The sequence below is a fragment of the Setaria viridis genome, chromosome 2, assembly GCF_005286985.2.
Source record: "Setaria viridis chromosome 2, Setaria_viridis_v4.0, whole genome shotgun sequence".
Classification (NCBI taxonomy): Eukaryota; Viridiplantae; Streptophyta; class Magnoliopsida; order Poales; family Poaceae; genus Setaria; species Setaria viridis.
Window position 1 is genome coordinate 40,171,749 of NC_048264.2, and position 69,212 is coordinate 40,240,960.

General features: G+C 48.7%; 6 protein-coding genes and 1 pseudogene across 8 annotated transcripts; 4 read left to right on the forward strand and 3 right to left on the reverse strand.

The window, feature by feature from the left end:
- Window positions 1–7,241: 7,241 nt before the first annotated feature.
- LOC117844863 (probable potassium transporter 14) lies at window positions 7,242–14,855 on the reverse strand. Of its 2 annotated transcripts, none has more exons than XM_034725674.2 (10): window positions 14,389–14,855; window positions 12,244–12,472; window positions 11,897–12,145; window positions 11,704–11,754; window positions 11,329–11,589; window positions 10,866–10,918; window positions 10,671–10,785; window positions 10,294–10,548; window positions 8,979–9,501; window positions 7,242–8,116 (listed from the first exon to the last, which is right to left on the reverse strand). In XM_034725674.2, exons 1-10 carry the CDS (start codon window positions 14,683–14,685, stop codon window positions 7,588–7,590), a joined length of 2,562 nt encoding a protein of 853 aa, XP_034581565.1. In that variant the 5' UTR covers window positions 14,686–14,855; the 3' UTR covers window positions 7,242–7,587. The 2 variants fall into 2 exon arrangements, with proteins under 2 accessions (XP_034581565.1, XP_034581566.1); XM_034725675.2 differs by lacking the exon at window positions 14,389–14,855 and adding an exon at window positions 13,099–13,460.
- A 1,518-nt stretch (window positions 14,856–16,373) lies between these two features.
- On the forward strand, window positions 16,374–17,855 carry LOC117844395 (ribosomal RNA small subunit methyltransferase, mitochondrial-like; annotated as a pseudogene).
- Window positions 17,856–23,940: 6,085 nt separating this feature from the next.
- LOC117843701 (ribosomal RNA small subunit methyltransferase, mitochondrial) lies at window positions 23,941–27,700 on the forward strand. Its single transcript, XM_034724375.2, has 2 exons — window positions 23,941–26,508; window positions 26,643–27,700. Exons 1-2 carry the CDS (start codon window positions 26,140–26,142, stop codon window positions 27,354–27,356), a joined length of 1,083 nt encoding a protein of 360 aa, XP_034580266.1. The 5' UTR covers window positions 23,941–26,139; the 3' UTR covers window positions 27,357–27,700.
- Window positions 27,701–28,573: 873 nt separating this feature from the next.
- Window positions 28,574–29,785, reverse strand: LOC117843702 (uncharacterized). Its single transcript, XM_034724377.2, has one exon. It carries the CDS (start codon window positions 29,619–29,621, stop codon window positions 28,755–28,757), a length of 867 nt encoding a protein of 288 aa, XP_034580268.1. The 5' UTR covers window positions 29,622–29,785; the 3' UTR covers window positions 28,574–28,754.
- A 3,030-nt stretch (window positions 29,786–32,815) lies between these two features.
- On the reverse strand, window positions 32,816–36,293 carry LOC117843700 (probable 5'-adenylylsulfate reductase 1, chloroplastic). The gene is made up of 5 exons (XM_034724374.2): window positions 36,128–36,293; window positions 35,586–35,874; window positions 34,065–34,413; window positions 33,818–33,955; window positions 32,816–33,717 (listed from the first exon to the last, which is right to left on the reverse strand). Exons 1-5 carry the CDS (start codon window positions 36,183–36,185, stop codon window positions 33,175–33,177), a joined length of 1,377 nt encoding a protein of 458 aa, XP_034580265.1. The 5' UTR covers window positions 36,186–36,293; the 3' UTR covers window positions 32,816–33,174.
- A 9,735-nt stretch (window positions 36,294–46,028) lies between these two features.
- On the forward strand, window positions 46,029–51,495 carry LOC117846283 (methionine aminopeptidase 1B, chloroplastic). 2 transcript variants are annotated; one of them, XM_034727424.2, is made up of 11 exons: window positions 46,029–46,051; window positions 46,920–47,001; window positions 47,271–47,502; window positions 47,602–47,763; window positions 47,852–47,893; window positions 48,001–48,072; window positions 48,305–48,384; window positions 49,420–49,517; window positions 50,027–50,074; window positions 50,816–51,074; window positions 51,184–51,495. In XM_034727424.2, the coding sequence occupies exons 2-10, from the start codon at window positions 46,988–46,990 to the stop codon at window positions 50,959–50,961; spliced, it is 894 nt and encodes a 297-aa protein (XP_034583315.1). In that variant the 5' UTR covers window positions 46,029–46,051; window positions 46,920–46,987; the 3' UTR covers window positions 50,962–51,074; window positions 51,184–51,495. The 2 variants fall into 2 exon arrangements, with proteins under 2 accessions (XP_034583315.1, XP_034583314.1); XM_034727423.2 differs by lacking the exon at window positions 46,029–46,051 and adding an exon at window positions 46,058–46,220.
- A 1,482-nt stretch (window positions 51,496–52,977) lies between these two features.
- On the forward strand, window positions 52,978–58,489 carry LOC117845322 (glucan endo-1,3-beta-glucosidase 1). Its single transcript, XM_034726325.2, has 4 exons — window positions 52,978–53,415; window positions 53,563–54,888; window positions 57,584–57,611; window positions 58,144–58,489. Exons 1-4 carry the CDS (start codon window positions 53,346–53,348, stop codon window positions 58,325–58,327), a joined length of 1,608 nt encoding a protein of 535 aa, XP_034582216.1. The 5' UTR covers window positions 52,978–53,345; the 3' UTR covers window positions 58,328–58,489.
- The last annotated feature ends 10,723 nt before the right edge of the window (window positions 58,490–69,212 follow it).

Genomic DNA, 69,212 nt, shown 5'->3' on the forward strand with positions numbered 1-69,212 from the left:
TACATTTCAAAGGAACTATGACATGCATCTATGGTTACAAACAACTCCTATACGTAAATGCACAGTCATGAGAAGGAAGGCATGCGCAAGTTTGGAAAGATGGGTTCATGCTCCGGGGCTTGCCTTCAAGCGGAGGGGAGGGAAACTGATCTTCAGTTGGGGCTGCTTCGGCTTCTGGGATTGACAGCTCTGCTACAGCTCCGTCTTCAGGCGCCGGGTGTAGCTCGTAGATGCCGTCGGCTAGATGCAACTCTACACGGATGCAAAAGCAGGAGTTAGCGTATAGACGGTTATTTCAACAGCACTTGCATGTTTAAGCTCAGACACTTGTAGCAAAGTTATAGAAAAAGGTGGGGGGGTTCAACTTTAGTTGGTGGAGAATAGGATAAAAGGGTCGGATGGGGATAAACTGATGATCTAACCCTTTAACTTAAGGAATAACTGTGCTGGGGTCCTCAGACTTAACACAGAGACGTCCCCGATAAATTGCACAGATACCCTTGGGTCAAGGAAAAAGATACAGCCGAGCCCTCGGACGAGGCGGATAAGGGTCGGTGAATAGACAGGGTCGGGCGAGACGGAAAAGGGGTCGGGCGAACCGGAAGGGCTCGACAACTTACCTTCAGGTCTACAGGTGAAGCTTTGGGGTCAGGAAGAGCAGACTTGGGTGGAAAGACTGAAGCACTAAGGCTTGGGCGGCGGCAAGGTTTGATGGTGCTCCGGCAGCGGCGGAGCTTCTTGTGGGCGACAAGAGAGCTCTAGCACAGCGTGGATGAGCAGACGGCTGGGTGGATTGGGAAGAAGCAGGTCTGAGCGGACAAGGGAAGTTTTCGATATTTCAGCGGAAGTGCTCAGATGCTCTCAGGGTATGGCGGCGAAACAGCGATGGCGAAGGAACTCCGGTGGGACTCTGGCATTCCCTTATATAGCGGCACGGAAGAGAGAGATTTCGAGCAGCACGAAGACCGGGAAGAAAAGGATGGAGTGCGCTGCCATGGCGGCGATTGAGCGGCGATGGGCGGCGGAACAGGACCTTGGAGATAGAGTCTTTGGCTATTAGGCACTGGAGACAAGGCGGCGCAGGCGCGGTTTTGCCGGGATTTAGATTTGGCGGAGGCGAGCGTGGTCTGGTCGCGTCGAGCGGCGGATTGTGGGCGGTGACTTGACGGGCGTGTGACTGTAAGGAAGGCGCTGTAAGCGAGGTTGCAACAGGCAAAGTGACAGGGCGAGTGGCGTCGCGGTCAAGCGCGAAACAGCGGCATTGCTGGGGCACATCACTGGCGAGGCGAGAAAAGGAGCTGTCGCTGCCAGAGTCGGGGTTGGCGAGGGAGGTATCGTCGTGTAGTGAGCTCGTGGGCGGCGCCACTGTAGAGAGGCGGGAAAACCGGAAGGCATAGGGGCTTGCGGCCGGGGATCCAGCGAGATGATGGGCGCGGGTCGCGAGGCGGTCTGATGCAGCAACGGCAAAACTCTTCCACGACGGCGACGGGCACCTTGGCGCGACCGGCGAGGGCGCGAGCGAGACGAGGCGAAGCAGAAAGGGTTGCAGGGGGCTTCCGCTGCGATTGGGGAGGAGGGCGCGCTGATCCATCCTGTCGCGGCCGGGAACTGGGCGAAGCGGCGGGTGTCGGAGAGATCAAGCCACGCGGCGGGGAAGCTCTGAAGCGGGCGCATGCTGTTCGGATGCGTCTGCCTCGGGAGATCCGGGGAAAGATTTTGGGCCCACCAGTCAGTCTCGGTTTCCCCTCAGCTTCAAGATGGGAAGGAACACTGCCTTTGAGACTTAGAAGGAACCGGCGGTTTTGAGTTGGGTTTTCAGGGGTCGGGACTGAGAACCGGATTGAGTGCTCCTGCTCAGGAAGAGCTGAGTCAGCGGGATTTGGGACTCGGATTAAGATTAACTCAGCTGAATTAACCAAGTTCGTTACAGCGCCTAGGTGAAACAACGGTAAAATGAACGTTGCACAGGGTTGAGGAGTAACCATTGTTCAATTGTCACCTGCTTGTACTGTAGAACAATATTTCTTTAATGAGTTGGCACTGGCGCAAGTAGATTCTCCGCTCTCCATTTTCTCGGCATCACTGAAAGTTAGCATCACTGCAAATTGCAGTGGTAGGAGTGATGCCCAAATCTTCTCTCTCTTCTTTTGGCATCACTCTGGTAACACGCTGTGGAGGGTCTTATAAGGGCATTTGTTGAATTATCTGAAAGTTACATGAACACTCTTTGTGGGATAAATTTTGGAGGCTAAATGAACAGTCTTTGTGGGACAGAGTGAGTAGGCACTACAGGTTCTTCAAGGCTACAGTAGTGTTGCATCAAGTGCGTCCAGCCCTTAGGTAGCATAACTATCAAGCAATGTGGGACTATATGGATGCTTTTACTTGTACTTCTAGGACATAAGTAAACAGTAAATCCATTTAATATTTCTGCTATGGCAGTCAAGGATCTAATAATAAATTTCTCTAACTCCCAAGCAATAAATTAATTGAGGTACAAAAATGGTTCAGTGTACTGTGTTCTAAATTAAGACGACTAGTCCAAGCATGTATACATCTTGCATCATGGATCATGTGTGTATATTCAACACACCAATTTGGACACATGTTTCCAATTTAGAAAAAGCTTGCATTGACAAGATCTTAACAGCCCTTTTCTTGCATTATTATTTATGTGCTGTAGAAGCGATTCCTAAACATAGCTTGCCAGCTTGACGTTGTGAGAATAAATGAAAACAGAAAAATCAAGGGAAAATGTTTGGTAATAATAAGTAGTGTAGACAAATATTCTTTTAACTTTATTATGCACTCTGCTCTTTTGTTTCCGTCTAAGGGCTAGGCAAATAAATATCAGGTGCCAATATTAATTCAAGTGTAGTATCCATTGCAAATGCATGCCCATCTTTATAGCAATATTGAATTAATGCCATACATAAGCTCCAAGTAAGCAATTTCAGTCATGATCTGACTAACTACCATCTAGCAATGCCATGTTGACTAAACAGGAGTACAAGGTATAGCTCCAAAATAAGTGAGTGTGGGCTGTCGGTTTTGTGAGTAATGTGATATTATGATTATCATTGGTGAACAAATGTCTTAATATGATTTCCATGGACATATTAGTGACCAAAGTTCAAATAAATTGGATAGTTAGCTTTTGTCCCTCCTAAAACGATATTAATTTTCTTGTTGACGTGATTTTATAACTGATCGCAACAGTCATAAAAAGTTGAAAGTTATGAACGGCTTCTGTCTTTTCTAAAAGAACAAATGTCTAGTTTCTATGTTGAAACTTTTACCAACACACCCTACGCAAAAAAGGGAACTGCCGTGCACAAAGAAAAAAAATCCAATGTGTGGCATCCTTTCCCTACACAGCAGTACTGATCTTCTTTCTTGTCACAGTTAGTGGGTGTTTGGATACGAAGTGCTAAACTTTAACAGGGTCACATTGGATATTCGGATGCTAATTAGGAGGACTAAACATGAGCTAATTACAAAGCTAATTGCACAGATGGAGTCTAATTCGCGATGAATCTATTAAGACTAATTAATCCATCATTAGCAAATGGTTACTATAGCACCACATTATCAAACCATGGACTAATTAGACTTAATAGATTCGTCTCGCGAATTAAACTCCATCTGTGCAATTAGTTTTGTAACTAGACTATGTTTAATACTCCTAATTAGTATCAAACATCCGATATGACATGTGCTAAAGTTTAGCAGGGGTATCCAAACACCCCCTTAATTATCCTCTTTTTCCATGCATTTAAAGGGTGGCGTTGTTGTACGCGAACTATCTCGTCAAATTATGATGATCTCTGAATCAACAGAATAAGGATGTGAATAGAAGTTTCTCCTCAATGAAACATTAATCTTTCGTTTCAATATGACCCATACTCCAGCTGAAGGTACTACTCCTGCCAAGCTACTTTGCTGCAAGCACTGCTATATGTACACATTCATGCCAATCTTTTTCTCCTGTTAAAAAAAAAAAACATCCCTGACTCAAACCATGACCAGCAGGTACACTGTTTTGAATGTGAACACCAGCTGATAGTGCAATTAAGGTGTATGACAAACACAGTGTTAGTACCGCGCAGTACGTACGCAGTGGATAAAGATCGATCGAGATACGATTCAGACATAATGCACACGCCGCATGCGACGCAGGGAAAGCTACAAAGGAGGCAGCCGCAGAAAAGAGGGAGAGGCTGCGGCGCCACCACTGGGGAGGGAGGGAGAGGGAGAGGGCCAGAGGGGGTAGATTGCTTTGCTGCTCACTGGTAATTTGGCGCAGCGGCAGCGGCGTGATGTGCAATCCTTGCGGCGTACGGCGGAATAATTGGAGCTCTGAATTTGATGTGTGACTAGACATGATAGCAGCTCCCATCTGGCCGTGTCTGTCAGCCCAGGCCGGCGTGGTACCGCCGGCCGGCCACCACCGCCACTGTTCCAACTCCACCGGGCCTCGCTCGATCGCTTCATCGATCGATGATCTCAGCTCAGAAACCTCCCTGCGTACCTGACCATCTTGTCCATCTCTGCCTGTATACATGAATCTTATACTATACTTACAAGTTACACGCGTATACAATACCACGCGTATACGTACAAGCTTAATTGGAGTAGAAAGATACTCCTAGGTATTGGGATTCCCTGCACGAGCCCGCTCTATAGCCTAGCCAGTAGCTGCACTCATGCTCCCCTGCGCTGTACAAGCTTACACTCATTTTGTTCCGGGATGGCGCCATGCAATGCATCGAGCTGAGCTTGGCTGCAGCTGGGGGTTGCCTAGCTAGCTAGCTGATGAGCAGCAGGCTAACGTTGACAGTGGCCTCTGCCAAGTAGCTCTGTAGCTGGGCGGCCGGTGCAGCTACCGCGCTGCCACGATCGACGCTGCCAAAAAGCGCCGGTAAAAGATCCGCGCCCACGTTTTACTGCTGCGCGTGGGCCTGCCGCGGTCGTTTTTTTCCTGCCGCGAATGATGGGGGTCGGGGACGGGCCGGCCAGCCGGCCACGGGGCTCAGAAGGTGGCCGCCGCAGGCAGCAGCTTCCGCCCGGGGGCCACGCCTCGGCTCGCTCGGCATGCACGCGCCCCCTGTGCCGTGCCGCGGCGGGCGCCCCGCCCTGTGTACGGCGGCGATCCCTGCCCGGGCTCAGGTGGGCACGCCAGCGGCTGTCGCTCGCTCGAGATCACGCGCGCAGGCGCAATATCCATTCCAATCGATCCAAACGGTAAAATTTCAACTCGGCTGGCTAGTCGCTAGTCGCTACTCCCCCGGGTCCGATCCTTCTCCGTTGGTGGTAGTTCGATGAAGAGAAGACATTTTACTAACAAGCACCGATCCTAATGGCAACCCTCCGGACATGTTAAATCGTTAACATGACTTTAATTTTCTTTTAAAAAATATATTATCTCCACTCTGTTGTACTCCCTCCGTCCCAAAAAGAATGCAACTCTCGCTTCTCGAGGAGTCAACAATTTCAAGTTTAATCAAATTTATAAAAAAGTACTAACATTCACGTCTCCAAATAGATTTAGTATGAAAACATAATTAATCTATTGATATTTATTTTGTACCATAAATGTTAGTATTATTTTGTATAAATTTGGTCAAATTTAAAATTGGTTGACTTCTAAGGATATCCGTGCATTATTATTTTACATTCTTTTTGGGACGAAGGAATAGGAATGAGAGAATTCGTGCATATCTTCTTTCCATCTTTGCTTATTAATGTGGAAACTTTTAGAACCAAACGAATGTGTCTTTTACTAAACTCAGGAACTATTCGTGTCCCATGATTGATAAGTTTAACAAGCACGCACAATAATATCTAAGGATATCCAAAGAGGTGTGCTCCGAATGGTGGTGCATAGTTGTCAAACTCGAGGAGTAGAGGGAGCAGTATGGACATCATATCATGGATGACTCGACAGGTGTGGTGGTAGGGCACGGACGCCGGACGGAGCACACGCTAGTGGTAGTGGATGGGTTTTTTGTACTCGTCCCTCTTGCCGTAATTTGCTATCCTATCATATGTTTTTTTCCTAGAGAATACGTAGGACCTTATATATGATTTCGTGAGCAAATTGATCCCAGCCTCATGAAAAGAATGACTGAATTCCAATGTTCCAATTCCAAACAAGAGTGGCTATTATCGTCGTACCTCCGACATACGGAGCACACGTCTTGGAACATGTCTGCTACTATAGACAAAGCAGCAGGGATGGAGTTCCTTCCTTCGTCCAACACGAGAGGGTACCGATTCCTCGGGCGACATGCACCCCCGTCCCCACATGCTCCTCCCTCACTCTTCGGCTCTTCGCTCTCCTCCGGTCCTCCCACTCAACCGAGGGACATATGGCCGCACTACACGTGTCATGCATACCACCAACACACCGGTAAGCAATTTTGGGCCAAAAGGGATGAACGTGTTGCTCCACTCGATGGCTCAATCACCCTCCACACTCAGCAACCAAAAAACCAACCAACAAGAAGATCAATCAGTTAATCACCATAATTTCCGCCTCGTCACCCTTGATTGCCGATCCAAGACGCTCACGGCGACTAAACAACGGCCATCATCATCAACATCATCAATCCATCCACCCATCCAGACGACAGGAATGGAAAACGAGCAAGAGGAAGCAAAGCACCCGTCCCTTTCGCAAAACAGCACCGAGAAGCAGCGGGCGGGGCATGTCGTCCGTCCCCGGCAGCCGACATGTCAATCACCGGGGCGCCCTGACGCGGGTCACTCCCTCGTCACGTACCCGCCCCACTAGAACCGGTCGCGCTCACGCCTCCTCCAGGTCTCGTATTTCCCGGAGATTCTCGGGCCCGAACCTGAACCTGACGCGGCCACCGCCACCCATCCAATCCATCCCCGCCGATCGTGATGTGATCGGGGGGCTTCGGCCTTCGGCTCCGCGGCGGCAGCGCAGCACGCCGCGCGCGTCTCGACACCCACGAGCGACGACGGATTAGGTTACGAGGACACGGCCTTACCCTCCACCCACTACGCCCTTCACTTCACTTACCCTGCTGCCAGAGCGGCGTAGTAGTTTAAGCTTCTCGTCAGCAATGAAGAGCGCGGATCTTGCCCCCAGTCTGCAGCAGGTATGGTTCAGCCAGGACGGGCGATCTCGGATCCTGATTGCGCGCAGCTGGGCAATCAATACCGGTGTCTGATCACGCTTCTCGGCACAAGCGGACAAGCAAAAACCACCAGGCATAACAGAGCGGGATGTATTCATATGCGCAGTTTACAGTAGTACATGGGAGTTGGCTGGCTCAGCAGGATTGTCCAGGCAGAAACAGTGTACATCTTGCTTCACAGAGAAAGGGGGAGGGTTTTGCCTGTTATATGAGAATAATATCACATTTCCGTCCGCGAAACGGGTCCGGTTCTGAACTTCTGATCACCTTTCGGTAAACCAGCAGATCGTTTAGTACTGATTTTCTATCAAAACGGAAAGCAGCTCGAAAACACCTCTCTCGCTCGCACCTCGTTATCTACCGCCGCGAGTTAGTATCCATGTAAGAGGGAAGAAAATGGAGGGCGTATGAGCCCAACCTAGACCATGTACTGCATCGCCACCTGCATCAGCCTGGTGTGGGGTATGCTCAGCGTCGCGATGCCCCGCCTGCAGTTCTTCCTCAGGAACGCGTAGAAGTAGTTGATCACCAGCTTCTTGAGGAAGAAGGACTCCTTCCGGGCCCGGATGTCGCCGTGCCCCAGGAGGTACACCACGCCCGACTCCTTGGCCTTGTGGATGAACGAGAGCTCATTGTCCAGGCTGCGCCGCCCGTTCATCGCGTCGTCCAGGGATCCGTAGTCGATCGACGCGCTTGATCCGAGGGCCGAGTTGTCGGCACCGGCGGACTCAGCGAGGGGGACGCCCAGCGAGTAGATGCTGCCGTTGGGGCCAACAAGGACTCTTGATGACGAAGATGCGATCTCCTCTTCAGAGTCTGTGTCGTCATTATGATCGCTCTCCAGAGAGCGTTCCTGGGCCTCCCGGCGCATGAACTTTTCCAGGCTTTCTATCAGAAGCTGTTCAAACGCTTGGGGGTTCTCCTTGCGTACATCCTTGTACCCATACCTGTAGTCAATGAATGTTAACATTTGAATCGACAATCAATAACTAAACAGTGCTTATAAATGACCATGTAACTGTATAAAATCATGGTTTCTGTAGGAACATGATATATTGTATCTTAACCCGTTATTTAAGGGCAAAGGTAAGACTGAGGAACACAGTGCCCAAGGAAATGAATGCAACATTCAGTGTCACTCTACCCCATATCATCAAGGGCAGCAAACAATGTCCAAGTTAAGAACAGACAAGAACAAATACGAGCAGCTTTTCGCAAAAATAATTTATACTGATTTCTTACAGACATCATGATGGTGCCCAAAGAGGCCAAAAAAAGAGAAAGAAATGGAACACAACAACAAAGCTTGTATTTGATTAATAGAACTCTTAACAACAGGATAGCAGTGCAAACAGCGCAAGAAAGACCAGCAGATGAAACTCGAGTTGAAAGGGTTCCAACCAACAGCCAACGAATCAACAAATGTCAAAACCTAATCAAGTACTCAACACTTGACAACTTTGAGGGAGCAGTGAAGTATAGCACAACTCCCAAAAGACACCTGCCCAGTGGCCCTGCCTACACAGTAATAACGCTGGCAGAATAGTTGCTGAGCTACTGACACACCCAGTGGCTTTCTAGCAGATTCTAAATCCAAGGGCATCAATCATTACATGGAACACAAACAGAGATTAGTTTAAAACACACACACACACAAACAGAGTGGCCACAGGTGTCAAACATGTGCAGATGCAAAGTACTCTCTACATTCCAATGGAGCGTAGCAAGAAACTTGAAGACCAACATTATTTTCGGAGGCAAACATAGTTTATAGTTGTTTTCTAGAAACTCAGAAAATAAAATTCATACCTAGCAATGCAGCGGAACATATGGTAGTTCTTTGGGCAGACCCGACGAAAGAGAAACCTCTCATTCTGTGGCACAACTGGAACTGGAACCCATTTGATGCAGACAAAAATGATCATTGAATGCATGGCTGGCAGTGTGGTGAGGAAGTGACTAAAGATTGAAGGAACCCCCCTGACCAGTTCATTATAAAGCAATCCAATTCCAGGTGCTCTAACTGTACCAAGATTGCAGCCTAGCTGCATCAACAAATCCATTGAAAGCTTCTGCTTGACCTCAGTTTCGTACTTCAATTTGGTACCATAGTTCCATATGTACATTACCAAATACAGTACAGCTGCAAATACCAAAAGAACCCAACTTCCATCTGCTGCACTTCCCAAAACTGAAGAAAAGAAAAATAACTCCAGCCCCAGGAAGAGGGTGAGAAAGCATAGAACTACAACGATGTTGACCTGCCATATCAAAAGCATTATAATGGTCACCAGGACAGTAGTCATCATCATGACGCCAAGTTCTGCCATGCCTGCAATCAAGACCAAGCATTAGAAAAATTTTTGGTGGTAGTGACTGGGCTGGAGAAATAAGGTAATTTAGCAGCAAGCTCATCATGTTAAAAAGCGTGGATCAATAAATACTGAGGTTAGAGTGGAAGAAAACAACCAAATACATAACATTAGAATGCTTGAATATAGTAGTTTTCTTGTTCCTAAGAATCATTGAAATTGTACAATTTCGTTCCAGGCATATATTAATCAAGATAGCAATTAGATATTGGAGTAAAGGAGACAAAAACACAGCCTAATCTATCAAGGGGTGATATGGCAACCAGATGCTCATAATGTTCACTTATTCAGCAGATCACTGTTCTCAGGAAACAGCTATAATTTCTACAAGATAGGCTCATGTTCAGCAGATCAGGTGCAGGAAATCTCAAGATTATAGGCATTTCAGACAACAATAAGAAGATGTGGAGTATAAACATAGTTGAAAGCATATTCAAGAGGGAATTGAACTTCCAGTATACAATTTCATTCCCTATTGGCCATGTCAATTCAAATTCTTCTCTTTAATTCTTGTATACTCAAACTAACTTATCAAATCCACACTTGATCATGATATAATCAAAATGAGTTATGGCTTATAAATCATCGGTATATATTATGGAAAATTAGGAGCCATTTATATGTGTGTGAAAACTATATTGCAGAAAAAGGAAATCAGGGTGGAGAGTACGTTAGGGATGAATCCAGAAAATAGAACTAAAGATTAGATTGCAATGTGAATGTGCTGCCAATCTCATTTAAGTACTACGTACCATATGCATTGCCAATCTCATTTATGCTCCCAAATACTGTAACAAATGCCAGACAAGAAACCAGCAAGAACCAGTTCATCACCGGGATGTATATTTGGCCCATGAACTTTCTAGAGGTGTGAATAATCTTGAGGCGTGGAAAACAGCCAAGAGCTGTTGCCTGCTTTATGGTTGAGAATATAGCAGTTGTCATTGCACGACTAGCAATTAGTGCAGCCAAAGTAGCTACAAATACCACTGGCCAAAATGCCTGACCTGCAACATGGATTGAATCCAGAAACTAGTTAAACAAAGTTTGATTTCATTATGATATGAGAATTTTGTTTCAGCATAGTGCAACATATACATAGCAAATCAGAGAAACCAGTCTGCCTTACCTGGGATGGACAAAAAGAAGACCTGCTGACTTTTAGTTAAGTTCTCCATAAGAAATGCAGCTTGCCCTAGATATCCCAGTAAAAGGCATGGAAGAACAAGAAACACAAAGGTAAGCTGCAACATATGAGCAAGAGTAAGTTACCATAAACTATGTCTAGTTCGAAGGAGCAGCACCATAAACGTAGGGGGTGTACCTGAACCGATCTAACAGAGAAGTAGCATAAATCAGCAAACATAGCCTCTGATCCTGTAAAAATAGTAGTCATGTCACTGTCTCGCAATGTAAAATATTTCACTTTTACTCTGCTCATCCTTACACTATCTTTTATGAATTTCTTAAGAGAAAATTTTCTTAAAAGCCAATGCCAATTTAATCAATATGATTAGTCGTCAATTTGAACTTTGGGGGTTTTGTGTTTATTTGGACGATATGCCAGGAAATGATCAATCATTTACTTTGCTGCTTCCAAATATAGCCGCTGCGGAATCTGCTATTCAACTACCACATTTCATTATTAGGGCTATCTGTCAAATACAAATATAATCCCTTCAAGATTAGCATAATTAAGCAGAGTTATCAAATAAAAAGTTATGTTCTCTCTTTTTATTCAAGAGTATACTAAAAACAGTATCGACCAATATGGTCAAAATGCCTACCTGTTGCACATAAAAGACAGCCTCCAAGGGACATCCAAGCTTGAGTGGGATTTCTTTCAAAATAGTAGTAGATATACACAGGATTGAATGCATGCAATACTTCTGAACCGTATATTCTAATGTTATAAATTCCTATCCCAGCAAGGCAGCAAAACCATATGAACAAGGCAGGCCCAACAGCAAGCCCCACTTTGCTCGTTCCGAACCTTTGTAGACTGAAGAGAACAATAAGAAAGGCAACAGTTATCATGACCACTTCACCTGCCAAAAGTTAATAATAACTGGTGAGCATTGTGCATGACTAACATCAATACAAAATATATCTTTTTTCACCACATATTGTCAATAATCAATAAATTAACAGTTTGGCGCCACCTTCATTAACACTTGATATTCCAACCTTCAAACCATTAACCGCAGACATAACTGCAGATTTGAACACGAGAAGCAAGAAAAGAGTAAGGAGAAAAACTGGTACAGAATCATATTACTAGGGATGCAAATGTGCAGATCACCCAACTAGGTGAAGAGCAAAATACAATGAACAATGCATCAGAAAGACATGAACCTGACATTGCCGGTGTGACAACACCATCTGCTATCACCATCGAAGTACCAAATAGAACAAGCATCAAAAGCAGCTTCTTTAACATAGATGAAGTCTCAAGACGCTCCTTGATCTTCAAAGACCTCTCAAGCTCCACTGAAGGCACCTTCAGATTGAAACTTGATATGCGGGTATCAGATGGTAGTTGGTTAGGAAGCAGGCTTGCCTTTGCATTTCTGCATATTAGCGAATACAAAGCAAATGTTCCTCCTGCCAAATAATAAGACAAATGAATATTAAACATAAAGGTTAAAGAAGAATTTTTGCCAAGTTTACTCTAGTACCCTGGTACATATACAAAAGCATACCTTCTCCATCATCGTTTCCCCACAAAACAATCAGGGTATACTTCAGAAATGGTATCAGAATGAGAGTGTATATCACAAGTGAGAGTGCTCCAAGCACATCCTCCTTTGAAGTAATAGGGTATTTATTAAACATTACATCCAAGGTATACAGTGGGCTGGTACCAACATCGCCAAAGACAACACCTAGCGTCTGTAGAGTCAGCACAATACTCCTGCCGAAGGTAAATTCCTGAAAGGAAGAAAGCACCAAGGTATCAGCAGAGGTTATGCATGTAAAACAGAATTGGAATTTGCAGGCACACTATTTGATGTCAAACAGAATTGGAATTTGCAGGCACGGTATTCGTGCAAGATGTCTTTATAGTAAACATACAGCTGGAGTACCAAATGTCAAATTAAAGTTGCTCCTTAATTAATTTTCCATGGTAGCAAATTTCAGTACAGGGAAAAAAAACACTGAAATTGACATGGTGAACTCTGGGCAATGAAAAAAAAAGAGGAGATGATTGGGCCAAACATAGAGTGTCATTTTGTAAAGAGAAATGAAAAGGGCAGGATTGCTGTTTTCCATTTTTTATTGACATTTCACGAAAGCGGGTTCGGATTTATCCCATTTAAATATTAGTCAAGACTCTTGATCATTATCATCAAATTTATAGGACCAAGGGACAGTCTATAAATGCACTCCACTAAACCCTCTTGCTTAAATGAATGAATATGAAAATGATGATGCAGAATCCTTGCATGACAAGGAAATGCAATGGTGTTAAGGACCTTCAGCAACCAGACTACAAGACCAATAAGTGTTACCAAATCCTTCCAGTGCATCAACCTGGTCAAGGGGTTACCACTCACCAGGTCACTGGTCGAACTAGTGGATCATGCGTTGATCTGCAGTGAAGGGATGCAGGTTCAAAACCCAATGTTCTCATTGTCCCTGGAATTTAGGTATGCGCGGTGCAAGTTCTTTGTCCAACTCACCAGTTAATTCAAAAAAAAAAGCTGGTTCAAACTAGGTCTCGCCAGGTCGATGACAGGAGCATACATGAACATGATGTGGCTCAGCCCAAGCTATTTCAATGTAGCTCACAAAGACGAGAAAGGTCTGACATTGCTATCCATATCAACTACAAGTTTTCTCTTTGCTAGATGTGTGGATATTTATACTTACAGTGGCACTAGTAGTCAGTGGTCGTAACATTTTCTATAAACACTGGTAAAATCAATAGAGTATTTAACTCCACTGTCTAAGGGCAAACCAGCCAACCATAACTGAAGTCCACTTGACCTAACAAGCAGATCAAACCAATTAACTCGGCATCTATTTAAATAAATATGTGCCACAAGTACCAATTGTACATTAAATACGTCATTCATGAAACCCAAGACAAAGAACAGAACAAGGCTAATTTCACATTGTCCTTGCATGCTCATTCAAAGTACTGCATCAAAATGCATATCAAGCGCATCATAAGTACATCGTAAGAAACGACAGATGCACCTCATCGGCATGTAACCTACGCAGAAAACCAGGAGCAGCACCTACCTAAGCAATACCAAAAGCATAAGACATTATGCATCAAGCTATCGACACAACACAGCTAGGAGCCTAAACAACTATAAGGGTGCATCAGCTTACAGGCAGCTAAATGTTACATAAAACCCATGCCAGTCTCGTGATTTACCCAAGTAAATAGCCCAAACTTGAATGATACAATTGCATCAGTTTACACACAGCCTGGCAGCCAACAGCCATATAAAAATCATGCCAGTCTATCTACCCAAGTAAATAGCTGAAACTGGATTGTTGGACTAACGCTGAAAACACCTCGCACACATACACAGAGCAAAAGCAACCACCCTCGTGCACCCACAGTCGTACGGCAAGTTCTGCAAAGAACCTATCAAGTCCCCTTAGGCACCCCTGTGACACACGATTGCGCGACCAAACGGTAACGCAAAACCAACGCCTAACACGAGACATTGTCCGATCGCGTTCCCTCAGACAATACCACGAGCACCTCGCGCCCAGGAGGCGACGGTACGCGTGCGGGCGGGCGCATACTCGCGCAGGCAGTACCGCAGACACCCTGCGGGCACCGAAAAGCATTTCGAGCGAGCTGGCGAGATGGAGGAAGCGCGCACCTGGTGGCGGTACACGCCGGGAACATCGAGCGCCTCGACATCGAAGGAGTCGGCGCGCGGGCCCGTGCGCACGAGGCGCTGGCGCAGCATCTCGTCCTCCTCGTAGCCGTCGTCGTCGTCGTCGTCCGAGCACCCGCCGCCGCGGGAGCCCGAGGCGGCCGCGGGGGTGTCGGCCCCGCCGCCGCCGTCGTCGGAGCTCTCGATCTCGTCCTCCTCGCAGGCGCCGCCCGGGACCACCCACCGCATCTCCGCCGACTCCGTCTTCCGCAGCCTCCGGCCGCCGCTCCCGGACTCCATCCGGATCGAGGCGGGTTCGGGACAGGCGCACGCGCCTGCCGGGGTTCTGGTGCCACGGGTTCCGGTGATGCGCGGGGAGGTGTGGGTGTGGCGGGGTGGGAAAGGGAAAGGGGGAGTGGAGACTGCAGAGGAGAAAACGGAACTGCAGTCTGCAGGCTGCAGCTGTGGGAATTGGGAATTTGGGATACAGCTGCACTCCAACTTTCCTTTTTTCTTGTTTTCCTCTATATATATGTTGGAAATTTATTTTTACTTTTTCTCAAATATCGAGATAGGGAATTCGCTTTTTAAACACTTTTTAGGCCTTGTTTAGTTCTTTTTGCAACTTTTGGCACTATAAAAAAAAGATTCTCCGTCACATCAAACTTGTGGTACATGCATGGAGTACTAAATGTAGACGAAATCAAAAGCTAATTGCACAGTTTTGTTGTACTTTGCGAGACGAATCTTTTGAGCCTATTAGTCAATGTTTGGACAATAATTTACAAATACAAACGAAATACTACAGTTGCGTATTTATAGCAAAATGCAAACTTTGCTACTTCCAATTTGGGAACTAAACAAGGCCTTAATCATCCCAAGTTAACGTATTTTGGACATGCTTGTTTAGTGCCAAATTTTGCCCCACCAAAACCATGCATGCCAAAATTATGCCATACCAAACTCTAAGTATTCCAAAATTAAGGTAATAAATTTAGGTACTCACTCACTTGATTTAGTGCCAATGTATGGCAATACTTTTCACAGTTTCAAGAAATTTTAAGCGACTTGCTTTAGTTTTATTCTAATATTGTTCTAACTATGTTTAAACTATACATATGCTGATAGCAGGAGAGTTTTTAGTTGATTGACGAATAGAGATTTCCACCTTTTTTAAAAAAAAACTAAGCTTACGCGAACATGAGCAGCGAAAAGAAAATCAAAAGGTAACTGTAGACCATGTAAATATGCAATCGACACACTCGAGTGCCAACAATTTGGAAGTCTCTACGGATGACATTACGGATATATGAGGATTAGATCAACCGAACACCAACCAGTTTGCTTCGATGTATCCTACCAGCACTATTCGATGATGTCCTTTGTCCACCTCGTAACGTTTGCTTCATAATAAGAAACCTCTCGCCAGAGATGTCAGCCGTGTCTGCCAAGTTACATCAAATCGACAAAAAAAGGGCGCCATTTTTCAGATTTGGACACACGTGTTTGCGGCTTGGCAGTTTCCTTCCAGTGCTGGACCATTCCCATTCATCCGCCGCTGGCACTGGCACAGATGAAAATCCTAGCAAAAAAAAAAATGCCAATGTGTTGGTGCACGCTCTCCCCTATATGAATTTTCTCTGAAGCAAGAACGGATTCCAGGCTGGTAAAGTGAGTTTACAACGAAGATGACCTGGACACGTTGTGTTGGACTAAAAACAACGTGGGCCAAACAAACTTGCCGAAAAGTCGGGCCTATCTATAGTCCGGCCGTTCCACATATGATGATTTTCTTAAAATTTAGTAGGATATTGAGGAGCATCGCTTTGCTATTCTTTGTCTGAATAATTTCAGCCATAATAAGGTTGGATAAACCGACAACACACAGCATGCGGCCCAAGTGGGCTAGCGGCCCAGAGCTTGCTGAGTGACGGCCGGCCGCCCGAACCCCTCACCAGGCCGAATTTTATCACCGCGCATCGCGCAGCATGGGCCGCATATACAAGTCGATTCTTAATAACCTACGTAACTAACACGCCCCCTCGGAGTCGTCCACTACTCTCTCTCCGCCGCACCGGCACGGTCAAGCTGCCATTCAGCAGGCCGCCGCCGTCCGGCAGAAGCGATCGCGCCAAGGAAGAAGGAGGGGGGGGGGGGGGGCGGCGGGCGGAAGCTTCAGCAGCGGGTTGTTCCTGTTGGCTTCAAAGGAGGCCCGGAGGCATGAGCCGCGCCGCCTCCGCTCTCCGCGCCCGCCACGCCGTCCGCCGCCTCGGAGGCGTGGGACGTGCCGTTCATCCCCGGCACGGGCAACCTCACCGCGCGCCTCCTCGCCTCCCCGGCCGCGCGCGTCGCCGCCGTCGAGATCGACCCGCGCATGGCCGCCGCCGCCGCCGCCCGCGCCACCGGCCTCGGCCTCGCGCACAAGCTCACGGTCTCACCCTCCGACCACCCGATCGATCGAATGCCTCCAAACGGAAACTAACGCTGATCAAGATCAAATGACGAGTCTTTAGTTTGTTTCGTCTTCCGTTGCCAGGTGACCACGGGCGACGCCATGAAGGTCGAGTTCCCGGAGTTCGACGTCTGCGTCTCCAACATCCCCTACGCGATCTCCTCGCCGCTGGCCGCAAGCTGCTGTTCGGCGCCTACCGGTTCCGGACGGCGACGCTGCTGGTGCAGAAGGAGTTCGCGCGGCGGCTCGTGGGAGCGCCGGGCCACGGGGAGCGCAACCACCTGGCGACCAACGCGCGCCTGGTCGCCGACGTGACGCTGCGCATGGACGTGGGCAAGGAGGACTTCGTTCCCGTGCCAGGGGTGGACTCCTCCCTCGTCGAGATCCGGATGAAGGAGGACCGGCCGGCGGAGGTCGAGCCCGGGATCGGCCTCGACGAGTGGCTCGAGTTCACGCGCGTGTGCTTCGGACAGCACCGGCTCCAGCAGCAGCAGCAGCAGCAGCAGCAGCAGAAGAAGAAGAAGAAGAAGAAGAAGAAGAAGAAGAAGAAAAGGAAGGAGGAGAAGACCATCGGCGCTATCTTCAAGCGGGAAGAGATGGCCATGGAGCTGTTCAGACTGTCTCGAAGAGCCGAGGAACGTGACGGCAATGCCCGCCTGTAGCGGCGACCAGAGTGCGCTCCATGACGACGACGACAATGTGGGTGATGGCGAGGACGAGGAAGATTGCTGTGAGGTAGCAGATGGTTTGAGTAAGGAAGAGGTCGTGGCGTTCAAGGAGAGGATTGCTGGAGCGTTGCAGTCCGCCGGGCTCAACAACGAGTGGCCGTCGAGGCTGTCCAACGACGACCTGCTGCGGTTGCTCCGGCTGTTCATCAAGCGGGGGGTGCGCTTCCATTGATCACGTCCACCCTGGTTCCTCGTGCTGGATGGTCTCGTAGGGGTTTGTATCGCCGAGATCATGCCACACCCAACACCTGACGCATACGGCTGAATAACTGATCAATATAAACTTCTGCGCCCGGTTCATGCAGTATTTTATACGCTACACTAGTACTATATATTAGTGTTTCTCCCAACGAACATACAAATTCCTAGTCATCGGAATTATTCTCGAGCGAATGATCTCCAACTTGATCCGAGGTTCCAGTGGGTCTTCTCCGACTCCATACAGTGGTTGGGCTGGTTAACCAAAGACTGCCCAAGCCTATTAGAGGGATACTCCATCGAGTTTCAAAATTCTTGTCGTATTGAGGTCTTCATAACTTAAATATTTCAATCTTTGACTTTAAGTTAATTTTCATGTGTTGAGTTTGGATATATGAAAAACATACGAGTAGATTCATGTTGATATGTGGTTTCATAAGAGTAACTCTAATAGTCTCCCAAATACCTAAAACATCAAGAATTTTGAAACCGGAGGGAGTACTCATGATTATAAGCTAGTCCGGTCAAAGCCATCCAAAAGATGAGGGAGAAGGGGGCCGAGGTAGTGTGAGGTCGCGGCGAAGAAGGTTGCGGGAGTCAATGAACGAAGAAAGGGGAGCCTTGGTCTCACCAAAAAGCAGAAGATATTAGCATTAATGCTACTAGACCAAAAGTACTCCAAATCACTGTTAAATTTACTGACAAATACCATAATATGCAGGGTAGCATTCTCTAAAAATTTTCTTTCCTATTACATATATGATAAAGATCGTAGGTGGTGCAATCGACACTTCAAATGCAATAAGTTCAAAATCCTCCGAGAATTAAGACTAAAGATACAATAATATATGGTCGAAGGAAACAACCCCTCTCAACTATGCTTGGAGTTTGATTTTCCTCCCCAATCTATAAAATCAGAATTTTAAGCTCCTTAGGTCATAAAACCTATCTTTTTTGCACCCAAGATTATCTCAAAAGCAATTTACAGGCTATGCGGCACCACATCATTTGAATACACGTGACTAGTCCCCGACTCACCCGTGAATTAAGAAGGGGCTCGGGCTGGAACCAGCAAGCCCAACTCAACGCCCATCCCCCTCTCTTTGCCCTCAACGTCAGCAGCCGCCTCATCTCTCCTTATCACAAATCACCAACCAACATATTGCTACTGTGCTGTGCTCTTATGCGGCATCCTCTAGGCAAGCCCCAATGCCTCCACCTCGTTTGACCTATGCTGCTTCCACCGCTTCCATGACGCTCTCTCCTTCTCACCCTCTATGATGGCTGGGTAGCAAATCTCCAGTCGTATGATGTGAGGCGAGGCGAGGATGCACATGATGGGTTGTAATAGATCATCAAATGTTAGCACAAACTCATCTAAAGTGGTATTGGGTGGAGATGGGCAACACGGCAATGCCTAAGATTAAGGCATTGGTGGCACATCACATCACACAAATGGACAAAGAAGTGTGCAGCCTCCTGTCCATGTAGAACAAGCATCTACAACATGAAGGTAGGGTGAATTGGCCCATGCTACCTCGATCGAGCTCAGCCATCGGAGGGATGCTAACAACAATGTCCCAACAGCCAAGAAGCGGGGAAAGAGGGTGCACATGCCCTTGCATTGAGGAGTGTGCTAGGGTTAAAGGGGGAGCAAGTTGAACCATAAAATAGTACAGGAGGTTAAGTGGAAACTCACCATGGATCGTAATGATGTGCTATAGAGTAAGTGTAGTAGGCTTGGAAATGGTTTAGTGCAAACTTAGGGTCTGCTTGGTTTGCTGCTAAATTTAGCATGTTTTCTGCCCAACTTTTAACTTGCTATGCTTTAGCATACCAAAATTTTAGCATCAAACCAATCGAGCTCTCGGTTCTTACTCATTTTCAGTCGGTGCTTCGACAACATAGAGCCTAGCTTGTTGTGCGAGAGAAGAGCAAACTCTAGAAATCGAATATGGAGACAAGACGAAGGAGGCACATATCTGGAAGCTCGCTAGGAAGCTATATCTATAGTTAGGGCACGTACAACCCACAGACGGCCCTTGTCTTTTTATTGCCACATCAGCTGAGGAGGTCTACGTGGACAACATTAAATGAAGAAAGAGGGGCTTGCCGTCGCTTCGTTCGTCTACGGCGCCAGCGCGTGCTCCGACGCAAGGAGACGGCTCCGAAGCGCGCTGGAGGACCAGCTTCCGGTCGTCGACGGCGATGGCGGATCGGATGCGCGTGCGCTTTTTCCTTCCCGCTGCCGCGCGCAAGTCGTCCCGCCAAGCGGATTCGCGCGTTCCTCCAGTTAAATCTCCACTCCGCGTCCCGGATCCCGGCCACACCTTCACCTCCGCATCCTGGTTCCCCAGCGGCGCCCTCCCAGGTCCCAGCTCGCCATCCGGCTGCCCCACCACGCGCGCCGCCGTCCGCGCGCCCCGCCTCCGCCCCCACCCCCGGCCCCTCCCGCCACCGCTAACGCCGGCAAGCGCCAGGCCAACCCCGCCGACCGCACCTCCAAGGTAAAGCCCCACACCATGCGCCTGCATTTCGATTTCAATGTGAAATAGATTTTGCCAAATTGACTTCAGATCCACGTGGATGCAGAACTGTTGTTAATCCTTTTGATTTTCAGGCAAGACTCGAGGGATTAGATTAGCCTAAGCCGTCCGTAGAGAAGCAGGCGGCAATGCGGCAGGAAGAGAAGCAGGCGGCGGCTGCGGCGCGAGAGCTCCTCAAGGCGGAGTCGTCTCAGCAAAGGAGAGTGGCGCAGTCGCGGAAGGGACCCATGTCCTCGTCAATGCGCAAAGGAACGGCCGAGTCGTCGATTGGGAAGCCCACCGTTGGAGCTGCAGCGGCGCAGATGCGGAAGCCCGTTGGGGGACCTGCAGCGGCTCCGGAGCTAGGGAGTATGGGCCTCGCCGCACCTCGGCCGGAGCAGAACGGCGCGGGTGTACCTGGAGCTTCACCGACCTCCTTCACCGATGGGAGCTGCTTCTTCAATAGCTCTGGCAGCTTCTTCGCCGGCGCCGGTCAAAGCTCCATGCCTCAACCGTGGAGCTTTCCTCAATCTTCTGATCTAGCGACATGGTAAATTACTTCTGAAATTACACCTTTCATTTGAAGCCATACCATCCTGATGTGATCTCCAGTTACTTTTAGCTCTCCTTGTAGTGTTTGTTTGTTTATTTGTGGCAAAGGTACATATATGCTGCTCGGAACTTAAAGAGTGCTACCTAACAGTTGAATGAAATGAATAATCAGGAATAGCAGGACATATGAACTAGTATCATGTTTACTAGCATTCTTTCTTTGTTACCATCCTTTTGCATTTTTTAGTGCAGTTGAAGCCTGCAACATATCAAACATAGGAGTAAGCCATGCTGTCCTGGGAGGCCCAATGAGTTGTACGGCAACTGTGACTGGGATGGTGTCTGTTGCTGAATGCCTGCAGCTTGAGACTGGGGCTGTGCCCATGGAGCTACATAATTTGCAGTCGCATGTCGTTGATTTGCATTATAAGGCTGTGGATGACTAGCTGTTGAGCCACCTTGATTCAAGGCTGGTTCAGGTGTTATTGGGGTATAGGGTGGTGACAGTGTGACCTGCGAGCGAGCAGAGAGAAATCATCCCTGTGTAATGAGTGCTTGCTACTAGTCAACATTAGTTCAAATTACTTCAAATTGAACTGTTCTGCAGCTTTCACTACATTTTTTAGTGCAGTTGAAGCCTGCAACATCTGCATCTTGTGCAATACTAAAGGCGTCGTGAGTATGGCAACACCTGGAGGCTGGAGCTCCCTGCTCTAACGCTGTCAGATTTTTTTAGTTGTTAGAACTATTACTTCTAATTTTATCTGAGCTGACGGCATCAACTGCATTTTTCTGCTAACACATGGATCATTCAGTGTCAAGAATTCAAGCAATTTAAAGTTTCCCTATGCATGTAAATTTTGCAGGGATAAAAGTCCTATACCTCCTGGTGGCTTCACAAACTTTATCCAACCTCATATGTCTCAAAATTTTCATTTTGTTGGGGGTCATGCTCAGTTTGCCCCATTCAAGCCGCCACGCACTATGGAAGATACACCATCAGAAGAAGAAATAGGCACTCCTCTTTCATCAACCGAAAGAAATAAGTATGTGACTGTTGACAGCGGGGATGACTTAGAGTTACCTAGGACTGAGAAGCGAATCCTTTGGACACAAGAAGAAGATGTCAGGCTGGTGAGCTTTTAGTGCATTTTCATGCTAATTTCTATTTTCTCATTCACTGTCTCAATTTCTTTAAGATAAATCTACTTGATAATATTACAGATGAGCTCATGGCTGCACAATTCAACGGACTCAAGCATAGGTGCTGATAGGAAGAATGAACAATATTGGTATGATGTTGCTGACACCTACAATGAGACAACCCCAAGTCATAGGAGAAGAAATGCTAAGCAAGCGAAGGACCGTTGGCATAAGGTTAATAAGTGGACTGACCTCTTCAATAATGCTTGGTTGAAGGCTCGAAGGGTTTTTACTAGTGGGTATAATGATCAGATGTGGATTGATAAGGCCCATGCTTTCTACGTAGAAGACAACAAAGATCTCAAGCTGGGGCATTTTGTGTTGATGGAGGTATGGTACACTATCCGAAATGAGGCAAAGTGGATATCATACAACAATGGGTTGAAACAAGCACGCAAAAGGAAGAGTTCAGATAAGGATAATGAAGGAGAGAACATGAACCATGTAGATCTGGAGGATATGGAAGAAATTCCAAGACCAATGGGGCAAAAAAAAAAAGCTAAAAAGGCAGCACTTGAAAAGAAAGCCAAAGGGAAGGATATTGACCAAATAGATCTTGAGGAGTTGAATACATTTGGAAAAATTCAGGCTGATGAACATGCAAACCGGCTGAAGGTATTGGAAGTACAAAAGAAGCTATCATTCGAGAAGATTGAACAAGCAAAGCTTGCCCACCTAGCAGCAAAGGAGCAAAAGGAGGCAGCAAAGGCGCAAAGGGAGGCAAGAAAATTAGAAGTTGAAGCTAGGATGTTTGAGACATATAACCGCCTTCTCGCAATTGATGTAGCATTGATGTCCGATGAAGATAAGTTGGAGCATGCAAATACAATGAAGTGTTTGAAGAAGAAATTATTTTCAGATTACAACTGAGGCAATATGATCTCTGAAGCTATAGTTGTGTTATGTCATTATGTTCTGCACTTTGTGATAGCTATGGACGGGTTGCAATTTATAGCTATGGACGGGTTGCAATTTACAGAGTATGGACGGGTTGCAATTTTCTGCACTTTGTGATAGCTATGCTCACGAAAGTTAACTTGCAGTGGACGTATGCGTGCCCGAGCATGTCACTATGCGATACAAAGTTGCTGTCTCTTAATCTAGAGGGGACTTAAATGAAACAAAAAGTTACACCACAAAATAGCTACAAAGATGAAATGTACACTTGATCACTATTTTTATGAATGAATTAAATAGCTTGCAGACAGTTAAATAGACAGCTCACTGTACAACCTGTCTTTTTAGCTGTCTTGTGTCTGGCATGGCAAATTAAATAGACAGTCGTTGTCTAAACTATTGTACGTGCCCTTATATCGCTGTAAGATTTGGAGCTCTACCGGAGCCTCTTCGCTGTCGGCCAGTTCTGTCGTGCCGCGTGTCGGCGAATGCCCATGCCCCGCGTGTCGCGTGCGGCCTACACGGTTGTCTCATGCCGTGCGAGATGTACTTTCAGCAAAAAAAAAAGGCCGCCTCGCCTCCTTCACTCGCCTTCCGTACCGCCGGCGCTCCTGCCCTGTGCCAACCTCCATGGCTCAGTATCGGCAAGGTAGTCGTCCGTGTCTCGCCATGAAATCGGCGGCGGCTCCTTTTCTCCATGCCGTTTGCCTCCCAAGCCGACTCCGCCCTCCTCCGCTCGCCTTCTGCAGAACCGGCAGCGTCGTCCAACATGGCGCTCCGTCTCCATCTCGTGGCCGTCTTCCGCGTGGCCTAGGGCTGACCACCATTTCACTGCAGACGCGAGGCATGAAATCGGCGACCCCTCCTTCTTCAGCACCGTTCGCCTCCCTCGCTGACTCCGACAGGTCCTTGGCGTCCTCCCACACCACCCCTTCCACTTCTCCACCGCGCCTCCCCCGCTTGGCCCTCTCTCACCATGCCTTCCCCCACGAGATCACCAGATGACGCGGCGCCCGGCGGTAGCGACGACCTGGACCTGGACGACACCGCGGGCATCCACGGCAGGTGCCGTCCGCCGTCACCGCGTCTACGCTCAGCTCTGCGGTACCCCTCCCCTGCTTCTCCGCATTTGTTGCCGGCTATAGTCTCAACTTTAGCAACGAGAGTTACTGCTGCTGGCCTCTGGATGGCAGAATCAGCCGTCATTGTGTGCGCCAATCCGGTACGCTTCCCTGGACCTCCTATTTGCAAGTTCTGCCGTGGAAGCAAATGAGATCACACTGCCGATTTCAACGATTGCACGATGTTACATTGCTTGTGCCTTGGTAATATTGCTTAGGATTTAGGAATGCATATCACTGCAATGCGGTTGAACAGTTGATGTTACTTCTTAGTGATGGTAGAAATATAACATTGGCTGGTAGGTGTTTTCTTTGGTATCCCGGTGTTCATAACAACAGGTGACCATCATTTCCATCACTTGGTAACGGGACAATAAAAATTTTACCTTCATACAGGAAAGGCCACTTCAAGATGTCCTTTTTCTGTCAAGTGCATCTTTGCTCTTCTCTAATCCGTATATACAACATACTGATAATTACAGGAGCTGAATTAGTAAGGGGAAAAAACTCTCTCATATGTATCCCTCTCATATATATCCCGTTGACACCATTTTACTGTTCTTTCCACATTTACAATGCCAACTGATTTAATTATTGGCTTCAATGAAAATAGTATTCTTGGGCCACCACAGCGAGAAGCAGCCAAGTGAGGCAGGTTTTGTAGTAGGTGAAACCAAGATGACTAGAGAGATTATTTCCATGCAACAAAAGAGCATTGGAGAGTTGTGTGTTTTCATCTTTTTTTTATCCTCTCCTAATATTTTTCTCATTGTACCATACAAGTCATCTGTGTTAGGTGATATGGACTTGAGGGTTTTCTATCAGAGAATTGAATTTGTTTTCCAATACGGATGCAGATAAGCAGGTAAGTAAAAAAGAATATGAATTTAAATTGAAAGTTATATGCTTTGTTTCTTCTTTCTTCCATGTGGTACATGGGTTTCTATTTTCTTTCGATTTCATTTCCATGGGTATCTCCTTATTTGTGTGTGATGGAGACATAAGAAGGGTGATGATGTCCAGTTAGGAATCTTGCTCTTTGATGTATGTGAAGCTTTCTTTCTTTTCATAACTGCCTCCATGTTTTTGTCTGAATTTTTCTTCATGTAGTTATGTACATATATGTTATGCAAATTTTGAAATGTAGATACGCGCACAACTTAAGATTTAAGCATTAGGTAGTCAAACTGAATTGTAGACCTGTAGCTACAGGGTGAACATTTAGGCCTTAATTATTGTTGCATGTAATGACAGCCATTAGGAGGGAAAAAATATAAATGCATCTTACTGATAAGAGTACATATTCTTGTGATCATGTATATTAGTTTTGAGTAGTTTTTTTTTGAATTGTGTAATATTCGTGTAATTGCATTCCCATATCAAATCATAGCCATACTAATAATTGGAAACCACTTTTCCATTATATGCAAATGGTATAGGTTAGCTTTGCTGATGGGTTGCTTCATAATCCAAATCAGGCCCTCTTATTCGTATACGTGTGTTTTGGTTGCTGCCAAGCTCAAATGAACAGCAACCAATCTTCATGGCATCAACTCTGCCAGAACAATGCTTGCCTCAGCACAGACCTGATCCTGCTGCTTCAAGTTTTACACGTCCAGTTCTTATACACAGATTGGTAGTTACTATGCCTTCCTATGCCAACTTTTGCTATATATGCCAGCAAGTCAGGTTTCTTCTCTGTTTCACTTGATGTTTTTACAGGAACCAATACCTTCTATTCTGTCACTCTGCCACGGTGCCACCAGCACATACGACTGCCAAAGCAGAGTTATTAGTAACCATGACAACAATTTGCTGTGTGTGAATGCGACCAAAAAAACCCGCTCTATATGTATATATATTGTTATGGATGCGACATCGGCAATCCGAAACCATCAGTGTTTGTGCCGAGTACCGGTGCCAGCCAGAGGATAATCGGACGAGCTCCTTCACCTTGTTCGGCTACGAGCCTACGACTACGACCAATCTGCCATCCGCGGCCGCAAAAGCAAACCACAAACTAAACAGCAGAGCAGTTCCCTTCCCGCTGCGGCTGGCTTTTGAGTTTGAGCTGACGCATGAAGCGAGCCGTCTCCGCTCTATGGGCCCGGCGCGCCGTCCGCCAAGCCTCCTTCTACACCACCTCCTCCTCGCCTGAGGCGGGGGCGGCGGCGGCGGCGTCGGAGGCGTGGGACGGGCGGTTCCGTCTCCACAAGCCGCGCGGGCAGCACCTGCTCACCAACCCGCGCGTCCTCGACGCCATCGCCCGCCGCGCCGCGATCAGCCCGGGCGACGCCGTCCTCGAGGTCGGCCCCGGCACGGGGAACCTCACCGCGCGCCTCCTCGCCTCCCCCGCGTCGCGTGTCGCCGCCGTCGAGATCGACCCGCGCATGGTCGAGGCCGTCACCGCCCGCGCCGCCGCCCTCGGCCTCGCGGACAAGCTCACGGTCCGTCCGTCCGCACGCACGCACGCCTACCGCTCGACCAAATGCCTCATAAGAGGAAACACTGTGCTGAGTGCTGACAAGTTGATGACGGCTGTTCCTCCTCCTTTTTCTTTCCTCCCGTTTGCAATTCGCAGGTGATCGCGGGCGACGCCGTGGAAGTGGAGTTCCCGGAGTTCGACGTCTGCGTGGCCAACATCCCCTACAGCATCTCCTCGCCGCTGATCGCCAAGCTGCTGTTCGGCACCTACCGGTTCCGGACGGCGACGTTGCTGCTGCAGAAGGAGTTCGCGCGGCGGCTTGCGGCCACGCCGGGCGACGGGGAGTACAACCGCCTGGCCGCCAACGTGCGCCTCGTCGCCGACGTGAGGCTGCTCATGGACGTAAGCAAGAGGGACTTCGTGCCCATGCCCCGGGTGGACTCCTCCCTCGTCGAGATCCGGCCGAGGGCCGCCACGCCCGGCGTCGACCTCGGCGAGTGGCTGGCGTTCACGCGCGCGTGCTTCGGGCAGAAGAACAAGACCCTCGGCGCCATCTTCAAGCAGAAGAGGATGGTCATGGAGCTGTTCGGCCGGTCGCGGAGAGCGGAGGAACGCGACGGCGGTGCCGGTGGCATCAGCCTCGGCGCGCTTGACGACGACACTGATGAGGATGGTTATGGAAAAGACGACGATGGCGGCAGCAGAGTGGCGGCCGGTTGCAGCGAGGAAGAGGTCGCGGCGTTCAAGGAGAGCATTGCCGGAGCGTTGGAGTCTGCGGAGCTCGCCAGCAAGAGGCCGTCGAAGCTGTCGAACGACGAGCTGCTGCGGTTGCTCCTGCTGTTCAACGAGCGTGGGGTGCGGTTCCGGTAGAGCGCAACCTGCGTCCCTCTGCACGTTGCGACATATGGTCTGGCACGCAGAGATTTGTGTCGCCGGGGCCATGCCACGCCTCTTGCAATGGCTGGTTCTTACAAGCATGTCGACGTCATTGTAGACGTAGTGCTACTTCAGTCATATGTATACCCGTAGTGTTGAGTTATTGGTGCCAGCCTTATCCATACCCTGTTCAATGTATTCCACTTTGCTGAGGTGAACTTTGACAGCTTGATGTTGATGGCATGCATTTTTTGTGATATCTGAAGCTGAAAGTTCTCTTCCAACAAGCTTTTGCTGGAGACTATATTAGCAGATAATATATGTTGGCCATTACTACAGGTATCAGGAATAGAATTAGCAATTCCAGGCTCCACCAGAATAAATTAATTTTTACACCCAATTGTATGCAAAAGAATAGTCTATTGCCCCAAAGAAATCAAAAATTCAAGCGTAATGAAAATACAGAGATTGATAAGTAATGTAACACTTCAAACCGTAGCCTTTGTCACCGGAGTATATAACACCAAAATGAAGAAAAGTGATGCAAAGTTGAAGTGCTTTCAGGCTTCAGCTGCAGAGAACATCTTAAATAAAGATGGGGCCTTTTTCAGCTCCTCTGATGCCATTATCTCATATTCTCAGCAACTCATCATAGTACATGCATACGGTGAACCTAATAGATGGGTGGACAAATCATAGATTGCTGCAAAGTCATAACATAACGAATTTCGTGTGTACAACTTCTCAATCGAAGCTCAACATAACTTCAATGTTTGGCAAAGCTTCGGAAAATCAGACCTAAGAGTTTTTCACACGGTAAAGATGTTCAGAGCTTGCGATGTTTTCATATGCTAAATCTTCCACCCAACCGTGCCTTTCGTATAATGACAGTTGATTATGAATAGCCTCACTGAACTATCCCGAACCATTCTCCTAGTATATAAAGTGAAAACATATAGGGCAATTACTATCATTGTACCAGGACAACTAGTTCAGCTCACGTACTAACTTGCAAATCTGATCTTCCTGGACAATGAAGTTCCATTGAGCACTGCACTAGCAGCTGCAATTCTAGATTCAACAGCTTATCAATGGCAACTAATAGCTTCAATTCAGCTCCAATTTAGCACTGGAAGCATCAGAGTTTATCTCTGAGAGCAAAATTCTTATCCTTATTAAGGACCATCGTCACCGCTCCACATTTTCTTGAGTTGACACAACAAATTATACAATTTTACAGGCTAAAATGCTAACCACTTGCGAGTAAAACCTAGCCACGGAAAATATATAAGAGAAAAGCCAAGAAAAAGGGCGCAAAAAAGAGTGATAAGAAAGTTTAGTCCTATACCCTCCACCACAAACTCCTTATCATCATCTATCCGTGACCTCACCTCACCCCGACGACGGCGAGGATGGGAACGCGTCCTTGACGGCGGAGGCGGCGGTGAGGTAGTTGAGGGTGTTGCGCAGCGTGTCCCGCTCCCTGCGCAGCCTTGCGGCGGTGTCCTCGAGCTCGAGCAGCGCCTGCTGCTCCCGGGGCGCGCCCTCGAAGGTGTTGCCGACGTAGAAGGAGAAGGGCGTGGGGAAGAGGCCCCTGCGCAGGTCGCCCACCTCCTTCTCGGGCTTGCCGTTGAGTCGGTTGGCGATTCGTATGACGTCCCGCATGAGGGCCTCGACGTCGGCGGCGAGCGCCTCGGCATCCTCCGCGGGTGCCGGGGCCTCGGCGGGCGGGCGGTCCTCGAGCCACTGCACGGCGGCGACGAGGTAGGGCTTGGTGCGCACGACGCGGGCGACGCGGAACCGCTGCTGGCCCTTGCAGATGAGGAAGAAGCGGTCGTCGGCGAGGCGCTCGTGCTTGACGACCTCGCCGACGCACCCCACCTCGGCGGCGGATCCGCCGGAGCCCGCGAAGACGACCCCGAAGCGGAGGTCGGTCTGCAGCACCGTGTGCATCATGATGCGGTAGCGGAGCTCGAAGATGTGCAGCGCGTGGGTGGCGTCCGGGAAGAGCACGAGCGGGAGCGGGAACAGCGGGAGCTCCACCAGCCCGTCGTCGGACTCAGGGGGGTACGGCTCCGGCGACGACGGCCCGGGCCCGGACCCGGACGCGCCCGCCGCCGTGGCGAGGCGGCCGCGGTCGGAGCCCCGGCGGGAGGCGGAGGCATGGAGGCGGGGCGCTCGAGGGAATGCGCGGGAGGGGGAGGCGGCGGCGGCGAGGCGGGGGTGAGGGGAGTGGAGGATTTGGGGGAGGAGAGCCATTGGGACGGGATCTTTTCCGTTTTCCCCCTTCCCCCGGCGGCCGAGGTAGGGGAATGCTCGTGTGGATTTGGGGGCGCTTTTCTGGTTGGTGAATTTCTCGGGGTTTTGGGCGATGAGGGCCAGGGGAAACTCTGTGATTTAATTTCTCTCTCTATTTTTTCTCTCCGTTGCTGTGGGGGGATTGGGGAAGAAGAGGGTGTGGGGCCCGCAGGAAGGGGAACGGGATAAATAATGATGGCGTGGAGGAGACCACGTGGGGGCTTATCCACCTCACCACCTCAATACATGCTGCATGCACGTTGGGATGAGTGTGAAGGTGGCTCTTAGGCTGGGCCTTGATTGGAGAGCGGCGGTTGGGCCGAGCGAGGTAAGAGAGAGACTGTTTGGCACAGGTTGTGCTTTTGGGCTGGCCCGATAGTCTTATTGGGCTCTTCCAGTGCATCACACCAAAAAAGATGAGGAGCATCGAGTTACCTAAAAACTAGAAAGAGAGAACATGGGGATAATAGGATGACCTTTGAGGCCTTTGACTAAGAAGAGCATGCTTTTTTCACAAAAGCAAAGCTATCAACTGGCATGACCATAAAGTAACATGAAGAAAATGGTATTCTTACACCGCAATTGGTATCTAGCACATGTTAATAGTGCAAGCTGTACAATCTAGATTCAATAATTCTATATGATATTGTTGGAAACAGATGATACTTGCTGATCTACAATTTGCCAAGGTGGGGGGCTGGGGGCAATGACAGAACTTTATACACGTTATACAATTTTATCCATGAACGCGTGAGAGGGATGCTGAACTGCGTCCATTTTTTTTGTTAAAAATGTTGTCTGCTGTATCACTTGCAATTAACTTCAGCATAAGTTATTCTTCATATTGATAAATGTAAAAGGCACGCTGCTAGTTTCCTCATATATTTTCAGATCTTTTGCAACATAGCAGCAAGCACTGCAGCAAAAGAACAAAGCCGACATAATGACGCGGCACAAGTGATGCACACCAGAGATTATTCAGAGCAGGTACTAAAACTAATATAACGGTAAGGCATGCATCAAGGCAGGAGCAGCCACACAAAAGTTCAGGACGAAGCTTTCAGAAACAAAGTTGTTTTGATCTTCTTGAACAAGAACTCGGACCTTTTTTTGGAGAAAATAAATCGTGCATCATTGAAGATTGCAAGTCGGAAACATGCCAAGCAGAGTCAGCCAGGCCCAGCAGCGGACCACGCATGTCGAAGCCTGGTGAGTCTTCCCCTGCCCTTGCCGGTGATGGTGCCGGATCTTTCAAAAAAAAAGTCTTCCCCTGCCCTCGACGTTGATGACAAACTCAGAGAGACAGGATCCTGGATGGCCGGTCCGTTGCGAAAGAACGTGAGGACGAATCACGGAAGCAGAGGCCTGCTAGGAGGGCAGGGTAGGTACTTGTACGTCTAGTTCTTTCGCTTCATGGCAACGAATCAAGGCGTCGGATCGGCCATGGTCCATGGACGGGGAAACGAGAAGCATCTCAACGCGATATTGTGTGTGCACACGCAGTTCTCGGGAGCTCGCCGGAGGGCGGCGGCGAGGCCGGGGAAGGCGAAGCGGCGCGGCGGGAGTGCGGGACCGCTCGGCTCTTGCGGAAGAGGCATCCAAGTGCTTCGAACGGTTCCCTAGTGCTTAATCTCGACCGCAGGATGTTGATTGGACGGCTCTTAGGTACCTAGAAGGGTAGACGGTAAATGAAATACCGTCCACCCCTAGCCATGGCCAGCGCCACCATCGGAGCGTCGCGCCGCCGCGTGAGAAGCGACAAAGAGAGGAGCGCAGCCTTTAATCGACGACCGACGCGGCAGCACTGCCACCAAGCTCCGCGTTGCCGCTCCCGGCCGGCAACCACAGCGTGTGCACTGTGCGCAGTGCGCCGCCATTGCGTGGCGCTGAAGGAGCCAGCGGATGTTGCGGCCGGGGCCTGCCCTCGACGACGGCGACTCGGCGAGAGAAGTAGCTAGCTAGCTAGCATCCGATTTGCTGTGGGAACAGAGAGTCTTTCCGACGATACCTTGCCGACGCGTGCGCTTGAAAGCTGAAGAGATCACCAGAGGGCGGCAGCGAGGCCGTCGGAGGCGGGGCAACACCGGCGCGGCGGGACGCCGAGATGGAGCGCCGCATTCTTAGGAAGGAGGCATCCAGGTGCTTCTACGGCATCTCCCCGGATCGACCCCGACCACAGGAAACGGATCGAGCGGTTCTGAGCTACACAGGGGGTGGACGGTAAATGAAGCGCCAACGTCACCCGCTGAAGCGCCGCGAGGGAAGCGAGGAAGAGGACCGCGCCTTCGCTCGATGCGCCGGCTCCACTGCACCAGACATCTCAGCTTCCCGATGGCCCCAGGCGGCGGCGCCGCTCCCGGAACGCCGGGTGCGCCGGCGCTTGGCGCAGCAACAACACGGCGTGTGCTCGATCTGACTCTGAGCACAGCAAGACGCACGCCGTGGGACGCCGCGTGCAGGCGTCGCCGCTTCGGGATGCACAGGGATGGACGGAGAGAAGTCGATGGTGGTGGACGTTCTCGAGGAGCCGGCGGTCGGCGGTTGGGTTGCCGGGTGTTTGCGTCGGAGGAGGCGCGCGGCTGCGCGGTGATGTGATAAAATTAATTATCCATAGCGCAGGATACGTGGAGAGAATGATTAATCAATTGGATATACATAATATCTACTACAAAATTAATTATCCATGGATAGGGGTGGAAATGGAGAGGATGAAAATTGGATAATATATATTTAGATTTGGGTACGAACAAGAGTGAACTTGTCTACACCCTCTCAATGGCAGCCTATACATAATATCTACTATAAAATTAATTATCCATGGATATAGGTGAGAATGGAGAGGGTAAAAATTGAATAACATATATTTGAATTTGGATATGGGTGAGAATGGATAGGGTAAAAATTGAATAACATATATTTGAATTTGGATATGGGTGAGAATGGATAGGGTAAAAATTAGATAATATATATTTAAATTTGGGTATGAACAAGAGCCCTCACTCCCAGTGGCAGCCTAGTGCTTTCTGAATCAGGCTCAGTGGTGCTCTGTCAATGCGAACTAAATAAACAAAAACTTTTTATGAACACTTTGTGAAGTTATTATTGAACTACCCTGCTCGTTATTCCAAGTTTCTAACGCATGAACAATAAAGAACTACCAAAACTGATTTTTCTTATTTGATTTTACCCTTACAATCCTCTGTCACCAACTCACCCACTAGCTATAAGTACATAAATAACCTCGACCTTTTGCCCTACACCACCGGACCTTCAGGTTTACCTGCAATCATTTGCAGTGACAAAAGCTAGAGATGCATCAATCATCTGCATCTGAAGTATTTCTGAACCCCTCCCTCTGTTCCTATCGTCCCCAATTCCCTCTCTCTGATACCTCTCCTCCGATACCTCTCCTCCCTAAGTACAATGCTAGACGGACCAACGACACCAATCGCCAACACCACCACCATGGACAGACACAGACAGAGAACGATGACTCTCGCTCCCTGGCGGCCTCTCACCGGAGGCTGTTGACGAAGGCGAGGAGCGAGTCGACGTCCCTCTTCTCGGACGGGTACTTGATGGGCCTGGCGGTGCGGCTCGGGAACAGGAGCACGGTGGGGAAGCTCTGCAGCTGCAGCTCCGCCTGCGCGAACGGCTTCTGCTCGCCGTCGGCGCGGAACCTGGCCACCTTCACACCGGAATCCGCCAGCTTCTCCGCCAGCTCCACGTAGGAGGCCTCCATGGCCTGGCAGAAGGGGCACCACGGCGCGTACAGCACCACGAGCCACGGCTCCGCGCGGTTCTCCAGGCCCAGCAGGTTCTCGATCCCGGTCCGGGTCAGGGACACCACGGCGGGGCTCTCGAAGATGTCCGGGGCGCCCGCCGAGCCGTTGCCGTTGGCGGACTTGGGCGCCGCCTGCCCGTCCTTTTCGATGTTGCCCTTGTGAAGGCCGCACTCCTTGGCCTTGGCGTCCTCCCACCACCACCGGCCTTCACGCTCGTGCTGCCCCGGCAGGACCGGCCTGGTGCACGGCTCGCAACCAATTGACACGTAACCCTGAAGAACACATTGGATAGAGAATTCGAGATTGTCAATCACTTGCACATCTTAAGATGCTCATTGTGTCAATGACAAACATAATGGAAGCTGATCTTACTTGAGCGTGCAGGGTGTTGACAGGGACGTCCATGGTCCTCAGGAATGTCCAGATGTCCTTGCCGTCGACGTTGGCCACGGGGTTCCACTTGATCAAGCTACCAGCTCCGCCATCCTGGCCTTCAAATGAAGGATCAACCTGCATTGGCACCAATTGCACGATCAGGCATCAGAAAACTGACCTCCGTATGAACAAAGATTCAATTGTTCAAATACCGCATTCGGAATGCAAGGAGGCATATATATACCTGAACGACGGGGATGCTTGCCCTGGTGCCGGGGGACTGGTCCTTCCTCTGGCCGGTGATCCAGGCCCTGAGGCCCTTGAGGGCCCTGCGCAGCGGCCGCACCTTGCGCACCCGGCAGCACTCCTGGTGGCCGTCCTCGTAGAAGGAGAAGAGGCCCTTGGTCCGCACCAGCTCCTGCACCTCGCCGGCGTCCGGGAACATGTACTCGATGCGGATGCCGTAGTGCTTCTCCACCTTGTCGAAGAACTGGTAGGTCTCCGGGTTCAGGCGGCCCGTGTCCAGGCTGAACACCCGGAAGGGGCGCCCCGTCAGCTTCGCGTACTCGATCAGCGCCACGTCCTCCGCGCCACTGCACGACACGAGACGACGAGAGAGCCATTGGCGTCAGGGATGAATTGATGTGATCGTGGTGAGGCTATCTATCCGATCGATACGTCCGGGACACACATCCATGTCAGCTCATGGCTGAAAGATCAGCATCCTAACAGGGCGGTTGTTGCCTACACGACGAGCTAAGCAATCAGCATGCGTATTGTACTTTGTCCTCTGCTCTTGGAAGCTGCACTAGAACAGAGAGCGGCATACATTGTGCGTGTTGTCCCTAGCTTTTATCAAAGGAAGCAATTTATCCTTTTATAAAAAAGAAGTGATTTGTTACCAACCCCACAAGGAATCTATTGAGCCAAAGGAAGCAATTTATCCTTTTATAAAAAAGAAGTGATTTGTTAGAACCGACCCCACAAGGAATCTATTGAGCTGCTCCTCCGTCCTAAATTAGTATTCCTTTAACTTTTCTAAATATTCGCTACGTATCGAGACATAATATATATCTGGGTGCAATTATAAAACTATATATCTAGAAAAATTAAAACAAATATCTAGGTGCAATTACAAATCTATATATTTAGAAAAATTTATAAAAAATTAAAATAAATAGTAATTTGAGAAAGGAGTACGTAGAATTTGGACGCCGTTGCCTTTTCTAGTTTCTTCCGAGAGTCAAACAACTTTGGTTCGTCCGGATGCGCGTGGGTGGTGGGCCATGATTCTAGCTCCGGTTGCACAATCTTGGACGCCAGGTTCAGTGAACCTGGACGCCTCGCAAGCTTGGCTCCCTCGTCCAGATACATTGGCATGCGCAGTGCATCAAACGGGCTTCGCTACCATTACCGTTACAAAACCCGATTAGATTTGAGCATTTGAGGACCATAAGAACTTTTGGCCACGAATCTATGATCATCTATATAGTGTGAAAAACAATAATAAGATGCCCTTAAAGCTTTAGAGGCAGACAGGTGGGACCCATAGTCCAATGCCTAGCGAAATGGTGGAGGATACCAGGAATCTCCACGGCCACACGTTCGGAAGATACCACGATGCCGGGAGCAAAGCGGGTGCAGCTCGCAGCGCCTAAACCCAGTCCACCAAGAACCAACGGTAACGGAGGCTAGCGGGCGCGCGGGAGGAGGCATGAGGATCCGAACCCGTGGACGAGCACGACAGAGAGGACGGTCTGCTCACCTGAACGCGATGGCGATCTCGGATCCGAACATGGCCAGCGCCCGATCCATGACCTGCAGCGGCGACGCGCCCTCCAGCTCACGCGCCAGGGCCTCGTAGTCCACCGCGGCGGGGGCCGCGGCCTCGTCGGCCACGGGCGCCACCGGCGCCGCCGACGCCGCGGAGGCCGACACCGGCTGCCTCCCCTGCTCCGCCGCGCGCAGCGGGCGCACCGCCCGAGCGCGCTGGCCCCGCGCCGCCGCTGACGGGGCCACGGCCACCTGCTGCCTCACGGCGCCAATCCTCGCGGCTGCACGGCCAAAACGGAGAGCAATTTTTAGAGCAATTGCAAACTGCCGCTCCAAATGCAGATGAATTCCGACACGAAGCCGTGCATTTCGCATGTAGAAATATCACAGGATGCTCAAACCGATCGCCGAATCTCAGATCAAATTCAAATAGGAGAATACGGACGCATCAAGCTCAGGAGCTGATAGATTCTGGCTAAACCATATCAAATTGGAGGAGAAAACCTTCTGAAAATCGACGGAATTGAACCTCACCTTTGACGTCGCGGAGCGCGGCGGGGTGCGACGAGATGGAGGCGGTGGCGGAAGCCATTGGAAGCTCTCTTGGGGCTTTGAAAAAAATTCGCAGCTGGTAATATTTCTTCTCTGGAGCAAATGTGTTTTTGACTCCTGCGTTTTTTCTGTGGCGCAGAGGGTGGAAACGGGAGGGTGGCTTACATATAGCTCGGGCGGGAGGCTGGGTTCATCGCACCTGGACGGGGTTCCGGGAGGGGCAGCCTCACGGGACACGTGGCGGCTCCTGGTTGGCCGGCCTCACGGGAGGCTCTCCCTGAGTCCCTGGCCGATCAAAGCAGTGGCGTCACTTCTCCCCGCCGTGAAGAGCGCCGGTCTGTGCCGAGTGGGGTGGCCGTGGCGTGTGGGACCGGTGTGTGGCTGCCTCGCGTGCGTTACTGCCGAGAGCCCTCCACCTCAGATGGCACGTGTGCTCCATAGATCCTGTACCGAGTGTTTTACTGGCAGACCTGAATTTCATTTCTTGCCATTAGATTGATTAGAGAACAGATGGTTTGTTTTTAGATTGAACAGCTAATAACCGTATCGCATCTTTGCTATGAAAACAGTGCTACACCGACATACTTGTTCATCCTCATCATGCTAGTTGGCATTTATCTTGGGTTAATTGCAATCGTGTTGGGTTCATCATACCAAAACAAAAATTTGCTCATCAGACAAAAAAAAAATGAAGAGTAAGAACGCATGATGTTGATGCCCCGTTATAAATCTCCCAAAATCAATTGTGTTGCATGATAGCATTAAGTTTCACCGTCCCACAGGTCACCCTGACAAAATGCTCCATAGCCTCACACGTTAATCTCACCATCTCAAACGTATTTGAATTTCCAATTACTCGTGCCAAATTTGAAATTCCCTTCAAGCCATACAGTGGCCGCAGTTGATCCGCCCCACAAAAGATCCCTCTCCACGGATCCCATCTGCATAATCTCTGACGCCAACGAGGTCACTGATCACCCGTACGACTCTCCCTGACCCCGTCGTCAGTGCCGTCACGCACGCATGCGGCATGCCACGTCGAGCCTCGTTGGTTTCGGCTTTACCTGTTTTTACGTAAGACGAGACGCCGTAAGGTGAAGTTAAAATGGGACTAGATAAACTTACTTAGCTTTACTGACTTTATCTTTCGCCGAGGAAGCCGTTTCGAGGAAGCCATCTGATCGGGGGCCAAAATTTCTTCGCCCAAACCATCGCGTTACGTCAGGCCGCGCACTAATCGCTGGAACCCGACCCGAAGATTCCTTGCGGTTGCGCGCGGGGGAGGAGGCCTCGGCGCCTCGCCCTGGCCGCCGCGAGCCTTCTTTCCCGGAGTGGACGGGGACGTGGACCTGCCGTGCCGTCAAAATTATTCGGCGGCTCGCTGGGGAAGAACGAAGAATCACTGTGGGTGTCACGAAAGGTGACAGCGCCACCCGATTCCGATTGGGGAGGGAGGCAAACAAAAGGAGTGATGCGCGGCGGCGATAAGGAGGAATAAATTATCGAAGGAACCTTGGCTGCTGTCTGTTCGGGTTGGCTCCTGATTGGCGTCTGGGGGCAGCAACCCGGGGATCTTTGATCCCGGGGGGGTCAAAAGCGAGCACAGGGGTCACTTTAGGGCGTGAAGAAAATTATGAGCGAGCGATCGATAACAGTGTTTTGCTAGTGGTGGCGTTCGTCTTCCGCGTAGCTTTCATGACGATCAAGAACGGAAGATGGAGGAGTGGAGAGAACAGCGGTGGAATGCATGGAAATTTTGGGGGTGTAGTACTACTGTTTGTCCTTCCAGTTTTTGTTTGGACGCAAGATTTGACAGATTCCAGTACGCACGTTTTTCTATTTTCTGCTCGTAAGCTTTTATTATTCAGATATTAGCATTTCATGAAGAATATATTGTGGCTTTTAGAGGGCCATTTGGTGGGGAAAAAAAAGTCGGCTCCAACTAATTTACACTTGTGATGCAAATTCTCTCTAGCAAGTATTTTTGCATTCGTGAAGAACACATAAATCTCACGAAGAAAACTCTTTACTTTACACACTGGCTGAGACAAGACTATTGTTTTTAAAAAAATACTAGCGATTTGTTATGAACGACGTATGGAAATATGAAGTAAAGAATCAAGCCACAGAGGAGACACACGATTTAACGTGGAAAACCCCTTCGATGTGAAGGGGAAAAACCACGGGCACCAGCCAGCAACAATCTCACTATCTCAAGAGTTTTGGGTTACACGCCTATGGCGGCTTACAAGAGAATCAAGTCTCCCCGAAACCCTAGCAAGGGTGTATATGTTGTACCGTCAGAAGCCCGACCTATATCCTGGAGTGAATTTGGAACAACTCCAACACGATTGCCTATTACAGATCAATAACAAGAATCAATAAGTCTAGACCAAGCAGCACGAACAAACAACCTCAAATGGATGAGCAACGAAGACAACAACCTGCAAATGACTATTGTGAGTTTGCAACCCTGTTGAATTTGCACAACAATTTGGGCAAAGCAGCATCCACTCCACTCTCCCTGCGCACCACCAAGAAACAACCTAAAGCTACACCCACCGTGCTGTTGGCGCACCACATCTGTTGCCTCTACAATTAATGATAGGCAAAATCTATCATTAGGATGAGGCTAGACACGCCATTTGAATTTCTACATGCAATGCAATACGCTATATTGAACAAATATTCAAAAAGTTCGATCTGAAATTTTACAGCCCCACTTATCGTATTCTTCTTTCGAGGTAGCACAGATACGAGCTAGGTAAATTGTTTGAAATAATAAGTGAATTGTCTTTTATCTTCCCATCAGATTAATCTTCTGCATCAGTTGGTAAGTGCATAGCTGCATATAGTCCGATTATTCTATTTTATAGACATAGAAAAAGGGTTAATAAAATTGGTGTATTTTACACCGCCAGTCAAAATCACGGCATCACCTGCTGTGTTGTCCTCTACCCCTCTACGGATATTCTTACTACAACTTGCGTATATAGTGTCGTTCCCAATAACGTCGTTCGTATGTGATGGGGACTTCCCCAACCGCCATGCATCTTGTTGTCTTGCACAGCAGTTCCTGTCTTCCTGAATTCGTCTTCCGAGTAGTGGTGCTCGCTTGCTCTTTTGCTAAGTGGTTACAGTTTTTTTTGAACTTTTGAGTGGTACTGCGTACGCCCCGACCGGCCGCTACTTTGATCATCGCCTACCGTCCACGCATTTCATCTTGCAATCATGCATGCCATGTATGAAAGATACGGAGCAAAGCTATAGATCAATCTGGCAAGAGAACAAGACGTGGCAAACAGGAGCTGCTTCCGACTGCTTAATTAGAATAATTAGCAGCTCTAGCAACACACAGATTTTGTGTGGTCTCCGCAGTATGGTGATGAGGTATTGAGGTCCTTCGTCCTTGTGTGGATTCAAGCTCTTCATGCCAACGGAGGATTGCTGGATGGGTTATGTAGTGGAAAGCTGGTGAATAAGTGTTCATTTATTTTTCTCTCCACGTCAACAGTCGATCAATGATCTTCCATCTATAGGTGGATGTTCAGATTGTCTAGATTGATGATGGCCCAAATTGCCAAATCTGTGGTGAAATCTGACCCTTAATTGCCTCTACGAGAGATTAATTAAAGAAAAAGGAGATTGTGAAGGTACAGTCGTACAGACATCTCCACCTGTCAAGTGTCAATATCATTTGACACTTACTCGGGTTGGTGCTATCGTGTGGTTGTTACCCTGGGTTGATACGGACCACATGTACAGTACACAAAACTGTTTCATTAGGGATTGGGGGAGTGTGGACAACACACACCACATGAACAGATTCTCAGATGCTTTTCTGTGCTGTCCTGTGGACCTTGGCAGCAGCAGCATCTCGGCATTCGTGGCCCGTGGTTCTCCTTCAACGTCAACAGACTAGCTTTGCATGCAGGCCGTAGCGCGGCGACTGTTCCCTTCTGGTTCTTTGTAATTCAGGCCCGGGTTGCTAAACCTTAGCATCCCACTTTTTAAGCACCTTTTAGCACTTGGGCTTCCAAACAGGGGTGCTAAAAGGGGTGTGCTAAAGTTTAGCACCCCATTTTCTTTAGCACACCCAAGGGGTGCTAAAAGGTGCTAATGGGTGCTAAAAGTGGTCCCAAGCTCATTTTTTCCTCTGCTGCCCCCCTCTCTCTCATCTCTACTTTTCCCCAAGCCAGTCATAAATGAGGGTAATGTAATCATTTCTTACCCAATGTGCTAAACTTTAGCACTGTATCCAAACAACCCCAATCATACCATGGCCAAATATAGCAAGAGGTCTCAATGATTGTGTATCCAAACAGGGCCTCAATCAATACTTCTTAGTTGTGTGCATTACCACGTAGAAAACATACTCCAATCATGCCATGGCCAAATATAGCAAGACCATGGATAAACAGAGGTCGTTTAGAGAAAATCTTGGTTCATAGCTAGCACCCGCACGAGCGGATAAAAAATTAGAAAGCACAAATTTGAGCGGCATCTGTCTAGAACCGTAGGCACTCATTTTATTCGCAACTGCTCCCAGCTTCTTTTTCATGACGTACTATGATTTGAAAAAGAAATTCCAGTTTCATAACTTTTGATTTAAAAACCTTGATATATCTGTTTAGTCTTTAGTGCACGACTTTGATCTCAATAAATTTTGTACGAGCTTAAAATATAAGATAAAATAAATTAATGGTCAAATTATACTTCAAAAACATTTTTTCATATATTAATAGACCTTATAAAAAGAAACGGTTGAAAATGCTTTCTAGGCAGAAACGGTTGAAAATGTTTTTTAGGCAGAAACGGTTAAAAATGATTGGAATCTACATTTCCGTCTACTGAAAAGAAAAAACAATCCAACTAGTAATGTTGAGAAATAGTGCAGGATGAGATTTAACTCGAGGCCAATCGAACTGAATCTTTTATATTTTTATATTTTTTTTATTTTAGGTATTTGCAGAAATAAATAGGCGATCCAAAATTTGCAGAATTAGAGCTCTGCCACCGGACTCAAACGGCGGTAAACGGTGGTTGGTGTCGGATTTATAAGCCCGGTAGTCCACCTGGGGGTTACCCAAGTTGTTGATTTGTAGGTGAGGGTGATTGCGAAACCAAGAACTCCAAGGTGATCACAAGAACACAAAGAGGACACGAGGGTTTTAAATAGGTTCGGGCCTCCGGAGAGTAATACCCTACGACCTACGTCCTGTATTTTGGTGGATTGTACTACTCAATGGTTCGATGGGATGTTGGGATACCCTGGGATGCCCTTGGCCGCCTTATATAGACTGACGACCAAGAGTTACAAATTAGTTTGAATCTAACCTACTCAGTAGTTACATGGAAAATAATCTGAGTCGGACTACAATACACGTTCCATGATATCCGGGCAGATTTGGGCTGTCTTGTTATCTTGATTTGTACTCTAAGTAACTTCATGTCCTTGACCCACACGCCTTGGTCGGACGGGCTCACTTGTCAGGTCTGGCCAATATCCTGGTCAGTAGGGACCCATGGGGTACCCATATCCCGTGGAGTACCCATCCTGGTTTATCTCCGTGTTGGCAGCTATAGCCGGTTAGCCGTTTGAACTATCTATAACCCTGGGTTTTTTTTATTATTTTGTTTTCGTGTAATTTTGTCTGATATTTAAAAAAATATGTAGTTACATTGGAAGCACTAAATATTCAGAAATGTCACTTTTGATTGCAATATGAAACTTCGTAATTTGTGAGAGGTAGAGAGCTTCGAGGAAATAATTGAAAATAAATTAACTCCCGACCATTAGATACATAGCTGTTTTCAGCGAAATTACAACAGATAGAAACGAAATTTGTGCACAACATACGAACAACAACGACTTTAGGATGAACAACTAATTATAGATTGCAGTGGCATGTGCGGCACAGATGCTAGCCTAAACAAGTGTCGTTGCTAAATCTAGCATGCCTTAGGTAATTGAAATAGCTGGGGATAGAGCCATGTCTACTTTTTAGTAAAACTAGCTTTGCGAGAGCTGGGAGGGCCTAGCTCCATAGTAGCCAGCACCCCTAGAGGATGGCGGAGACAGGGGCGATCCTTGTTGTGGTGGTAGGGGCACTTGCACCATGGATCGATACAAATCAAGTCACATACGATGTTAACCGTCCAAGAATTTGTATCAACTTCGGATTGAAGATCCTCAACCTTACGTCGAGGTCAAAGATGTTGCACTTGAGGTAGTGGATGTACTCTTGGGTTGTCTTAGTAAGTGGTGGATCGACCCACTTGGCATAACATCAGTTTCCTTCATCGAGATAAGATTGAACGTGATGTTAGTTTGTAGCACGAGAAGCTTAGACAGAGTAAAGAAGTAATAACTTGACTCACCAAGCCATACGGGCATCGAAAGAAACGCTGGCTTCCATCACCGTAGCCATCATACAGCTGAACGACACAAGCCATGCTATGGTGACACATTGGCCACGCATCATGTCGGTCGTCATAAGGCTTAAGGGAGTTTGGAGGGGCGTAGTTAGCCCTGTCCTCTAGAGGGAAGTCATCGAGGGGTTGCCTCATACTCTGTTGGGCCAAAAGAACCTGGTCAAGTGATGGTGGGAATAGGAGCATCCCCTCCTCCTCCCCTCCTCCCACGACCTCTCCCTCTTGCAGATGCCATTGTTCTTCCTTCTGCTCAGTGGTGTGGAAGGATATGGGAGAGGAAGATCCAATATAAGGAGTGCTGAGATGGAGATGAACTGCACTCCCATGTGCTCAGTACCCCGTCATGTTCAATCATGCTGAAAAAGGCTAGATATAGGCTTTGCAGGTGCAGGGACGTAGGGCTCAGTGTCGACTCCCATCTGCTTGAGAAGGCTCACGTTCAGGATCCTTGCAGTCTATAGTGTAGGTTTTTCAGTGAGGGTTCACGTCAACAGTGGTTTAGCACTATTTGAGTACTGTACTGGCAGCAGAGCAGTATAATGGGAATAGTGTGGAATCTGAGTACTCCAAGCATGGAGATGAAATGTTATCACAGCACAAACAACTGTACAAGGGGATCCGAGGCGCATAACATGACAAACCTAAAGAGCACCTTCCCTAGGATAAAATGTCTTAGGTAATGTAAATTGGTTGAGCACAACTAACATTCTACTAGGTGAATCGAGGAAGTTTCCCCTTTTTGTTTTGGAGGAATATTCTGCCTCCATTTCCTTCATCTTCTTCTGTCGCTCTTCTTCCTAGAGGAGTTGCACATGACGAGCTTCAAATTCTTCTTCCTGCTATTTCAGTGCTGCCTCTCGAGCACCTAACTAGTCGCGCCACCTTTGCAGTTCATTCTCCTTACCCTTCAAACGGATCTCTTGTTGGTGGATGTGTCGCTCGTGCTCAAGCCGAGCAGCACGTGTTGCGTCTCGAGCCGCTTCCAGCCTACCATAATATTGGATTTTGGTCTCTAGCACCATTGGGATTATGGGCACCTCCCCTAAAGGTCTAGTGTTGATCCATTCCATGAATGTGCATGCCTGCATATTCGTTCCTGATGAGTTCAAGATACTGGTACATAGAAAACATATTTAAAATGTTTATGAATGGACTGACCTTGAAATTATCATCAATGTTGGTACACTTGAAGTATCTACACCCCTTCTTCCCCCTAGGTATGTGATCCTTTCATACTTACAACCACGCACGGAAACCGCAGTGGCATTTGGGGTGCTCATTCCATGGTGGAACCCAGGGATGTCTTCCCCCTTATCAGCCTTGCCATTTGGCTGATGGGTTGCATCTTCATCCTTTGCATCTTCTTCTTCCGCCCCATCTTCATTATCTTCTTCATGTTATCCATCAGTACTCTCCACGCCTTTCTCGGCTCTAACTTCAGTACTTCCCACTTCTTCTTGCATCTAACTGCTAGACCCAGTCTTACAGAACACTTCAACAAACAATATTAGCGGTAAACCGTGTTTAGTACAACCATTTACATAGACCCTCCACTTGTTCCCTATCAAGATCGAAATCCTTAAATAGCCAGTTGCATATTGAAGCCCAAGTCCTGTCTTTTGCTCTTGGTAATTGTTTGCAGAATGACTGAAATTCAGACAAATCTACCCCTTCTGAACCATATCTAACCTCCCTTCGACCATAGAACACTTGGAAAAATAAACTTTCCGACATACTTGTCAATATACACGACACGAATAGTGGAAATTACTTTCATATACTTAACTAACTCCAACAACACCTACATTTCAACATACGGTAGAAACATCTAACTCAAGCATTGCCAATAAAAATAATTTTAGAGTTATCTAAATATATGAACAAATTCATTTTATTTTACCCGTACTATATACACGACATTAACAGAGACCATTACTAAATATTACTAAATTTAACTAACTCTAAACACCCGTACATTCCAAAAACATATATAAAGATATGCACGACGTGAACAAAAATTGTAACTAAATGTAATAATTTCAACTAACCCCTAAAACACCTAACCCCTAAAACACCTAGGTTCTAAATACCTATGCAAAATATAACTCTTGCACTATGAATAATAATTTTTTTAAAATTTATCTAAATAAATCAACAAACTAATTTTCCTATAACATAAATACCTAAGCTAAATACACTATACCGACTAACGTATATTTTTCTATGTCTCATATGAACACCTAGATTTTATCTACTAATTAAACACTACACCATTTCTATAGCTACTACATCAACTATTACATCTACCTACTACGAGTTAAGCTAAACTAGGGGATTAGTAAAAATACCTCAAACGAAGCGAAGATCCGGACTTCAATCTCCACCCTACTTCCCTCCCCTCCTCTCCCCTCCTCTCCTCCCTCCCTCCCTCCCTTTCTTTCTCTTCTCCTCCCTCCCTTTCTTCTTCTTTCCCGGACCCTCCCTCACTTCCTCTTCTCTCGCGACCGCGCGCTCCCTCCTCTCTCGCTCGGTTCTGGGCGTGGGCATGCGAAACTGACGTGGTGCATGCGCTAGGGGCAGCCGCATGCGGCTTTTAAAGATGCGGGGGAGCTACCGCCGACTGATTTGGTGGTAGCTTTCCCGCTCCCACTGTTTGAATTGCCGGTGCTTGTTACCGCCCGCTGATCCGGCGGAAAGCGGATACCGCCGGATGGAACAACGGTAACAACCTCGTCCCACGCGCCGCTGCAAACCGTGTGCCGCCCGCCGGATCAGAGGGCGGTAAGCGGATTTGTATGCTGACGTGGCAAACACGGGAAGCTACCGCCATTTCACCCGACGGTATCTTCTCTTACCACCAGTTGAGACGGCGATAACCTTTTACCGCCGTTTGATGCAGCATCAGAGGTTTATTTCCGTAAATTTTTGGATCGTCTATTTATTTCTGCAAATTTGTAAAATAAAAAATAAAAAAATAAAAAATTCCAATCGAACTAATACCCAGCCCATTAGGCCCATAAAAAACACAGAAGCTAATGGCAAAACGATGGCGTGCTATGGCCGCGGGCCTGGGCCGCCGCCATCTTCGACCCCGCGAGGCCGCTTTCCCCCGCCGGCGAACTCCGCGCCGAGCCGCCGACCACACGCACATGAGGCGCTCTCGTGCTCTGACATCACCCCTGCACCTGCACGCTACCCTTCGGGCTTCGGCCCCTGCGCCTTCTCCGTTGCCCGCGCCCCGCGGCCAGCGACGCCGGGATGCTTGCCGCCGCCAGCCGGGAAGGCTCGAAGCAATGGCGCCCTGGGATTGCTTTGAGATTCGGAAAAGGGACGCGTGGACTGTGGAGCGTCCAGGGATGAATGAAGCCCACGCGTGGAGCGTCGCCTGCGCACTGGGCTTATCCCCTTCCCTTCCGCTAGTCATCCCTTCATTTCACGCCTAAACCCCGACCCTTCCATCTCGTCGGCAAGGTCGCTTCTCTCTCTCTCTCTCTCTCTCTCTCTCTCTCTCTCTCTCTCTCTCTCTCTCGGGTTCCGCTCCTCATGGCCGGGCTCGGCACTGGCCTGGGAGCGCGCCCCTCCGCCGCCTTCGAGGCTAGCTGGTTCCGGCCACTCGCTTCCCCTCTCCGCCCCCGCTCCGGTACGGATACACACCTCCCCCCTCTCCTCTGGCCGCTAGTCGTTAGTCGAATGCTCTGCTAGTGTTCTCTGGCTCTGCGTGTCAAGTCGTAGTGCCTAGCTACGTTGCTGGCTCTCCTGTCTGTTCTTCTCCGGTCTAATTACCGTTTATACTAGATCATGTGTTAGGTTCACCTTGGTGCCCGGTCTTATTGCAGAGCTTAGAAGTGTTTTATACTTCTAGTCTAGGCTTTGTTGTTGGCTCCGCAACAAAATGTGGACGTATATCCCTTTCCCTGTGAGAAATTGAGGAGAATTGTCACCCAATTTATCGGACTGCCACCTATTTTCCTTTTGTGGCAGTACTTGTTTAGTCATGTAAATTGGTTGAACCTGCACAAAGGACAGATTTTATGTTTTTTATAATGTTATATGCCTCCCTTCTAAGTCATATTGAAAAAAAATCTGCTTCAAGCCGTGCCACATAGGAGGCACACTCATTGTATCTGTCATGTATGTGGATTATTGGGGAGGGAGGAGAGGGTGGCTGGTGGCCATGGAGGGTCGATGGCGTGGGGGAGTTAGCGTTCACGACGTAGATGGTTGTGGAATTAGAGTCCCTTATGTCATTTCCAAGGAAGAAATTCTTTTTGTAGGGTATGACTGAGCTCATTTTGCTAGAGCTGCGCCTGACTGGTTCTCCCTCATTGCATTGCTGCAGGGAAATTGATAGTGCCAAAGCGATCCTTCACTGTGTCGAGTAAGCTTGCGTGGGTTGAAGATGAGCTCATGGAGATAAGCAAGTACAGCTTTCTGCTACTGCTATGTTGGTTTTAAGCTCTTGGCTGTGCTCTTCTGTATCAAGACATTTAGCAATAGTCAGACTCCTTGGTCTAGATCCCGGATTTCCAGTAATCTTTCACTACCTACTAGTTGATACGCGTCTTCTCATGATAATCTCTTAGTTTTGGGGTTCTCTACATTGAACTAATACACCGAGTAACCAATTTATGTTATGTGTTGTTTTTACTGATTCTGCTGACAGACTGATAACACACTTTTGCATTAAAAGGTCACAAGAGCAAAGTTCAGTAAAATCAAAGAAAAGGCCACCTTTAAGACGTGGCAAGGTCTCCCCACAACTTCCTGTACCAGAGCACATTCCAAAACCATCTTATGTTGGTTCAAAAGGATTGCCAGAACTATGCAAGGGTGAACTACATGATGCTCAAGGGATTGCTGGAATGAGAGCTGCTTGCAAACTTGCTGCCCGTGTTCTTGACTTTGCTGGGACTTTAGTTAAGGTAAGCTTATTCATTTGTAGACAACTAAATACTCTCTGTTCTCTACCTCAATCGTTTGCTTTCTATACATTAATAATGTTTGTTTCACTCTCATCTCAGCCATCAGTTACCACAAATGAAATTGACGCTGCAGTGCATAATATGATCATTGAGGCTGGTGCTTATCCTTCTCCACTTGGCTATCGTGGATTCCCTAAAAGTATATGTACATCAGTAAATGAGTGTGTCTGTCACGGAATCCCTGATTCAACACAGCTGCAGGTTACAGATAATGAAACTTGCCTCTTCCCATCTCCCTGCATTGTAGTATCTTAGTATCATGGGCTAACAAATATTCTTTCTGCTGCAGAATGGGGACATTATAAATATTGATGTAAATGTGTTCTTGAATGTAAGATTTCTCTCCTAAAATTGTGCATATATGATAGGTACATCTGGCATTACCAAATTTTGATGACCACTTCCCATTCCTAACAAGTTCCATATATCTCTCAACAGGGATACCATGGGGGTACCTCCAAAACATTTGTATGTGGACAGGTGGATGATTCTATCAAGCATTTCTTGAAGGTAAGCTGTTATTACTGTTTAAGATGGTTCATTCAGTACTCAAATAGCTACTCCGATTTGCACAATGGACATTTTTCCTTGTTTATAAATCTGTTGAAGACAAATAATCCAAAAGGGTTTTCCATCTGGGTCATCCCATTGGTTCTTTTCTCTTTTGCATTTTATTAACTGGACGATTCTTCCCTACATCAGGACATGCACAGATGATATTTGATTTTTCTTATTGCATCAGGCAGCTGAGGAATGCTTGGAGAAGGGCATTTCTGTCTGCAGGGATGGTGTGAACTACAGAAAGATTGGCAAGAAAATAAGGTTCTTTTTTGCTTTGTCATAAAGTTACAAAAATAAATTACTTTTAGTACAAGTACATGCTGGTTGATTCAAATTGTGTTACTCATGAGCCCAGGTTAGGAATTGAGCCTAGCTCATTTTGGTAGGAGGTGTGGGTGTACAGTCCTACCACCTATATTTTAGTCTTTAACTCTAATTTGGGTGACTATTTCTTCTTATTCGCACTGTCACCTAGTTCAAGCTATTTTATAAGCTCGGTTAACTTGTACAGGATGCAATGAGAAAGATCAACATAGTACTAATAATGAATCGCTTAGAACTAAACAGTAAGGGATTACCGGCACCTTAGAATTAAACAGTAAGGGATTGCCAGCGCCTTGTTCTTGATACTTAATGCAGGGAATTTGACTCCCTAATTTGACTTCATGACTCTGTTATCTACAAACTACCATTCTAAATTTTTAGAACATTAGCACTTGTTTTTCCTAGCTTATAGATTCATCGTTTCAACTGTCAAGTTGAGAAAATTATTCAGAACTGGTTACATTCCAGTAAAAAAATTTGAGTTAAGTACTCCATAAAGAAAGGCCGCTGAACAAAGAAGCTGTGAGTGAAATGGTTCACAGTGATTCACCATAGAAAAAGTTCAAAGAGGTAACCTGAAGTCCTGAACTTTTAGCAGAGCTTCTCGTGGCATCAAGTGTTATGTTAGAACACACTATGCAGAGGTGAGGGCACCACTTGGCCTTCACCAGTCTTCATATACCTTGGAGAAGATGTTGGACGCATTCATGATATTTAGTTCCTCTTTTGTTGTCATTTTTATTACAGTCAGCCCCTTTTCTCTTTCATAACCTAGATAATTCCAAACATCACTTGCAAATCTTTATTGATTTGAGAAAATGTAGAAAACAGTTGGAAGATGTAAAAAGCAGACAGTTGACTTCATTAATATATTTTTTCCTAAACATGTGATGATTTGTCATATGGTAAAGGATGCGTCAGATTTGCTTCTACGATATCACATGCATCTTATTTTACTTCTTACAATTTCAGCAAGCTTGCTTATTTTTATGGCTATTATGTGGTGGAACGCTTTGTTGGGCATGGAATTGGAACTATGTATCATTCTGAGCCACTTATCCTACATCATGGTGAGTACCTATTTTTGACACCTTTTCAACATACTTTACCGTTGACATTTTTGTTTCTTTGGGTAATAATTCATGGAGTTTGTCTTGCATGTTGCTAGATTTACTTGTTTCCAGCTCAGATGTCCTAAATTTCAGTTCTATCACTTCCTTTTTTTTTCTCAAACGACGCAGGAGAGCTGCGTGTCATTTCATTGAGAAAAAAAATGACACGCCGTTCTATCACTTGTTGTTAGGAACATTTGCTTATCTAGACTGACGAGATGTAGTAGTAAGCAGTTTAGTTATATGTAAGATTAATTTATCCCTAGCAAGATGGAAACATGATTTTTTTTCTTCAGAAAACTGGTTGCGCTGTCATCAGATGCACTTTGTATTGTTTCCAAGGATTGTTATTGATTTGACATTTTTTATCCATCTTAAGATGAGCGGTCAATATTAGCTCCAATGTCCTGCTTAAATAACGCATGAAATTGACTATACATGGGACTAACAAATTCTCTGTTTTGTAGCCAACGAAAACTCAGGGCGGATGGTTGAGGGTCAAATATTTACGATCGGTATGTGCTATTCATTATCCTTGCGTATTGTATGTTTGGACCTCCATTCTCAGTTGATTGGTTGATGACTTTTTGCCCTGTTTGGCAGAGCTCCAGCTCTAAGAAATCTGCATTTCTTGGAGCTGGATTTATAGGTACACCCAAGTTGTTTGGTTGAACTGTTATTATTGTTTCCTTTCTATTCTTGACAAAAAAAATAGTGTTAAGGTTCTTGATTTTAGCATACAAACTCCAGATCTGAGGTGAAACTTGGAGCTGGAACTGTGCCAAACGGGGTGTTAGAATAGTGTTTACTGGAGATTTCATACTGGTTCACCCATGCTTGAACATGTATGAGGGAAAAACTTGGCACAATGAAAATGGTATAGGTCTGAAATATTGATAAATGGGCATGGTAACTAGTCTTACAAGCTCTTACATATATTGTGTAGACATGAAGAGTTAGGAAGAAAGGTTCGGAGAATTTTCACAATAATTAGCATTGCAGCCTTTGCCATGCTTAAATAGCACACGGCAGGCAAAGAATCAGGAGCCATCTACATGGACAGCTACCCTAGTTATGTGCTATTACTAGGCAGCTAATCTGGGCAGTCAAAGCAATAACTTGTCCTAAAGGCCTGCCTGATTGTGATCTGTACAAGGCTTAATTAGCTGGATTCAAATATTCCAACAAAGAGTTCCAGCACTTCGCCTATGATAATATTTCACATCAGGCTAAACGATCTTTATGGAATTCTGCAGAACCTATACTTACAATGGAGAAAACAGAATGTGTTACATGGGAAGATGGATGGACGACTGTCACTGCTGATGGTAGCTGGGCTGCTCAGTTTGAGCATACCATATTGGTCACTAGGAATGGTGCAGAAATACTGACAAAACTTTGAGTTTATCTCCTGCTGATCCTTGTCAAAATTGAGCCATTACTTTCAAATGAGACGGTTCTGCAGCAGCAGCAGCCTCCAGCCTAATATCCGAAATATCTACCAAAGTGGTCTAGGTACGCTTCCTTTTTCTTGTTGCGTTTTCAACCATGATTTCTGTCTTGAGCATCCTGATCCTGCACATTAATGCAATACTCATTTAACAGTTTTGAGATCTGTTTGTAGGCCCACATATGGCAAGGTTTTTCCCTATGTAGCGACCGGGCAGGGGATGTGGGGGCACACGACTGCATCTGTTTGTTATTGCTGTTCACCTGCTAGCTGCTGTAGTGATATTGCAGGGTGGAAGTCCTGTCTAACATATTCATCACTAATGAAGCTTATAGGAGATCTGCTGTATATGAAATAGTAGTGTCAGCTGTAGTTCAGTTTGTTACAAGACTGTTCCAAAAATGATATGGGAAAAAAATCATGCATGATATCTATTGTAGAAGCAAAGTTGCAACCCTTGGTCACAATAAACCTTTCGCCCGGATCTGCCGTTGTGGAATCTATTGCGCTGCACTGTCTGGTAACACAAGTTGCGTTATACAAACATAAGATGGCTGCAGGGCACTGGAACATGATATGTCATCAGTTTCTTCTTTTGAGTTGAAATGTTGCAGGCTGAAATCTTGAAATTTGAGGAGCTGCCAGAGAAAGGTTTTGAGTTCCAGAGATTATTCAAATATCCTGATAGTGTTCTTGTTCCTTTTGACTTCTTTCACCTAAGGAGCGGCTGCAATGCTGCATGCCGCTGTTACCTGTACATGTACTGATAACCATGGGCACTTGGCTGGCTTCATCCAAGTAACTCAACCTGGTCCTTCAAATACTACAGGGACAGCAAATCGAGACTACTGTCTTATGGAGGGGGAACTAGCGTGTCATTTATCGCTGCCTCATTGGGATTGCGCTTGTCAAATTGAATGCGTACGGGAGAACCAGAGCTTCTTGGCCTCTTGGGTCCCTGCCTCCCTCCCCTGGGCGTACAAGTTCCCCACGTGAGAGTACACATCTGATGGTCTCACCTGAATCGGCACATTCCGGACAAAAGTTCCCCAAGTGGGAGTACATTTTCCGGACAAAAGTTGTATCAATATATTTGTATCTCACAGATCTTTCAACATAATATTCGATTTTGTAGCAAAGCATACTTTTGATGATCTTTTCAAATTATAGTATTTATCTTCTATATTATATTATATCGCTCGTTTATGTTACGCATCATCACGCCTTCCGCCCTTCGGCCGCAGCGCGGTGCATTAGGGACTGAATTTGTTAGAGCTCTAGGCCATGTTTAGTTTCCCTTTTTCCCAACTTTGGCACTATGCAAAAAGAAGATTTCCCATCACATCAAACTTACGGTACATGCATGGAGTACTAAATGTAGACGAAATTAAAAACTAATTGCATAGTTTTGTTGTACTTTGCGAGACGAATCTTTTGAGCCTAATTAGTCAATATTTGGACAATATTCACAAATACAAACGAAATGCTACAATTGCACATTTATGGCAAAATGCAAACTTTATCACTCCCAATTTAGGAACTAAACAAGGCCCTAGTGTTTGAGGGGTGGAGGTGTGAACTTATGAGGTGGTTGAAGTGTTGCTGGGGAATGATAAGATGATGGAAAGAGGCATACTAGCAATTAGTAGCAACTAACAACACAAATAGAAATCAAGCATGAGATAACCGACCTCTGCTGCAACGAGGACGAGCTCTAATCATGTGAAGAATTTGCGTTAATAAAAAAACGTAGTTCGTTTTCAGTATGGTCTAATACTCTAATATCGGGGGGCACGAGTTACTGACTCCCGTTGTGTAACCGAAGCCAATCGACACGACTTGCAGGGGGTTCCAGGCTCCACTGCCCAGGTGGCTCACACTCCCTGGCCCACTGCCCCCTTGTCCCTTTCCCCCACCGAAATCCAGCGAGCTCTTTTTCAAAACAAAAGAAAACCAGTGAGCCGTCGACACTAATCACCGAATGAACTCGAGAAAAACACCAGCAGGGCAGAGGAACCAAGAAACGAAACACCCCCATTCCAGATTCAGCAATCCACCCACTCCCTCCCGGCCTTCCCCCGCCCCCCGAAATCCCCAAATCCCAACCCATCTTTTTGCCCCGACACCGCACCAACCTCTTCGGCTCTTCCTCCGCTCCGGGACCAGCTCCAGCACCCGGCGCGCACGCTCCCACGCCGGGCTGCGGGGGAGGAGAGGAGATTCCCGTAGAAAGCGAGCAGGTGCGTCTCGAAAGCGGCGGTCCTTGCCGAAAGAAGCAATCCCCGAGCCCGGCAGGAGCAGGAGGAGGAGCGGCAGGGCACGCACGCACACTCCCAATGGGGAGCAGGAGCAGAGGAGGGAGCGGCAGCGGCTTGCTCATCCCCTTCTTGCTCCTCTCTCTTCACTGTAAGCTCTCTCCTCTCTCACAATCTGTGAATTCTTTCTTCAATGTTGATGCCGCCTGCCTTGCTCTTTGATGCTGGCTCGGTGGGTGTTCTGTTTCTTTCGCAATTCGCAAATGCCGGGTCTCTCCTCTGACCGCTGCGACCGCAGGCTCGCCGGTGCTGGTGTCGGCGGCGGGGAGCGGCGAGCCGTACGTGGGCGTGACCATCGGCACGGCGGTGACGAACCTGCTGTCGCCGTCGGACCTGGCGGACTTCCTCCGCGCGCAGCACATCACCCGCGTCCGCCTCTACGACGCGGACCCGCGCCTGCTGTCGGCGCTGGCCTCGTCCGGGGCGCGCGCCATCGTGGGCGTCCCCAACGACGAGCTCCTCGCGCTGGGCTCCTCACCGGCGACGGCCACTGCGTGGGTGGCCCGCCGCGTGCTCCCGTTCGCGGGCGTCAACTCCAGCACTCCCAACGTCATCTCCGCCATCGCCGTCGGGGACGAGGTTCCCACCGCGCTCCCCTCCGCGCTGCCCGTGCTCCTCCCGGCCATCCGGTCCCTCGCCGCCGCGCTGGCCGCCGCGAACCTGTCCTCGATCCCGGTGTCGACGCCGCTGCCCTTCTCCGTGGTGCTGGACCCGTTCCCGCCGTCGCAGGCCTTCTTCAACCAGTCCCTGGCCAAGTCCTTCATCGCGCCGCTACTCGGCCACCTCGCCAACACCTCGGCGCCGCTGATGCTGAACCTGTACCCCTACTACTCGCTGATGCAGAGCGGCGGCGTGATCCCGCTGGACAACGCGCTGTTCCGGCCGCTCCCGCCGTCGCAGGAGATGGTGGACCCCAACACGCTGCTCCACTACACCAACGTGTTCGACGCGATGCTCGACGCCGTGCGCGTGGCCGTGCGGAACCTCAACGTCACCGCCGGCGGCGGGGTCCCGATCCTGGTGACGGAGACGGGGTGGCCGTCGTACGGTGACCGGCGGGCGGAGCCGTACGCGACGAGGGACAACGCGGACGCGTACAACTCGAACCTGATCAAGCACGTGCTGGAGGACAAGCCCGGGACGCCCATGGCCCCCGGCGCGGCGGCGCAGTCGAGCGCCTACATCTACGAGCTCTTCAACGAGGACCTCCGCCCCGGCCCCGTGTCGGAGGCGAACTGGGGCCTGTTCTACGGCAACGGCACGCCGGTGTACCTGCTGCACGTGTCGGGGGCTGGGGGGTTCCTGGGGAACGACACGACGGACCGGAGCTTCTGCGTGGCGGCGGACGACGCGGACGAGAAGGCGGTGCAGGCGGCCATGGACTGGGCGTGCGGTCCGGGGCGCGCCGACTGCACGGCGATCCAGCCCGGGCAGGGGTGCTACCTGCCCAACGACGTGCGCAGCCACGCGTCGTACGCCTTCGACGCCTACTACCAGTCCCAGGGCCGCGCCGCCGGGTCCTGCTACTTCCAGGGCGCCGGCATGGTCACCACCACCGATCCCAGTGAGTGCCCGTGCCCACTGATCCACTTCCACTCACCCTGCTCAACTCTGAACTCCCTCGCTTTCCGCTCGTCCCCGTCAGTCATGATTGAGCTTCTTTAATGTCCTGACGCGCCCAGTAGCTTAGCTTCTCGGTGTCATACAGTGTCACGGCGACATGTCCATTGGCGTAGTGTCACGGTGCAGTAGTGTTCTTGTTCTAGGGTCAATGGGAACGTAAATCGTGAAGATTTCGGCGTGGATTCGGGGTTGGAGGGACGCCATTGTCATGCTCGGAAAAAGCAGATGACGGCATTCATGGAACGCGAGGCCGGGATGGAAAGTTTGCTGGGTTTGTCCTTTTGGTTCGAGGGCTCTACAAGCTATTGGTTAGGAGAAAGGTTGCTTTTCCTGGTGGTTAGGGGCAGTAGGAGTTTAGGTTGGCAACGTTTTTGGCCTGGGGTGCTTTGGGTGGGGGAAGAACATTGAACCATATATAATCAAGCACTGAAAAGATACTTAGATGGGCTCACAACAAATGAGATCATTCGTTTGGTTGGTGTAGTTCTGTGCCATTTTCTGCGAGAGAGAGAGATTGGGATCTAGTAGTCTACCCAGGTCCAGGGCTCCAGGCATTTCTCACTATTCACTCGCTCCTAGCACCCGCACGGACCCCGGTTGTCAGTGACTCGTCAGTAAGATTCTGTCCATGTAGCAGCACTTTTGGTTTGGCATGACTCACTACGGCGAAGCCGACAGAAGCCGAGCTGGACCTGCTGTAGATTTGTCCGGTGCTCTGCGGCTCTGACAGGTCAGTGCGAGTGTTCTCACTGCTCCGTGACTTTGCTCAACGGTGTCCACTGTCCACTATGGAGTGGAGCGTGCTCCGGTTGGAATTGGATCATGGAGGGGCCATTTTTGTTTGGCAAAAGAGAGAGGGCGCCACGAGCTTGCAAGGAAGAATCATCAGTACCCTTTCCGCATGTGAGTAGGAGAGCAACGCTTATGTACTCGTCACATGCACGCCATGCCAAAGGGTGCATTGCCGGTTGCGCGCCTCGTCAGTCGTCGCATCACTTTCACCAATCACCAGGTCATTCCTGCTCCTTGCATGTCTCTCCCCGACTCATGGAAGGAGCTAGGAGTAGAATGTGGGAAGGAGTTTTTCCTTTTTTTTTAAAAAAAATGCCTTCTAGTTAGTATGCCGGGTTAGTGAGGAAGAAGAAAAACTGGGAACAATTTCCTTTTCCTCATTTTTCGGCAAAAGTTCAATCATGGCTGATGCTCATGTGCCTAATGCATGCTCCAAAAGCTAAAGTTGGACCGGGAGATCTTTCCGGCTGCCCATGATTCCCTTCAGGTGCTCTCCTGCATTACCACAGCTCGCGTTGTCAAGTGTAGCCTTGTCCGTGCTTCCTGGGGAATTTGGGCATTGTTGTTTAGCAAATGGGAATTCTGGACATCAGTTCTGCAAATATAAGACATGTTCAAACGGTTGCCACCCCCACCAGAGTGCATGGTGAGGTAAAAATCAGGCATTCTTGATGTTCGGATCACTGCACTCCAATGCTCCAGTATGTCATGGAAATTGCATCGAGTTAACTATGCTGAAGCTGAAATCCTGCTCGTTGGGTGGCACCTGGCAAGTAACTAGTCACCCTTGTCTTAGGACAGAGAGTTACCCTACCTTGCCATGTGCAAAAGAGCTTAACACTATTATCTTAGGGAAAAAGGCAAGGCGAGAGGAACGCAAAAGGAGAGAAAATCGCAGGCTGGAATCTCTTTGGATCTGGATGTATGTCATCTAAGCCTTTTGTATTTCGTGGTGATGCGATGAGGGATCAAGACAAAGTGCGATCCATGCAAGTGGCCAGCTGGACCCGAGTGCCGCGAGCAGGTAGCATTGTCTGGTATGGGAGCAGTATTTATTATCCTCTGGACTGGACTCTGGACACATGAGCATGGCTGGATGGGTATGCCGCGGGATCTGCACTTTTCTTCCAGGTTGCTTTTTGAGTGTTGTGGCATGTAGCCTGTAGGCATTTGGATGGTCACCAGGTCTGGGCTGTAGCCTGTAGGCATTTGGTGGTTATGTCCTCAGGAATGAAGCATTGAATGGAAGCTCTGCTCATAATGGAAGGTTGTCCATCTGGGTTTGTGTCCACTTCTTAGTGCCCCGTAGGTTGTGTTCTCTTTTTGAAGGGATAGTGTTTGTGCTTGAAATACCATAACGTGTTCATCCAAATGGAGTTGGAGTTGGATTTAGGCCTTTAAACACTCGGGAAGAAAAATACACTGTTATTCTGGTGTGGTTTACTGCAAGTCTGCGTTGTTCAACATGGTATTTCTGTGGTGGGAGGCAAAATCTTCCCCGGTTCACATGGCGTGCATTGTGGGCTCCCCTGTAGTCATGTACTATATGCTAATTTGGTCCATTCCTACCTCAAATGGTCCTGAAGATCTTGAGAATGGACCATTTTGTATCCATTGTCTACAGGTGTAAGTTAATTTTAAAATTTGGCCCTCTTTTCTTAGTATCCTCAGAAATGTGAAGATTTTATTGAGCATCTCTGTTCAAAACCCCTAAAAATGTTAGACTTGTTTGTTGTGTTCACATATTCTTATATTTTCCTTCAATCTTTTGCAAATGTCATATGAAGAAAATATCTTGAACCTCCATTCTGCTTTCTAACAAATGGATACCTTTTGCTGTGCAGGTCATGACAACTGCTTATTTCCTGGAAGGTAAATTGCTGAAACTTTTCCTCTGCAATGTCCATGATATATATTGCTCAACTGATTATTGTTAGTAGTATTGAAGTATCAAGGCTTGTTGAGGGTAAAATATGATAATTGTTATACCAAAGAAACATGAACAAGTTTAGTAGTAGTTGTTCTGTTCTACTGCTCTTTCCGAGCTCTATATGCTTATGACTTTTGCTGTGCAAGCAAGCAGATGACTTCTTGCTCTGAGATCATCCAGCAGAACATTTACACACATAAATAGAAGGGGTACCTGATCTTAAGGAATCATACAGTGCTACTAAGAGCCTGACAAGATACTAGCTAAATTGTTCCAGATAAAAAATGTAGCAGCTAAGGTTACCTTGTACTGGACATTCCTGTTTGCTAAAACATGAATGACCCTGGTACGCTTCTGTTTAATCGATTCATAAGTACCAAGTATATCTGAATGTCGAAGTGTTAGATCAGATGCTGCACACCATAATTCCCTCCACACCTGACCTTTGCTAATGGTGTGATCATTATCATGCAGTAAGCTGCTGAGCAACGACACCAAATCTGGCAGCGCAAACAACACTACAACATCGACAAGTGATGCCGAGGGATCTGCGATATGGAGGCTAAGAACAGGAAGGGAGAAAGGGTTCTTGCTCTTCCTTCGGTTGCTGCTGAGCATTGCGGTGGTTATCGTGACAGATTCGAACTTTTGGACATGACAAGAGTGTACGCTATCTGTAACAAAAGCAGAAATTTTTGGGAAGGGCATGTTAGAGGAGTGGGGATTGGGTTATGCTTAGTGATTCTTTATTGTTGGATAGGCATCAATAAATTAATCCTTTTTTCTTCAGCTAATGAAATGTGAGTACGATCTGCTGAAATCTCTCGACATTTGAATCTGTCCCAACCATATGAAGTGCTGACGATGGCCATTGTACATCCTTACAACTTATGAGTCTTTGCTATTAACTTAAAATTTGAAACTTACTATGGTTGAGCATGCATCGAATGATCAAAACAGCGATAACGCCGTGCCGGTTCATTTGGGGACGATGGTCAGAACCAGGCCACGATGGCAACTCGGCTGGAGATCCATGAAGCTCCATGTGTCCTCCCCGAGACACCTGGAATAGCTGGGCCCGACGTCGTGATCCCCGATCAGTTTGATGCTGCTCAGCCTGTAATCTCTCAGCTTGCACAGGAACCGGTCCGGCCGCTTCCTTATGGACCAGCGGCGGGCGACGTGGCCGTGGAACACCGCGGGCTCCTCGTTCCAGGCCGCGTCGTGTGTCCAGTCGTCGGAGAAGAGGGCCAAAGAAGCAGACCTCAGCGCCGTCCACGCGTCGAGCCAGCCCGCGGCGAGAGGGAACGGCCCGTCGGCGTCCTCGGCCCAGCTCATGTCGCCGCCGAACACCACGTTCGCCGCGCTGCCCAGCGCCGCGACGGCGTGCTTGGCCTGCGCGCGGCGCTCCACGAAGCGCATGGGCGCCGGCGGCGTGGGCCGCTCGAGCTGGGTCGTCGCCACGCGGATCCGCTTCATCGCCGCCGCCGCCGGGTCGGGGCTCACGTCGGCCTCCAGGTAGCCCCGGCCCGTCGGAGAATCGGCGAACTTGCGGCTCGCGAAGTTCTCCAGGGGAAACTTGCTCAACTGCAGCAAGTTTTACAAGATGGCAGACAGTTTTATTTCGTGACAGGTGAGACTCCAAGAAACAATGCGAGCATGAATGGAGCAGGCATGTGCAGGCGATTTTGACCTACCAGTAGGCAGAAGTCCCGCTGATTCTTGTCAGGTGCCTTTCCGTCGGTGTACACCGTGGAGCTGTGGTAGTCGTTCCACCATGAGGAGCTCTGAAAGATGCTTCGGATGTACGGTGTCACCTCCTGTTACAGGCATCGATCCCATGGACACGCCAACAAGATGAGTGCTAGAAAAGGCAAGCTCTACAGGAACATCGATCGATCTTGATCTTGATCTTGCATTGGGAATTAGTCGATCAGTTAACCACCTGGAAGAAAATCACGTCAGGATCATGCTTCTCCACGAGGCCGCTGATGGCCTCCATCCTCTTGTAGACGGCCACATCCTCCCGGGACCAGACGTTGTAGGTCATGAACTTGATCTCCCTCCTCCTGGCCAGGGCCTAAAACAGAGATCGATCGACCCGAAACATGCAGATCGTCAGCGTGTGTGATCAAAAAAACATTGTCGATCGCAGCAAATTGATTCGTGTTGGCCTTGGAGTTTCAATCTAGGAGCGAGTAGGAGTAGGATCAATCGTATCACCGTTGTCCCTTGAGCCGGCGAGGTGCTACGGCGCTTGAACCACGAGAACATCGTGCTGCTTCTCGTCCTGGGTTCAGTCCTTCAGTTCCCGGCCGCTGTTCCTGCGCCGCCGGCCACCGCTGTCAACAGAGGCGAGCTCAGATGACTCTCCGGGTGAGATGACGAGCCCTAAACAGTTCAGGCATGCATACCGAAGATCGTCGTGATGTATTTGTACGCCGTTTAGGTTCGGTATAATCAATTTCTTGGAGAAAAGTCAAGTTTTCAGTTATTTGGAGGCTGACCGATCCCCCTGTGTCATGTGTTATGATCGCTCAGCCCGCAGGCCCGGTACGTGGGAAGCAGGCCGAGCCATGTGAGAGGAGGAGGCCGGGTTGAGGGCCTTTTGGTGTGCAAGCAAGCAAATGGTTTCAACCCAGTACGTGTATGCTCACATATTTCTAAACTTTTTTAGATGTTAATGATGTTATATATATATATATATGCGCGCGCGTGCTTTTTTATAATAGGCAACGGTACGTCTGTAATGCGGATGACTTCATCTATATCAATATATTTCTAGTACCCTATCAATACACCCACACTTAACCCGATGAATATACACACGCAATGCCATCTGGCGCTATCTCGGATCAGTCCTTGCACCAATTTTCGACAACTCAATGAACCGATTGCCTGGTTTGGGGAGCGGGTGCGGATGAAAATGTGATATTGTAAAATACTTTTAGCTTTGACCAATAGCATCTCTAAAAATATTTTATTTTAAATAAAAAGGCTGTATACTATTGTAGTTGGTTTCACGATGAATTTATTAACATCGACTTTATATTTTGAATTTAGTGAACTCAGTCACACGTAGGACGGATCCAAAAATAGCTACGAGAAAGCATTCAGAATTGGGTCGAGATGGTAACTGGGCCAGAACGGTGGCGTGGTCCATAGCCTTCGGGGAAATCCAGAAAATAGCACCGGTCTTCAACGGTGTTCACGAAACAGCATTCATGCCCCTACGCTCGGAGAAGACGTCGGTAGTGCCATTATTTAGCGGCAAAATACCGGACTGTTCAATGATCAATTACAATGGAAAATGGATTGCAAGACACAGAATTAAAAATTGTCAAACTACACTACTACTTAGATTCAGAAATCTGACATAATTCTTGCATGGGGAGCACATATATAATCCAATATTATCAGAGATTGCTTTCCATTGTCTTTCTTTTTCCCTAGGGAGGATACGAAGATTTGGATCTAGCTTGGATGCCAGTATGCAGCAAAACGGTGACGCTAACTAGTACTCCGAGTCACATGGAGTACTAGACAAGTGAGGTCAATAGCGATGACTGGCTAGTCCGAGTCTTCCCACGAATCCATCCACTGTGCCGGCGCCGGCGCCGGCGCCGGTGCCGGTGGGGGTACTTCCGACCGCGGAGGTTCCTTCGGGTTCGGGGCGATGGTCATTAGCAATCCACGGTGGCAGCTCGGTCTGAGAATGCTGTCAAGGTTCCGCAGGGCATGACCGGAATAATCCCTCTTCAAGTTCGTACATCGAGTCACCAATGCCTTTGAGCGAGTAGTCTTTCAGCTTGCACACGAACCGGTCCGACCGATGCATCATCGATTCGTTTTGTGAGAGGCAGCAAAGCCGTTGAACACCAAGGCCTCTTCTTCCCAGATGCGATCGTAGGTCCAGCAACTGTAATTGTAGCCACTGTAAGGCCTTATCACATCCTGGCCATGCGGGCCATGCGTCTAACCAGCCCGCCTAACACCATCCACCACCGCCACAAGAATCCACCGCCGCAGCAGCAGGAAGAAAAAAATGAAGAGAAAATTAGATATACAAGAAGCCACGCAAAGCGGAGCACCGGAGGAGGAAAGAACCTTCCAAGCTAATCGGCTTGGAGGTGCCTAAGCCGATTGGCCTGAGGCTTTTCTACCCCCGTTCGTCATCGTCTTCGGTCCAGTTGATCTATAGGGCGATCTTTACACAGAATTCTGTCAACATGTGTAAGATTATTGGGAAAAATTTCTGTTTGTCCTCGAGGTTGTATGGAGATCTTCATTTGTAATCGTTGAATCTCTTGTTTAAGATCTATTTGTTATTTATCATATCTTGGTGATACTTTTTCATGTAATGGCTGACCAACGCTACTTTGGGTTGCTTATTTGCTTAAGTAGAACGATCATCAAGCCGTGTTTTTATCTTCAATACTTGAGTACCCTCATGTAGTGATAATGTGTGAGAGGGAAAGTATTGGGTATGGTTCACATCCACTCACAATAACACTTAGATCCAGTTGTTTCATGCATGGTGATTATATCTACAAGTGATCCTAGATCCCTAGGACAAGCGTTTTATCTATCTTGTTTACCTTCATACTCTCTATCTGTTTTTGATCTACATATACAAAGAACCTTCAGTTATATAGATTAGTGCTTAGTTAAGTGTGCAAATCCACTTGTTCCACGGATTGACAAACCTTAGGGGATTACTCTAAGGGAAGAGCTACAACTAATTCGTACACTTGCGATTCATAAATTACACTTGCGATTCATAAATTGACGTGCTAACTGCCATCAACACTTAGAAAACTAAGTACACTATTACACTTATAAATTCATTGATAGATGAAAGTCAACATCTTTAGCATTGTATTAATTAAAATGCCTGTTCATTCCATTGTATTAATTAAAATTACATTATAGGACCTGTCACATGAATATTTTTAACAAAATATGAAAAGAGAGTTTTGACTAATAAGAGTTACAATAAGTACAAGAGTTTTGATGTAGCACGTGGACAAAAAAATGAACTAATAAGATAAAAATTAGAAAGCCAAAATCAAGATCATTAAGCTATTGTTTCAATCAAACTCTTATCGGAATACATGATGGTGCAATCTAGACACTCATTGAAGAATACAGAGTGATTGGTAACCATATTTTTCACAACAGTGTACAATTTAAAGACAATTTAACCACAGAGTAAAGGTAAGCACTTTTGATTAGCGATGTGTTACAAATTTATTAAAAACTTATAATGCTTATGTCTATTGAGTAATTACGGGGCAGTAGAACGGGTTGATGTACTAGTCGTGTCAAAGATAAAACTGAACATAATTTAGTTGGTACAGTTGCATCAAAGGTGGTCTCTTTTGAGAGGAAACTGATCGACGCTAGAATAAGGTTTGCTTTGCCGAAAAAACAGAAGATACGGTTTGCTACTGGAAAGTCCTGGACAGAACTTCTTGCTAACCATGCTTCGGGAGATGGTCAGCAGCAACCCGAAGTGATGGCTAGGGAGGACTGGCAGAACGTTCCCCTTGTCGTCAAAGCGCGTCACGCCGGGAATCGGCTCCACGCCCACCATCTCGATGCTGCCCAGCTTGAAGTCCCTCAGTTTGCAGATGAACCTGTCCGGCCTCCGACGCTCGGCCGGCAGGTTGAGCCCCCTCAGCATCGGGTTCGCCACCGCGTCGTACGTCCAGCCGCCGCCGGTGTCCTCGTCACCGCCCCGCAGCTCGCGCCAGGCGTCCACCCACCCTTCATCGCCGAGCCGGAGCGGCCCGTCCAGGTCGTCGTCCCAGCCCAAGTCGCCGCCGAGCACGACGTTTCCATCGAGCACAAAGCTCCTTTCGTATGGCTGGTGGTGGACGGCGTCGAAGTGCTCCAGGAAAGCGCCGGCCCTGGCGCGACGGTGCACGGAGCCGATGTCCGACGGATTCGGGCACGCGAGGCTGCACGTCGCCGCGCGCAGGCGGTGGTGGGTCTCGTATACCCAGGCTGACAGCAGATCAGAAGGTATCTTTCCTGCACGGGGAGAATGTGGCGGTGACGGTGATCCCACCGCCCAGGAGTGGCTGTATTCAGGAAGAAGCTCCTTTTCCGCGTACAGCTTGCTCAACTGCAAGAGTCCAAATACTTTCAGAGAAGAACATCCTTTGTGCGCTGTGAGTCTGTGACGACGCTCTACATTTCCCAAAGGGCATACATGCGTTCAGTTACTTATTACCAGAAGGATCCGAGTTGGATTGCCATAGAGAGCTCTCTTTTTTCTCCTTGACGAGAACTCTTCGTAGTTTCCCCACCATGGAGCCTCTTGGAATAGGCTGTAAATGTACTCAGTGACCTCCTGCAGCAAGATTGCAAATGGAAGCCATCACTACAAATGGGGGCAAAGAGAGAGATGAAGAATGGATACCTGCAAGAAGATGACGTCGGGGTCATGGCGCTCTATGATCTCGCAGATCGCCCGTATCCTTCGGTACACCGCGACGTGCTCACAGGACCAGACATTGTACGTCAAGAACTTGATGCCGGCCATGGCTAACGAAACGGTGATCCTCACCGCATACTCTGCCTCTGTGGAATCAACTGTAGCACGGAGCAGCTGCTACCCCATGTATATGCTTCTCCAAGCCATGCATCGGGGATAGCAACAGGCGGATGCCAGTGAGAGCAAGTTTAATAACGCAGCTAGCAAGCGAGCTGCAAGGTTTCTCTCAGCCTTTTCCTAGCCCACTCATACAATGGTTAGCTCTTCACCATTAATACATGATCCACAAGTCATTCTCACAAAGTTTTTTGGTTCCGGTGCCCAAGTCGGCTGTAAGCTTATAGCCCGCTTCTCCTCTCTCACCTCTTCTCTCTCCTCCACATCAGCATTCAGCCAGCTTACAGCCCCTTATTATACTTGCTCTGAATACTAGACTGCGTTTTCCGGGCTCCATGGCTCGTTTCGCAAGAGGAAAAGGTGTATCGTCCCATTGAGGCATTGACTTCGCCGCAATAATAACCACAACTGCCAGTGCAAGTCTGGAAGGCAGGGCGTCGAGCGGTGGCGCCATAACCTTGGAATCTCTTCGGTATCCCCGAGTTGGAATGGCAACCGCCGTTGAACGAAGCGACGGGCACGCGCGCGCGCATGGTCGCCTGAGGCCGTATATATCCCCGTCCTCCCCGCCATGCGTCCACAACTCCACATCAGGAGAATCGCAGACGCGGGTCACGATCTCGGCAACAGCGATCGATTGATTGATCATGGCGGCGGACTGGTCGTCGCTCCCCTCGGACCTCGTCCGCCGCATCGGCGACTGCCTGCTGGCCACCAACGACATTGACTGCTACATGGAGATGCGCGCCGTCTGCCACGGCTGGCGCTCCGCCACCGCCGTCGATCCAGGAGCACAAGGCGCGGCGGGTGCCGCTGACCCTCGCTCCCTCCTCCCTCACCAGTGGATCATGCTCGAAGAGGAATGATCCGACGGCGACGGCCAGGGCGGCGACGCTCGCCTCTTCGTCAACGCGTCCACCGGGCGCTTCCTCCGCCGCCGCGTCCCGCCGCTCCGAGACCGCATCCTCGTCGCGGCCTCCGACGGCCTCCTGCTCCTCCGCGACAAAAGCTACCCGCGCGCCGCCAGCGTCCTCAACCCCTTCACCGGCTCGTTGCTCCGGTTTCCCGCGCCGATAGCTGTCGGCGTCGGCCGGGTGATCGCCTCGGTGACCAACTACGATCCAATGCTGGTATTCGCGTTCGACACTGACTCGCGTTACGACGGCGGCGAGGTCATGTGTGCCGATCCAACCAGCCAGCGTTGCGGGGAGCAGTTCTTTCGTCCTGGCAACTTCAACGTTGCAAGCTTGGTTTCCCACGCCGGCCACGCCTACATGGCCGACATGGAGGGAGAGGTAGTCAGGAGTACCGGGGAAGAGAAGCGTTGGTACGGCGAGCTGTCGGTCGAGATTGCGGCCGGTGGTCGAACCCTCGCTATTGGGAGCGGGAGCAGGGGGATTCAGCGAAAATTTCCTTGTCTCCTCTGCCGGTGAACTGCTGCTCATCCGACGTTATCCTCGTCAACAGTCAGCCATCGAGGTTTTCAGGGTCGACTCGGAGGTGAAGGCGCTCGAGGCCGTCAAGAACACCGCCGGCCGCGCGCTCTTCCTCGGCGACAGGTGTTTATCCGTCAACGCGCACGTGCTTCCGTCCGTTGATGGCAACTGCGTCTACTACACCAGCGGCGGCCTACTACCGTCATCTCCCGAAGGCATGTATAGGCATGACCTCAAGGACGGAATAGAAGAGAAGATCTCGGGAGACAATGTGACAGACAGCAAGAGACCCTTCAGCCTTGTGCAGGTTCTGATCACCTACTGCAGCGTCCTTCCTGATGTACAAGCTCAAAATCGGCCACTAGTAGAGAATTGACCTTTAGTCCCGGTTGATAGGGTACAAATCTCCCGAAAATCCATCCGGGATAAAACAATCGGGACAAAAGGGGGTCCTTTTGTCCCGGGTCACTCAACCGGGACAAAAGACCCTCTTTTATCCTGGTTGGTGTTTCAAACCGTAATAAAAGGCCTCTCAGGGTCTTTTTTTCCCACTAGCCTTTGCAACCGGGATAAAAGGTCCCGGTTGGTGAGCTCCCCACCAGTGATCGAGCTTTAGTCCCGGTTGTTGAAACTTTTGTCCCGGGCCAACTTTAAACCGGAACAAAATGGGGCGCATCGAAAGCCAATTCTCTACTGGTGGGTGTACCTACGACAATCTTTGATATTTGATTAAGGACGGACTTCTGGCGATCTACCGATCCTCTCTAGTTTAGCTTGATTAGTACTCCCAACATTCTCTTTATTTTGATAGGCTTTCCATGACTGCCCCATGCTATAGCAAAAGAACAGTGGGTTGATAGGTGAATATCCATGAATTGTTCATCCTAAAGAACTGTTGTCCCTTCTACTTCTCTGGCTCCCATCTCCTCACCAGCTGTTCAGTTCATGTAAGGGGGTGTTTGGAGGAGGGGGCTAAATTTTAGCCTTCATCACATCGAAGGTTTGGACACTAATTAGGAGTATTAAACCTAAACTAATTACAAAACTAATTACATAACCTCTAGCCTAAATCGTGAGACGAATCTATTAAGCTAATTAGTCCATGATTTGACAATGTGGTGCTACAGTAACCATTCGCTAATGATGGATTAAGTAGGCTTAATAGATTCGTCTCGTGATTTAGCCTAAGGGGTTCTGCTATTAGTTTTATAATTAGCTTATATTTAGTTCTCCTAATTAGCTTCCGAACATCCGATGTGACAGGGTTAAAGTTTAGCCTCTATTTCCCAAACACCCCCAAAGCACAAGCTTGGTGGATAGGCTGATAGGTTCTTTTAGGCCTGTCAGTTACACAAACACTAGGATCCTCTTCTCTCTCACGTCGCTCTCGCCCGAGGGCGACTTGGGGCTCTCACCTCGCCACCAGAGGCCCGCTCAAGCTGCTCGGTGACGGCCGCCACCGTCGGCGGCGGTGGCGGCAAAGAAGGCGGTCGCGCGCCCCCTTCTCTCCTTCCCTCCCCCTCTCCTCCCCTCACCCCCACCACTCAAGGTGGCCCACCACCGCTTCCCTTCCCCGCCCACGGCCCACGCCAGCGGCCTTCTCCGCTTCGCCTCCTTCCCTCTCCTCCCTTCCCTTCCCCCCTCCTCTTGGTGCTCGGGAAACCCTAGATCCAGGTGGGTCCGGGGTGACCTCCGCCTCTGGTGCCGGCGGGCTGCGGTGGGCACGACCAGGACCGGGCTCGGCCGCGTCGGTGCCGCCGCCACCTCCCCTGCCTCCAACGGTGGTGGGCCGCAGCGGGCGCCAGGGCTCGGCTCGGCCATGCTTGGTCCGGCCCTCCCGACGGCCTAGGCCCTCACCACTGGTTGGGGCCGCCACCTCCGCGCCCGGCGCCTCCATTGCCTCCGCTGCCTCCATCTCCAGTGGGTGCGACGGGCGCCGGTGCCGACCTTGGCCACGCCTGGCTCGGCCGCTCCGCTGTCCTGGGCAGCCGCCCCATCTCCCGACGCTGCTGGCCCCTCCCTGCGCTCCTGAGGCGGGGCGACTGTCGCTGCCACGTCCGGCGTCGATGGATCCGCTTCCCACCAGCGCGGGCTGCCCTCCCCGGGGCAGCACGGGGGCTCCCTCGCGCCGCCGCCGCTCGCTCTCTCCCTCCTTCCTCCCTTCCCTCTCCTAGCCCTCTTCTCCCACATGCTACCGACAGCTCCCCACCTGCGCCTTCCCCCGCTGCCCAGCCCCTCCCCCGGGCCTGGACATGAGGACTAGGCTGCAAGACCTTGGGCTCCGCCTTCGGGGGTCCTCAATGACTACAGCCGCTGGTGGAATCAAGCTTGGTGGAGGGAATCAAGTTGGAAGCCAAAGCCATGAAGGGCCAAGCTTGGGGGCACTGCCCTTGCTCTCGATTGGAACGAGGACGGCGCGGTTCGTACAACGACGTGGAGGAGCGGAGGCGGTGCGGCTCGTGGTTGATGCCACATTTTTTGTGCCATTAAACTAAGTGTTTTCAGACATATCTTATACTAACCTGCTACTTAGCACTTGAAATAACCCCATATTCGCCTATGTATTGTGTTTTGAACCATATTGTAAAATAATAAGAAATACGACATAAATGAAGGGTTTTTCTACAAGTTGTACTTGGGCTCGGACTTTGGATATTGGAAGGCCCAAACACAAACATTGAACTGCAGGCCCGTAGGAGGAGCTAAAACTTGCACGGGTCATATCTTCCTAATCCGAACTTCGATTGGGGTGAATTTACAAGGAAAATTGCATGGCTCAACAAGATCTACAAGTTTCGTATGAAGCGCTCGGGCATTGGAGGCCAATAGAGGGTGTGCCGATAGGCCTGGCCCGTTTTTGGTCCCGATCATCGTGCCCTTTCATCAGGAGGAAGCTCACGACGTTCCTAGGGTTATTTTCCAGAAACTTGGCTTCAAAGGCACCCCAACCGATACCGCCAACTATAAATACCAAGGACTTTCAACAAGGAGGGGGATTCCGACGAGTTTAGAACTAGCAACCGCTGCCACAAGAGAAGAAATAGGGATTAGATTTGATCAGGAGCTTCGTCGTCGAAGGGGACCTCTAGAGGAGGGAGGAAACCCCTAGGCTGATTGGCCTGAGGCCCTCGTGCCTCCCCTCGTCTTCGTCTTCGGTCAGGGTGTTCTCCAGGTGCTCCGTACCCCTTTATTTGTCAACATGTGTAAGATCATGGGGTAAAGCGTCTGTTTATCCCTAGGATTGTTATGGTCCTTGATATATAACTGCTACATGTTCTTTATGCCTATTAATGCATCATGGTCTATGTCGTTGCAATGCTTTGTTTATATATGTGAGCTCTTGTTCTGTACAACATATATTCTTAGTAGAGTTTTTGGTAATCGTGGTGATTAGCTTAACTCTGCGGATGCTTCGATATAGTGTGTGTGAGCGAGGCGTTGAGTATCCCTGCGTAGTGATAATATGCAGGAGGGAAAAGGTCGAGCGA

Bases quoted from the DNA above. Each gene is read 5' to 3' on its own strand.
- LOC117843701 (XM_034724375.2), top strand. From the start codon at position 26,140: ATGAAGCGAGCCGTCTCCGCTCTATGGGCCCGGCGCGCCGTCCGCCAA. The intron at 26,509-26,642 runs GTCCGTCCGTCC...TGCAATTCGCAG, and splicing joins GCCTCGCGGACAAGCTCACG to GTGATCGCGGGCGACGCCGT.
- LOC117844863 (XM_034725674.2), bottom strand. From the start codon at position 14,685: ATGGAGTCCGGGAGCGGCGGCCGGAGGCTGCGGAAGACGGAGTCGGCG. The intron at 11,755-11,896 runs GTTCATGTCTTT...TCAAATCTGCAG, and splicing joins TGTCACACCGGCAATGTCAG to TTATGTCTGCGGTTAATGGT. The intron at 8,117-8,978 runs GTATGAATTTTA...CATTGACTACAG, and splicing joins ATGTTCCGCTGCATTGCTAG to GTATGGGTACAAGGATGTAC.
- LOC117843702 (XM_034724377.2), bottom strand. From the start codon at position 29,621: ATGGCTCTCCTCCCCCAAATCCTCCACTCCCCTCACCCCCGCCTCGCC.
- LOC117846283 (XM_034727423.2), top strand. From the start codon at position 46,124: ATGGCCGGGCTCGGCACTGGCCTGGGAGCGCGCCCCTCCGCCGCCTTC. The intron at 47,002-47,270 runs GTACAGCTTTCT...TTGCATTAAAAG, and splicing joins GAGCTCATGGAGATAAGCAA to GTCACAAGAGCAAAGTTCAG. The intron at 47,764-47,851 runs GTTACAGATAAT...TTTCTGCTGCAG, and splicing joins CTGATTCAACACAGCTGCAG to AATGGGGACATTATAAATAT.
- LOC117845322 (XM_034726325.2), top strand. From the start codon at position 53,346: ATGGGGAGCAGGAGCAGAGGAGGGAGCGGCAGCGGCTTGCTCATCCCC. The intron at 54,889-57,583 runs GTGAGTGCCCGT...TTTGCTGTGCAG, and splicing joins GGTCACCACCACCGATCCCA to GTCATGACAACTGCTTATTT. The intron at 57,612-58,143 runs GTAAATTGCTGA...ATTATCATGCAG, and splicing joins AACTGCTTATTTCCTGGAAG to TAAGCTGCTGAGCAACGACA.
- LOC117843700 (XM_034724374.2), bottom strand. From the start codon at position 36,185: ATGGCTTCCGCCACCGCCTCCATCTCGTCGCACCCCGCCGCGCTCCGC. The intron at 34,414-35,585 runs GTGAGCAGACCG...CGTGTCGTGCAG, and splicing joins GAGATCGCCATCGCGTTCAG to TGGCGCGGAGGACGTGGCGC. The intron at 33,956-34,064 runs GTATATATATGC...GTGCCAATGCAG, and splicing joins CAAGCATCCCCGTCGTTCAG to GTTGATCCTTCATTTGAAGG.